This window comes from Benincasa hispida, chromosome 6, assembly GCF_009727055.1.
Source record: "Benincasa hispida cultivar B227 chromosome 6, ASM972705v1, whole genome shotgun sequence".
NCBI classification, from domain to species: domain Eukaryota; kingdom Viridiplantae; phylum Streptophyta; class Magnoliopsida; order Cucurbitales; family Cucurbitaceae; genus Benincasa; species Benincasa hispida.
This window is the reverse complement of record NC_052354.1, coordinates 6,481,307-6,553,395: the sequence shown is the minus strand read 5'-3', so window position 1 is coordinate 6,553,395 and position 72,089 is coordinate 6,481,307. Positions and strand designations below refer to the sequence as shown.

Below are 72,089 nucleotides of genomic sequence, written 5' to 3'. Positions count from 1 at the left end.
ACAAAGGGTTCACATTAGTTTTGCTAAATCCTTATTGGATGTTGTTTTGTTTTACAATGGTATTTGCTTAAAACCTAACGTAGGTCAATGTGTTTTTCTTTTCAGCAACTCGTTAGTATTTCCATTTAAAGCTTTTAAAATGACCAACTACTTACAGTGGAAAGAATCGTGTAAAACGCATTTCGTAGCAAACAGCCTCGATCCCACTACTCTCCAAAAGAGAAGACAAGACAGTAAATCTGATTTATTGGTCTTGGAGACGTGTCTGGTAGAGAATGATGATTCTGCCTTGATCCTAGATTCAGGTGCTACCAATCATGTCAGTTCCTTTTACCAAGGATTCAGTTCCTGGAAAACGTTGCCACAGGGAGAGATAACTCTTTGAGTCAGCACTAGTGAGGTTGTTTCGGCTGTTGTTGTAGGTAGGTTGAAGTTATTTGTTGACAAGAAAAGTTATCTATTACAGGATAATGTTTTTATAGTTCCTCATATTAAGAGGAACTTAATCTCGGTTTCTTGTCTCATTGAACAAGGCTATATCGTCGCTTTTCTGAGAATAAAGTGTTTATTTTCAAGAATGGAATGGAGATTAGTTATGGTTCAATGGAAAATAACTTATATGTACTAAGGCCATTAGTCATAAAAGCCTTGTTTAACACTGAAATGTTCAGTACGGCAACAACAACTAAAAGACCAAAGTTTTTCCAAAGAAAAACGCCCATCTTTGGCATCTAAGGTTAGGTCACATCAACCTCAATAGGATTGAGAAGTTGGTGAAAAGTGGACTTCTAAAGAGTTTAGAAGAAAACTCTTTATCGATATGTGAATCATGCCTCGAAGGCAAGATGACCAAACGACCCTTTACTGGAAAAGGTTACAAAGTCAAGGAAGCCTTGGAGCTTGTACATTTAGACCTCTGTGGTTCGATAAATGTTAGAGCTCGAGGTGGGTATGAATATTTCATCTCTTTCATAGATGATTATTCAAGGTTCCGGTATCTCTACCTAATGCAACGTAAGTCTGAAGCCCTTAACAAGTTCAAGGAGTATAAGGCTGAAGTTGAAAACTTGTTATGTAAGAAGATAAAACACTACGATCTGATCGTGGTAGAGAGTATATGGACCTCCAATTCTAGAACTATATGATAGAACATGGGATTGCGTCTCAATTCTCAACCCCTGGTACACCTCAGTAGAATAGTGTATCTGAAAGGAGAAACAGAACCTTGTTAGACATGGTTCAGTCATGATGAGTTATGTTCATCTTCCATACTCGTTTGGGGTTTTATAGTGGAGACTGCATGTTATATCCTGAACAATGTTCCCTTGAAAAGTGTTTCTAAAACACTTTTTGAGTTATGGAGAGGCCGTAAAGGTAATTTACACCACTTCAGGGTTTGAGATTGTCCCATACATGTGCTTATGACTAGCCCAAAGAAGTTGGAACCGCATTCGAAGGTTTGCCTCTTTGTAGGCTACCCCAAGGAAACGAGAGGTGGATACTTCTATGATCCAAGTGAGAACAAAGTGTTTGTTTCTACAATTGCTATCTTCTTGGAAGAAGACCACATGAGGGATCATAAGCCACGAAGTTAGCTCGTTTTGCGTAAGATCTCTAGTGAGACTGAGACTGCTGAGGCTTCAACAAGAGTTATTGAACAGGCTGATAGATCAACAAGAGTTGTTGAGGTCAGAACATCTAGTCAACCAGCTCAAGAGTTGAGACTACCTCGACGTAGTAGGAGGGTTATGAATTCACCAGATCCCTACAAAGGTTTGACTAAAGCCCAAAACGTCATTACGAATGATGGGGTCGAGGATCTGTTGTCTTTTAAGAAAGCAATGGAGGATGTTAACAAGGATGAATGGGTTAAAGCAATGAACCAGGAAATGGAGTCTATGTACTTCAATAACGTCTAGGAGCTTGTTGATCCACCTGATGGGGTAAGACCTATTGGTGTAAGTGCATCTTTAAGCAAAAGAGAGGTGTAGATGGAAAGTTGCAAACTTTTAAGGCTAGACTCGTGGTAAAAGGTTATACCCAGGTTGAGGGAGTTGACTATGAGGAAACTTTCTCACCTGTTGTCACGCTCAAGTTTATCCGGGTTCTCCTGTTCATAGCCACATTTTATGATTATGAAATATGAAAAATAGATGTCAAAACTGTCTTTCTTAATGGTAATCTTGAGGAGACCATCTATATGACTACCACAGAGGGGTAAAATAAAGAGTTTGCAAAGATTTTGCAAGCTTAATAGGTCCAGGCTGAAACAAGCATCTAGATCTTGGAACATCATATTTGACACTACTGTCAAGTCACTTGGCTTTGATCAGAACGTTGATGAGCCTTGTGTTTACAAGAAGATCATCAATAGCTCAATAGCTTTCCTGGTACTGTATATGGATGATATCCTACTCATTGGGAATGATGTATGGTATCTAACTGACATTAAGAAATGGCTAGCTTCTCAATTCCAAATGAAAGATTTAGGTGAGGCACATTATGTTTTAGGGATCCATATCATTCGGGATCGTAAACAAACGATTAATCCTGTCTCAGGCATCATACATTGATCAAATATTGATCAGGTACAGGATGCAGGATTCCAAGAGGGGTTTATTACCCTTCAGGCATGTAATCATTTTGTCTAAGGATCATTGTCCTAAGACACCTCAAGAGATTGAGGAGATGAGACGGATTTCCTATGCTTATATTTTAGGAAGGTTGATATATGCAATGTTGTGTACTAGACCCGACATTTGCTATGCAGTAGGGATTGTCAGTCGGTATTAGTCCAATCCAGGATTTGATCACTGGACAACGGTCAAGTCGATCATCAAGTATCTTCAGAGAACAAGGGACTACATGCTTGTGTATGGAGATAAGGATCTAATCCTTATAGGATACACAGACTCTGACTTTCAGATCGATAGAGATTCTCAGAAATCGACATCGGGGTTAGTGTTCACTCTGAATGGATGGGTTGTAGTCTGGTGAAGCATCAAGCAAGGATGCATCGCAGACTCATTATGGAAGCCGAATACGTAGCCGCTTGTGAAGCAGCTAAGGAGGCTGTTTGGCTGAGGAAATTCCTTTCAAATTTGGAAGTTGTTACAAATATGGATTTTCCTATCACATTTTATTGTGATAATAACGGGGCTGTGGCGAATTTGAAGGAGCCTTAGAGTCATCGTCGCGGTAAGCTCATAGAATGGAAATATCACCTGATAAGGGAGAGTGTGCATCGTGGTGAGCACACTCACGAGTCGGGGTTGTGGCAGATTTGAAGAAGCCTTAGAATCATCGTCGGGGTAAGCACACTCAAGGCTAAAGTGTTCGAGGGTCACCTGAAGAGTCTGGGATTACGGAACATGCAACATCTTGTCTAGGGAAAGTGGGAGATGATACTGGGGTATGCCCTAGTTTATTGTACATTGTACATTTTTCTATTGTATTGTACATTAGTCTTCCGAGTCATTAGGACAAGTGGGAGTTGTTGGGATTGGTGTCCTAATTCTCCCGGAGTCTCGTTGATTTGTAAAGATACACATTGTTTGATGAATAAAATAAGTGTTATTTAATCCTGGCATTTACTCATATCCAATAAATAAAGCTCCTTGGTTATCTTATGTGAACTTAAGCATGTATATGTGATATACAAGTGGATCATGCCTTAAGTGATAACCTAAATAGGTCTGTAGTATAAGGATTAAGGTGGGATACCTGATCCTGGTGACACTACGAATACGGCCCGCTTTGTAGAGGTTTGCAAGTGTTGTAAACTACTACAAATGGTAGATCCTGACCATTCATGTGGAGACGTGCGAGCGAAGGTGTCCTATACAAAGAGTTTGTATAAGACCTGGACCACGAGATGACTAGACTCTATATATAACGCCGTTCATACTAGAGACTTACATCTCACCTAAATGACCATAGATGACACGACCTCTATCCTGAGTGTTTTGGGAACTTCTGCCTTTAAGGTCGGTCCTTTGATTAGTACGGGTAAGAATGGCCAGATTGTCAAGTCAACATGCCTACCTTTTTAGGGACTTGTCTGATCTGGGAGCTGGGAACTCAATCCAAGAGATGGAATTCACTTCTTTCCCGAAGAAGGGATAAGTAGAGATATTGCTCCCTTAAGGGTTGATTCCGGGGCTTGAACATAGTGGCCACAACTTCTCTTTGGAAGAGAGGACTCAGTCATAGTAGGACTATGACTTATGTTCATTAGAGGGATCAGTGGTATTTAAGTAGTTACATGTAACTACAGGAGCATAATAGTTATTGGCCCAGCTGTACTTACAAGCAATCTGTGAAGGGTTGTTGCACTTCTGATTGGTTAAGATGGATACATAATATATCTGTGGTAAAGAGAGTTCAACTATCGGTCTTTAGTGGAGTGCCTGGCAGTTAACGGATGGTGGATTCCGTGACTAAAGAGTTTAGTCAGTTATTCACGTACCGTTGGAGCTTCGAGCTACAGGTCCATAAGGTCTCCTTGGTAGCTCAATGAATTCAGTTGAGGATCAATTCTTGGTGTTGATTTGAAATGTTCAAATTGATAAGAGGTAATTTGATTATATATGATCTAATCGGTATGATGTATGAGATACATCTAATGGAGGATTGATGTAAAGGAGATTTACATTAGGTACCAAGGAATAGAAAAAGAACTATGGTTTATATGTTTCATGAGATGAAATATTAAAACTATAGGTTATAAATATAGTATGATAAGTTGGTTATTATTTATATTTATAATAATATTAATTATTGGATAATTAAATCTTTTTCTCTAATAACCAATTGAGTGGGAGATTATTGGTGGCTCATGGTAACCTTGAGATAAAAGGAAAATTGTTTTCCTAATTTTAGTAAGTTTTGAAAAGTTTTACAAAAGTAGTTTTGATATTTCTCTCTCGGCAAAAGAATCTCACGGAGCATGTCAAGTAAATACAAATTTACTAAGCGACAGCCTGTGTTAGTAAACGATCGTGTAATATTTTTTAAGCAACAGACGCGCAACTAAATGATCGTTTAGCTTTTGCTAGAAAATTGTTTACCGTTTGTAAAATGATTGCGCATCGACCTATACGATAGGTTTCTGTCTTCTCCCATTTGCCCAATCGTGTACACGATTGTAGTTTTCTCCTTCGTCTGCCTCATATTAAGTCCACACAGAGCCCACCTCTAAATTATCACACTGAGAATACCAAGTTACCCTTCTTGGTGGTTTCATACTCAACTCGATGTCGTCGAGGTTCTGTGGAGGCCGTTCGTGTTGCTGGGGTGTTCGTGATCGAGGCGATCACAGAGGATGAGCGTGTGGTGTTCATGCTGTAGAGCGGTCGTGTTGTTCGAGCATTCGAGGTTGCTGTGTTTGAGTGTTCGTAAGCAAAGAGCATGAAGACGATTCGACAAACGTTCGTAGTTTTTCTCCTTGTTTCTTGTTGTATCATGTTGTAATTTCTATATTGATTGCATAACTGTATCTTTTGTTTACGACTGTAATTGGTAATGTTCATACATGATTGTAATTTGGAATTATCTACTTTCCACTGCTCATGGAAATCCTCGGATTCAATTTCCTTCAGATAAGTCATACTCAATGGTGATAAATACACTCCATATTTGAGACATTATGCTCTTGTATTGTTTGACTCTTGATTGAAGCATTCATTCATATCATCTGTGTTTGTGAAGCATGCTAGTATCATATTAGAGTTGTTTTGTTATGTGTTGTCAGTTTCTACTCCATCTGGAGATGTTGTTCATATGACACAGAGGTTAAAGCATGTCAGCTTGTAATAGTAGAGCATATGTTAGATGTGACTTTGTTAGTCTTGGATAGGATAGATTTCCCTGTTATTTTAAGGAAGGGATTGGTTGGCTGCCAACCATGCCATCATAGATTGTTTCCATAAGGAAGTTGTCTTTAGCCTGCTTACAAGAGCTAACTTTAAGTTTAGAGGAGCTAAGACTGAGGCTTCGTCTAGAGTAGTCTCGACTTAGGAAGATGGTTGGCCAGTGTGGTTAGAACCTTTTTGCTAGTGTATTTGATACTAGAGACCCATAGATCACCTTGTCATCCGAGCCAATTACGAGGGAGCACCCAAATGCTTTTTTAGAGGATCTCCCAAGCTTACCACCATGCAGAGAGATAGATTTCACTATTGAGTTGGAATCAGGCACCACCTTGATCTCTAAAGCTCCCTATAGAATGGTTTCAGTAGAATTGAAAGAGCTTAAGACCCAATTGCAAGAGCTGCTTGACAAAGGTTTCACATGTTCGAGTGTGTCACCTAGGGATGCGCTAGTCTTGTTCGTGAAGAAAAAGGATGGTCATCTATGCATAGACTACAAAGAGTTGAATAAGGTAACTATCAAGAACAAGTATCTGTTCCCCAGAATTGATGACTTGTTTGATCAGTTACAGGGAGCTACAGTGTTCTCAAAGATTGACCTCCAGTCAGGTTATCGCCAATTACCAATTGAAAAGATACACCTATTGAGAAAGTGATCGCGTCCTAATTATAATTTTACATAACATACAGAAAATATAAAAGACAGAAACAAGATATACATGATCTATTAAGCATATTGTAGACATTAAATAGGAAAAAGAGAATCAAAAGTCACATACCCTTGAAGACTAATCTCTTCTCAATTCCTCTCTAGAACTCAAACACAACGAACACTTTGATCGTAAGAACGCAACAATCAATCGAACAACACCACGCGGAAACCTCATATTCTTGAGGTAGAGAATTGATGAGAGTTGTGGGCTTCAAGATTAATTTGGAAAAATAATTTGAAGAAAATAATTTGAGAGAACAAGGCAATATCACACACCTCCAAAATATACACACTTTAGGTGTATTTATAAGTGGGCAAGAGAAAGATGAAAGAACAAATTCATTCATCCTCCATATGCCAATTAATGAGAGAATATATTCTCTCATTTAATCAACAATATTTAATATGGATCAAATTCATATTAAATATTGAATCATATTCAAATAATTATTCTTCTCTCAAATAAAACTTTATATTATAATATATCATATACATTATATTATATCTCATAATTATATTGTATATATTCAATTCCCTTTATTAATTTGAACAATTCAAAATAATCTAAATTAATTCAATTCTCACTTATCCCAAATGAGCTAATGAGGGGACCTTGTGGACCTATAGTTTGAAGCTTCAATGGTATTTGATTAATTAATCAAACTCTTTGATTAAATTAATCAACTTCCATTAACTGTCGGTCACTTCAATAAAGACTGACAGCTACACTCTAAGCACTACAGGTATATTTCTGTGTCCATTAGATATAACCAATCAACAATGCATCGACCCTTTACAAATTGTTCGTAAGTATAGCTAGGTCAAAATTACCATTTTGTCCCTTGAGTTACATCTAACTCCTTAAGTACCAGCGATCCCTCTAATGAACAATAAGTTATAGTTTAACTATAACTAAACCTCTTTCAGACTAGGAAGGGTGTGGCGCCACATTTTTCAAGCCCCGAAATTAGCTCCTAAGAGAGCAATTTCTTTACTTACTCTAATAAAAAAAGAAAGAGTGAATTCTTTCATGTGTAGTTATGTTTCCAGCTCCCCTAATCAGACAAATCCCCAAAATGGTAGGCATGTTGAGTCGGCGATACTAGCTACTCTCACCCGTACAAATCAAATGAACGTCTTTATAGGCAGGATTTCACAACTCACTAAGGATTCAGATCAAGACATCTATGGTCATCCTGGCGAAATGTAAGTCTCATTTCGTGGTTCGATTTTATACAAACTTTTTGTATAGAATAACCCTGCTCACATATCTTCACATGAATGATTAGAATCATATCATTTGTAACAATTTACAATAATTATAATAACTACAAAGCAAGTTGTATTCGTAGTGTCAACAAGATAAGGTACCCAGCCTTATCCATGTACTACAGATTGTTTAAGTTATCACTTAAACATGATGCACCTGTATGTCTATACATACATGTCTAAGTTTTAGAAAATAACTTTGGATCTTAGTTTAATGGATTATTGCATAAGTTTCATAAAACTAATCGACCATTGATTCAACTAACACATATCTACGAGGCTTCAAGGTATACATCCCAACAATCTCCCACTTGCCTTAAAGTCGGGGAAATATAAGCCAGTGAGACATGTATCCTAGGGCATACTCTATATCCTACATGTTCTCCTACTTGCCCTAGTACACTAGAGACATGTCTCTTAGTCCTAGACAATCTAGGAGATTCTCTCACACTTTAGCCTAGAGAACTCTTTTATATAATATAAACAGTTATGTCAATAAAAACCATCTGGTCATCAACAAGATCTTTTTCTCAGTCCTACAACTTGGAGCCTACCTATGTCCTCAAACTCAGGCCTTGTACTGCATTATCTCATAAAGTGAAGAGACCAAGTTATTTCTAAAACGATTTTCAAATATCAAAAGGCATACTTAAGATATGCAAAATATTGCTTCACAAGTGAGACATTGTTTTATCAACCAATATACACCTACTAGGATAAAGCACAAATTTCTCTAAATCCAATATAAAATAGTATATTTCGTAAAAGATCAAATCTTGAACTATGTATACCAAGGTTTCATTATACATAAGTTTTAATTGTCATAACTCAATGGTCACGCCATCGACTTTACCGACTTAACTAACCAATTGTATATTAAATGTTAATGAAGTATCATGTAAAATGTTGATCCTCTCAACATTTGAGGTGTCTTAGGAAACTGTTTTCTTAGACAAATCAATTTCATTGTAAAATGGTATATTATCATTCCATCTGAAGTATTTGCATCGAACAGTAAACAACTTCTTTGTAAACGTAAGATGCAGGAGACCAATTTAACATCAGGTCCTAAACATCTGTATGTAGTCTTTAAATATACAAAAACACTTCAAATCAACTATTTGAAATTGATTGAACAGTCAAAACTTCATATTGATTTCTAATTCATCCATAATGAGCAAAAATCAATATAAAAAATAGATAAACATTCACATTCATTTTCTTGTCTATACAAGAACATGATCATCATTCAAAGTCACTGGTTATGATACTATATCAAACCCTTATTTTCAAAGAACCCAATTGTGAAATACACAATATTTGTAAACATTTATTCAGTTCAATCTGAGAAATTTTTTCTTGAAATAACGTAGATGCATTGAAATCCTTTTCATAAAAGAAGTTATTCATTCTTACACATCTCATATGCAACAATGAATAAAAAAAATGCATAAATACTCTGTTATAGGAACTAGTTAGAAAATTGACTCATAATTCGTTTTCACCAACAGTTCTACTGTTGGTTTTTACCTGACGCTAAGAGTCTTACTTTCAAGATCTCTATCTCCAAATAGGAATGACAACGAAGTCAGGATGGGACGGGGATGCACTCCCCATCCCTATCTCCATGGGGATTTTTAATCCCCATCCCCACCCCATTCCCCGTTTTGGGAGTCAGGTCAAGGTCGGGGAATCCCTATTCGGGGATTCGGGTCCCGCGAGAAAAAATTCTCACTTTTATTTTTATTATTGATATTTTATATTATTTTATATTATTTAAAATTAATTAAATTTAATATTTATATTAAAATTGTAAATTTTATATAGGAAATTAGTATTATTGTTACATATAGTTATTTAAATTAAATATTACATGTTTTTATTAATAAAATTAATAAAAATTTTAAATGTATTATATTATATTTTTAAAATTTTTTAAAAAAAACTGAAACATAGTTGAGCTACTATTTCAGTAATATATAATTTTATTATTATTATTATTATGGGTCAACCGATCAAATCAAAGGTCCCCGACCCCAGGGAATTTTACCATCCCTATCTCCAAGTACTATACCTTCAAGCCTCCTTTTTGTAAATCCATTCATTTCCTTTGAGGTTGTCCTCATCAATGGTATTCTACACAAAATAATAATAATAAAGAAATAAATAAATAACTGAGATTAAGTACACTACTTTATCACAAATTTGTGACTTTAACAAAATTTCTCTTTGTTAACTTCTTTTAATTCTTGTTGTCCAACATGACAACTTTGACTTCCAATATGTTACAATTAAAGTAGAGTCATTGCATAGCGCTCCCACTACTAAAGGGTTTACAAGTTTTCATCTTATCATTTTATATGACAATAAGACTTCAAATAAGTCTTTGTAAAGGTTGAGTTATCTCATAACTCTCCCACTACAATGAAGACTTGTCTGTTTGACAACTAAAAATTGACATTCAAATGAAAATAAATGATTAACAACACTGGTTAGTTATTATGTGATTTTACTTAAAACTAATTCCTCTAACACAACCCAATCCTTTTATAGGTATGCAACCTTTAACTTTTAAAATGAATTAGTATTTGTCACATAAATACATCCTATTACTTTGGAATGTATAAAAGCCATTTATAAACTCCCCATGGACTACTTACAACTAGGCGTATTTTTTAACATTTATTTCATTAAGGGTTTGTTTTGACACAAGTGTCTCAAATTACCCAAAGAAAAACCAAAATTTCATAAACCAATTTTACAACACTTCCATAATCCAGCAATGTTTTATAAAAATTTTGGAGAAATAACATTCAAATGATGTAATCTCTATTGTATTTCCTTCGTGGAGTCATGCATCAATATAATTCTAAAAGATTAGGACTTTGTTTAACAAAATACTTAAAATGTACAAAGTTTAACAAGGTCATGTTTCTCCTATTGTAGCAAATTTTCATCCAAATTGTACCTAACATTCAAAATGGAGATGTCATCCCATCTCTATTATTTTGGCTTAGTACAACAAATAAAACTTGTACTAATCATTATGATCAGATCATAATGTTACAATACAATTGCCTAAATGACTTAATTTCTTTTGAACATTTCAAAGAAAACAAGACTTAAGTTGTATTAGAATAAGATACATTTATTCATAAATACTCATCAATCACAATAATTACTTATATAAAGTTATGCTTTTGATCACAACACCATCTAGGTCAAAGCAAATCTAGCATTGGCTAGGTAACCTTATGTAATAAGGTTTTAATGACATACTTGCATGAGAAGCAATGCTTTGACAAATAATTATAGTTTAACTCTAACTATTAGAGAATTATTTGTAACTGTCATTTAAAATCCAAACACATCCTATTCAAGAGAATAAAAGTTGTCTTTTATTCTAGATTCATTAATTCTTACACTCTCTTGGTTTAGTACGTAAATGTATTAACCTTTTAACACACATAAATGTATTTTTATTTAAAGTTGAACATATTTTCAAAACAATTTTTATTTAAAACATGTCTAATTACTAAAACTATTCATATACTTTGAAATATTTGGTAATCAATTTTGGAGAAATTTAATTTCTTATATGGTGATAAAAATACCATATTCAGCATAAATAAACAACATAGTAATTTAATGCACAAAAATGTATTTATTTAAAACTGAACATTTTTTTTTCTCAAAACAACTTTTGAAAACATGTCTTATTATTAACACAATTCATTTGCAATAAAAAATTTAGTAATAAAGCTTGGAGAAATGGAATTTCTTTTATGATGATAAAAGCATCATATTCAGCATAAATAAATAACATTTTAATGTCTCCTACTACTTTAATTGATATGCGTTCCTCACTGCCAACTAGTTGACTTATTCCACTAAATTGAGTATTTTCCAAGATTTACAATCTAATTTTAATGGAAAAAAAAAATTTGATAGTGAATCATTATTTAGCAATCAAAGTGTGAATCTGTACTCTCCACCAAGAATTCAGTAAATTAAATTTACTTATTCTTATTTTTCTTCTCTTTGAGGTATTTCTAAAATTCCTCATCATCTTGACATCCTAAACTAATTGGGAAACATCTTCCTAATTAGTTCTAGTCATAATAATTTTCTTGGATGTCAAAAAATGCTTTATTTTGTAGGTCATTTAGCTTCCCATGACTCTAACATACAATATGTTTTGTTATGACTTTATCTTATTTTTCAAATACATCATATGTAATCTATATAATAAAAGCAAACTATCACTGGAAAGATTATTCATGAGCACTTCATGAATTGACAACAACTTTTTTTAGAACGTCTCCCAAATTGAAAGAAAATTACACTGTCTCTATTTGTTGATGACACATTTCAAAGTAACAGATTTATCAAAACTTTGACTTATATCGATAATAAAAAAAAATTAAAACTCTTGAGAGAATATGACATAACTTTAAAATATATGAAACTTGTTAATTGACTATATACAAACTATTATCCATTCTAATTCAGCATAGAAATTAAAAGATGAGCCCATTAGGTTTAATATGAATCTCATTCATATTAATTCAAAACTTCTATTGTTAGGATATTCTAGTTAGCTAGAATAAAAGTCATCGTAGGGCAGTCAGTTACTTCTTCATTAGATTGAGACATTCTCAACCAAATATTGCACCAAAATAACTCTTACTCCTATAATATTATGTTGTCATATTTTGGTCAAGACATCTTTAATTTTCTTAACAATTTCTTATAAGTGTAACTATTCATTTTAGACTCTAGAGTTCTACCCCAATGAGCCAATTGTAGTAAAAAATTGATTGAGACAAAAACTAAAGCAATCCTATCTATTTCTGGAGTTTGAGTAAAATTTCATAAAAACACCATCCATAGGGAGACACAAGCAAAGGTGTCTCGAGACCCAGCATGAAAGTTGATGCAAATCAATGAAGGAGACGGTGGGATGCGTTGACACACTTCCCTCTCCCACTTACTATAAATACTCTCTCCATTCACCTTTGGTATTACCTATGCAAACACCATCCATAGGGAGACACAAGTAAATGTGTCTCTAGGCCGAATATAGGTCTCATAATGTGAACTATTTAGAGAGAAATGTAGAAAGGAAATTGAAGTATCATATACATCATTGTCCTCCCACTGAGTGTTTTACAAATGAGGGTTCATAACTTAGGTAAATAACGACTAATAATTTTACTAAATCTATGTTAACTTTGCCCAAAGTAACATCTATGTTGGACAGTTTAACAATGTTAATTTATGTTCATTAAATTCTGCAGTAAACATGAATCACTTATTGCATGCTTGTAACAAATCTATCTAATTCATCTTCCAGGTCATTTTTCAGGTAGGGATGTTAAGTTTCCATCAATTTAAATACCCCAGCCTAGACTGAACAGTGCAAAAATCTACTCAAGTTGAGTGAGAGTGAATATAATTTCACTACGTTGTTTATAGGAATGATCCAATCACTTGTAAACATTAAAAGGGGTCGTCGGATATAGAACAATGGTTTCCACAGATGACCTCCAATTAATCTTGTGCCCTATATTGAATCGAAAAGGCAAGACAGTAGGTTGTTGATGCCAAAAACTTGATGTAACGCATGTTCAAAAATCAAGTGTAATGTAGTGAAACAACTTAAGAGAATGAGAATCGTCCTTAAAGATCAAAATTTACAAACTTGTCTAACTATTTTAGGATTGTGTCAATTTTATTTAAGGGGTGAAAATTAGATGAGTGATTTGATTTTAAAATTAAAAGAAAACTTAGTAAGCAAAGATTTGAACTTTTGGAGAAAAAGCATCATAGGGTGTTGATTTCATTATTACCTTCATTAAGCCATGCAAAGGTTCTATGGAATCTTGTGTTATTTAGATGTTTAAGTCTAGAAACTAAACTTCGGATTATTATCTTTCAACAATAATCTTTCTTCTACAAATTTGAGTGAATACTAATATCTTGAAACTAAATTAAGAAGCAAGACATTAAGCAAAATCATGAACAACTTTCATTATTCACATAATTATTTTCATGAGAGATTAACAATGATTCAATGGTATAGATTCAGTTAACATACAATCTATCTAATTGAACATTCAACCTAATATGTATGGATGGCCAACTAACATACACTTAAGCATAACAACATTGAAAATATTCAATTCTACAATATCCACAGAAGTACTATGCATAAATAAAAATTCATGAATAGGTTCATCAACAACCTAGAACAAACGAGTCTAGCCATTCATAGTTGTCAAGTACACACTCTCATATAATTTGACTAACATAAGCAATAAAGAAAGTGAAAATAACAATAAAAAACTACTGTCAGTGATTCCTCGTCATTGCACACCATCAATCAAGCCTTGATTTGCACTTCCGGATCACAAACGACCTCCAACGAATTTTCCTCCCACTTTCAATTCTTTTCTACAGCAAAATGCACTTTAGAGCTCCCAAATTTCATGTCTAAGTCGATTGGAGAACCCTCATACTTATAGAAAAAGTTTTCCTAAAATAGCAGGTTTTTCAAAATAGGAAAGTTGGTGGCACAATGCCAGTGCAGCACTGCATAGGGGTGCATTCTGTGAAGGGCACTGCAACGTTGTTTTTGGGCAAAATGTTTCTTTTCTTTCCTCTTTATGAGTTTGGTTCAGTTTTTGACTTCTTTGAACAAATTTATTCTCTTTTATCTCTTTTTAACTTAAAGTCTCGTTCTCTTGCTCAATTCCTAACCATTACTAGCAAACATCAAATCTAACAAAATATGATAAAAAGAACTTTAAATTAACGGCAAAAAAAGCACTTTTCAAGTACATTTTAGTTATCCCTAATTAGATAATGAGTAGTAACGCATAGAGCTAATGCATTAGGATAGGTGCAACATACGGCAGCAAAGAGTCAAGCCTTGCCTTGTCTAAATATAACTTTCCTAAAGCATCTACTATACTTTTCCATTTTTGCATTCATTAATTCATGTTTTCAACAAAAAATACATTTCATGGAGGATTTTAAAGTTAGGACGAAAGTAAACTCATGTTTTTCAACAAAAACACATTTCAAAATTTCTTTTCTCCTGCAACTCTTCAACCACTTTTGAAAGTCTTAAACGGGCACCATTGACCATTCCAAAAGCAATCCTTTCTCAATTTTGTTCTTTTTTTTTTTCCTAATTCTATAGGAGATTGTTTGTGAGATAAAAGCCTAGAGATTCAAGTTGATAAACCCTAGATAAAGAGTCTATAGCACATAAAAAACCAAGAAAATTCCACAATGGTTAATTGAAAGCACATAGTAAGAATCATGGTTTTTCAATTTTACAATGGAGGATGTTAAAATTTGATGAAAATGAACCCATTTTTTCCAAACAAGAAAAAAGAAAGAAAAGAAAAGGAAAAAAAAAAATCAGAATATTGTTTTCTCTTGCTACTCTTCAACCACTTTTCAAAGGTGTAAGCATGGGTCATTTTCTATCGGTTTTATTCACCTTTCAATGGTGCTCCCTTCTCGTTGAATGTAGTTGGTGTTTGACGTGGGTCGAGTGGTGTATTAGAAATCTAGTGTGATCCATCATCTCTTTCTCAAAACAGATGATGTTATAAGATAGTCCTCAAACTAACAATCAAACCTGCTTCGACCACCAACATGTTGCCTTTCAACGGTCAACGCGGCACTTTTGGAAATGCTAGGTACTCCGACCCCTGACTATACTGATTGTCATTCAGTTTATGAATCTAAGAAACTAGATGAAAAAAGGTACTAAAAAGAAAGAAAGAAGAAAGGGAAGGAAGGAAGAGAAGAGGAAAAGAAAAAAGAACGAAGAGAGATGAATAGAGAAGATGAAACATGAGAGATAATTAGCAAATTGCAAAACAATCCTTGAAATATGTTGATAGTTGCAATTATACCTACAAACTTTCAATTGTAAAAGTTACCCTCATATTTTTACAAGGGTTAAAATTGGACCACCAAACGTATGATAATAGTAGAAATTTGACCCCATAGCATAAATTTAAACCTTAAACTTGAATCTTTGTTTAGTTGATACGGTATGTACTTTCATTCAATAATTGCTTGTAATCATGGAATGAAAATGAAAACTTAATTAATTTGTTAAAAATAAATAAATAAATAAAAGGGAACAGGGGAAAATTAAAAAAAAAATGGTCCTGCAATTTCGATTCCAAAGCTTTCTCCTGATAATATTGGATGGATGTTGGAAATACAATTGCACAGGACAAGTATCTTAAACTAGAGACCTAATGTTCTAATGTACTATTCAACAAGTTTTTTTTCCCCCAAAAAAACCCAAAAAGGAAATTTAATTATAAAATTTAAAAAAAAAAAAAAAAAAAAGGAGCAGTCCCCCAACATTTTGTTACACCTGCTTATTGCGTACGAATGCAATATATATGAATGCATGCATTACAAGGTTGATATTTTCTTTAGAACCAAAGAGAATACAATATATTATAGCCAAAACACTTACTTTTTTACTACCTTTCAAGTCCCCAGAAACCTACTAATTTACACTAATCGTGGAAGGGCGATTTCTGCAGGCTGGAGTAGTGTTCTTCCTTCAACCTGTTATTCCTTGACCATGCATTTGCACCTGCGCTGATGCTCCGTGAGTTCCTGTCAGGTTTCAGGACAATTCAGTTTGTCTAAATTTCGAGGTATTTGAGTTGCAACTTTACAGTTATAACTGAAGCAAAGTGATACAACTCTGTTACAGATTAGGTATTCTAATCGATGCCATTTGAACTTTGAAGTAATAGCTGAAGAAATGATTCTTGAGACTCCAAGTTTTCATATTAACCTTGTATACGAATCTAAGACAGCATCTAGTTCAGCTGAATACCTGAATTTGCTTTTGAAGGAATTTGACATACTCTACTGCTTCTTCTAACATATCTGCGGTGTTTGTTTGCTGCAAGAAGAATGAAAACGACAGGTCAATAAATATATTTAGGCTTCAGCTAACAAATATAGATGACAGTAACTAGTTTCACAAATTCCATAAATCTGAACTTGGTTTCGAGTTTAAAGTTAATAGACATGAATCTTTTGTCCATATCAAAACAATGTTTATATAATCTCACAAGGGTTAGAAAACAGTAAGAAAGATTTGGAATATATAAGGATAATATGTATAGTATGAAAACCACGTGGGTTCAAGCCTGAAATAAACGACCATTGCAGAAATATGAAAGATATGTCATCCTAATCATATAGTAATTTTGGAAAAATGCATCCTTGGTCCTGAAGTTTGAGCCTTACTCCCTCTAGTTCAAAAAATGATTTAAAATGATCTCTGCCCTCATTTCACCATCAGTGGACAAACGGAATTAAGATGTGTGGATCAAGACTTTGCTTTCCCAAATTGCCAACTCCCTTCTCTCCTTCTTTCATCCTCCATTCTCTTCCCTTCTGGTCATTAGGGCCGCTCTACTCCGACCACCGTTACCCACTATGCCTACCACCATCGTCATCCGTGGACGTGTGCCTTCATCATTGTCTCTTCCCCACCACATTTTTGGTTGTTCTCAGCCGATGTCCTTCACGCTTATATTCCAGCAGATTTAGAAAGAGTCTCTCCATCCAAAAGTCCAAATAGCACTAAACCCAAACCAAGTTATTGATTCCAACTCATTTCTCCGTTTACATGCTAAAAGAAAACCCATGTTCACAGCAATTATTATTATTATTATTATTATTTTGGGTAATAAAGTTTGGATAGAATCAGAGTGGGTAATGAAGAAATGATGGGCTTATTATATGCATTTACTTAAGACACCTTTCGAGTAGCACACATGGATTTCGCTCAGCAATAGACTTCGTGGTTTCTTTCTCAACTCCTCTTTCAGTTAACTCAACCCTTCGTTTTTGCTCTACAAGTTGGTGGCAGATACCAGTTTGTTCTTTTAGTTGAATTGAAGCTCCAGTCTGCTTCCAATTTCGTCTCTGCAGCTTGCTTACCTAATTTTCAGCTCAATTGGAGAAGGAAACATGTTGAAATGGACGCTTCCAAGCTCTGCACCATTAGATTAATCATTATATTTTACATTGGACCTCAAATTTCCATTGGAGGAGCAACGGGAGCATAATTACAAGTTGTTTGGAAATGTGAAGTTCATTGCTAAGGCCAGTCTTGTTACCTTTTTTGGCAACTTCTGTTTTGGGTACGTGGGAAGGGAAGCAAGGATATCAGTAATTGGGGACAAACAACGCAGACAACGATAAAGGTGCACAAATGAGGAAGGTAGTTGGAGATGGGCAACAATGAAAACGGAAGAGAGAAAGCAAAAGGGAGGAGAGAGAGGAGGATGGAAAAGAGATATGCCACATAAGTCTCTCACCAAGTCAGTAAAGCACAATCACCCACTTAGCAAGACACATAATTTTTTAGTTAGTCAACTAACAGTCATCCCAAGCACTGTTTGGAACTATTTTCTAAACTTAAGGACTAATATGTTCCTTTGAAACATCATGGAAGAGACAGAAGGTTTATTTTTCCATAAAAATATTCAGAAGCTCTCATCTCAAAATCAACCATCTAAGATAAGTCACCAAAATGCATTGAAGTTGTTCCAGGATTCTAACAAACAAATGCACACACTCAGTGTAAGTAATCCCAGCCTCGCCCTCACACGTCCAATCTTAAGTTGCTCTTCTCATTTACCTAATCTTCAATGGACTAATTGGCATAATGCATGTAGCTGAGGTCTAGATCGTTTGGTTGGTATTAAGAAGCTGGAGAATCTCAAAGGTACATCTTCATTCGCTGCCCCTTCTCTGCCTGGACTGAAGTCTTTAGTGCCTTTGGTTGGAATGTCATTCCACCTTTTAGAGCCTATGGATTGACTTGAATTGCTATTAACAGAACATATTTTTAAATCTACAAAGAATATTCTTTGGCTACACATCATCAGAGTAGTTATATGGAAGATATGAAACGAAAAGAACCTGGGATTTTCCAAGACAAGGAAAGTTGTCAACAAGAAACCTTTGGAACAGCTGTCTTTATGGTTCTTTACTGGCGTAAAAATATACTTCCTTTCAACAATGACAGCTTAAATTCTCTCCTTTTCAATTGGAGAAGTGTTTTGTAAACTCTTTGGATAGTATCTCTCTTTTGTGTCATTTCATTTATTTAGTAAAATTGTTTACTATCCAAAAATTAGATGAATATTTATTTTCTACATATTAATAAACCAACACTCCCATAACAACTGATACATGAAAAGATCAAAAATGAAATAAATTAGCATGCATGCCACATCCATTTAAAACTAACTCCAGTAAAATTTGGAAAATCTTATCAGTTCAATTATTTGTAAGATGGCTTTGTTGGTTAGAAGATGTAAAATGCATTTTTGTAATTGTAGTCTACCATCCTTCGTGACAAACTGTAGGTCTGTAGGTGGTTTTTGTAATTACTCACTTATAGGTTTTTGTTCTTTTTGTTCTGGTAACCTATTTCATCAATCAATAAAATGGTTTCTATGCCCTATCGGAAAAAAAGAAAGTATTATTTGAAATTAGATGATTAAAAATAATGTCAATGAAAGAGATCGAACTTCAGATTCAACCACACAATCTTCTCCCCATTACTCAAGTAATTGCGTACATGTTCGACTTCATTAATCATAAAGTAAAGTTCCAGCCAAAAGTAGAAGCCAAAAATGGAATTCAAGGAAGGAAGTGCAAGAAGAAGCACATGGCAGAACAAATCACAGTTATTCTCGATATATATGACAAAAGATAGATCTAAACTCATCCAAAATGATCAATCATGACATAGTTTACCTTATCCATGTTGGGGACAACCTCCTGAAGCTTCCTTATTCTGTCACTAATTCTAGTCCTACGGACCTACCATCAAGAAAACAAAAAAGAAAAAAAGATAAGTAATGGGCATACCTCTTGTTGTGTGTGTTTTGTTGACCAGACATAGTGATTAGAGATATAGCTTGGCAACAAATAACAGAAAGGGAAGGAGGAGAGGGGGTAAGGTTATTAGATAAAATAACAGCAGAAAAGTCACCAAATTGGATAGGGATAGAATGTCGGAATACATTTGAAATCGAAGTTTGAGAGCACAGATGATGAATGGTGAATAGAGGGAACGAATCCATCTCAAAAAGTCACCATAAATTATGGAGAAGTGAGATTGGTTATTGAAAATAAGTCAACAAAAAGAGTGAAGGAAGATATAAGCAAAAAAGAACTAACCCTCTCAGCAATGCTCCGAGGATGCGTGGCACAGCCACGCTTGGCTCTCACCCGGCAGGGCACAGAGTCCTCCAATAATTTCTCCATTTCCATGTCTATCAAACTCGAAACTCCACTTCCTTCCCTTTTCTGCCAAAAATTTCATTTAAATCAAAAGAAAACTAGTGTGAGTGGGAATCGCAAAACAGAGCTTTCCAAATAAAATGATTACCAGTTGAGGTGAAAATTTGGGGGAGAAGTTTTGGGCGTCGACTTCTCTAGCTCGTTTGGAGGTGGGAGAGACGTCGAGAGTGGGAGAGGAATTGAGAGCATAGGCAGTGTAAAATCCTTCCCCAATTCCAGAGGCGGCGAGAAACTCGGCGGGAGAGCTATTCTGCCTGTGGAAGGCGGGGGAGGGATTGGGGTCGAACAAGGGTTGATCTGCGGGGGAGTCGAGGTCAGAGGAGTTGGCGGCGAGAAGCTGAGTCAAGCAGTGACTGGGCTTGAGGGGGTCCTCCTCGTCGTCCTCTAAAAGAGCTTCCAACCAGGCGGCAGGGGCAGAGCGGAACCGTGCAAGGCCGGCGCCGCCGCCGCCGCCGGAGCTACGACTACCAGTAGCACCAGCACCAGTTGTCGATTGCATCTGCTTGGGAGTGAGTGGCGCAGGAGATTTCTGCTGTGTTTTTTATAATATTTTTGTTGGTTTATTTGTTGGAAGTGAAAGGAAAGGGAAAAGAAAAGGAAAAGGAAAAGGAAAACTCCGCCCGAATTCTATCTTTGGAAATGCGAAGGGTCAGTCAGTCACTCACAACAACAGCGTAGGGGACGAGGGACCAGATTGTTCCTCTGGGCTCTTTTGGACTTTGGAGAATGAAAGCCAAAGGAAACCCAATCAATCCCATTATCCTCTGCTCCTCAGGTGTACGGTAAACCTCTTTTTCCATCCACTCCACTCTCCAATCATCTCATCCCCTTACTTACCCACCCTCATCAACGCTGATCCCAGCATTCCGTTTGAGTGACGTCTTCACGGGAACTCCGCCTCAACAACAGCTCCATCAATTATTTTTTTTATATGTAAAATTATATGCAAAAAGGATACCTTATTCATTATTTTTCTGGATTTGCTCAAACTGCCTTGATTCAATAAACGCCTCCCCAACGCGATCCATAGCACGTCATTCTTCACTTTTCCTATAATAAAAGCCTTAAAATATATGGAAATCATAAACAAGAGCATCATCCATTCCATCTTCCATCGGAAGCTAAATAAGCATACTTAACTTTAGAGTTTTTATGATTGAGTCACCAAAAAAGAAGGTACACCTTGTTGTATAGGTAGTGACTTTCAATTCTTTGTAGCATTTCTTAACCATACTTTCATGTCCTCAAGATTCCTCTCATTCAAATGTGATCTCGGATCATTCATATTGCCTTCTAAACTCGGGGCGTTACATCTTCATAGCTATCATAGTCACACCATTGGCATCATAAACTATAGGCCCAATACTCACTATACCATCAAGGACAGTTACATCAAAATTCACCTTGAAAGATTCCTAGGAGGGGGTGACAATATGCTAATGACATAAACAACAATATTGATTCTAGTAGACTTGTGGATGATGGTCATACAATGTTCAATACATATCCAGCGCCTACTTTATGGGATCCAAAGATGATGAAAAGTGGTGGCCAAAACACGAGAAAAATTACGTCTATGTCAGACTATTAAAGCAATAAGAGAGAAGATCTTGATGTCAAGGTTGTAAAATCTCGCAAGACCTACAAAAGAGATAAACAACATCAGAATAGTATATATCGAAGAGCTGAAAGCTAGAGGCTAATGTGACCAAACATATTTACTTCCCTTATAATACCACAAAACATTTATAACCTAATCCAATATGAAACTCAAACTCTCAATAAATATATTTTTAGTTCATTTCAATTATATTATTCGAATAAAGAAATTATTTTAAATGGTAAAATTGTTAGAAATATTTTCAAATATAGCAAAAAAGAAATTTTTTCAATGGGTTGAGAGAACTTTTTGTCATTTGCTATATATGTATATAACTTGGCCCATTTTGTAACGATCCGAGTTTTCTAAATCTCTAACTAGAGTCATATAATAACCTGATTTTAGGAGGGGACATGAATGAACCGAGATCATATCCAATTGAAAGAGATCCTGAGGACATGAAAGCATGGTTAAGAAAGGTTTAAATGAATAGAAAGTTACTACCTTATACCAATATGGTGCACCTTCCTTGTCGGTAGCTCAATCATAGAAACTCCAAAGTTAATGTGTTTAGCTTGGAGCAATCTATGTTGGGCATCCTCTTGGGAATTTGTGTTGTTTTGTGGGATAATAGTCTTCACTCTTAGAAGTAAAGCCAGGTCAAAAGGGATGCAGGGGAATGTCGGGGTCATCAAGTGTCGAATCCTAGTTTGAATGTCTCTCGGCCCTAACTCATTAAGGGTAAAACAAGAATCAATTGATTTTAGATTAATTTGAATCGTTCAAATTAAATAAGAGAAATAATTATATAAGATATGATTAATATAATGTATCTAATATAATATGAATGAGATTCATATTAAAACTAATAGTTAAAATTAATATGAATAAGTTTCATATTAAAATCTATAGATTATGTGGGAGGATGTGTTTTGAATATGAATCAAATGAAATTAAATATATGATATTTAATCAATACCACTCTATCTCTCATGTAAACAAAAGAAGAAGGGAGATTGATGTATGATTGGAGTTCATTCCAAGTAAAAATTAACATAAAGAAAAATAATTTTTCTCTACAATTTCCATTTTCCTCCTAAGAGATTTCTCTCTCACGAAATTCACGAAGAAAAAATTCTTCAAGAGTTAGTATTTCTTATCCTTTCTTCTCCCAAAAAGCATGTTGTAAGGTCTATCATGAATTTATTTTTGCTTCTCTTTTATTATTATTATTATTATTATTATTATTATTATTCAAAATTGTTTGTCATTGACACAACGTTTACACGCTTCCACGAGAATTCAATTCCTTCAATTAGTATCAGAGTCAGGTTGTGTCTTTCATTTTCAATTATGAAACAAATATCAAAGAAAATGTGGGTGTAATTTCTGCATTATGAATGTTGGGATTGTGAAATAGATGTTTTCAAAATTGGCACCATAGTTTATTGTTTTGATGATATCAAAATGTAAAGGTCTGATGTTTTTAGGCATTTAATTTTTCTATCAAATCTGTAAGTCTATGTCCTTGAGTGTTCCAAGAGTTGTTGAGTAAGAAGATAAAAAACAGAGCAAATCAGATGAAGTTCGAAGCAAAGAACAACATTCTGTACTAGAGCGTAATGCACAGTGTAGCTACGCTGTGCTTTACGCTGTGATACAGAAGGCCTAACGTAGCTATGCTAGGCAACAATATTGAGACGTTGATGCCTAGCATAGCAACGTTATATGCAGTGTAGCATTACACTGGGAGCAAAAGCTAGTGTAGCTACAACTCCCTAAAGCGTTGCTACATTCCGAACTAGATGTGTGCGTTTGAGGTTGGCTTCCAGATCGTGCGTTTGAGCCTGGTGGTGAGTAGTTGTTGCAGCTTTCTCCTTTTTTATATTAATTAAATTAATATAATTTGATTAATTTTTTTCTTATAGGTGCCAATATTCGGTCTATTTTTGTTGTTTATTTAATTAATGCATGCGTTGTATAGTTAAATAATGTATGTTACACATGATAGGATCAGATCCTGCAGTAGAAGTGTGGTTAACGCCTTGTATCCCCCAAATCGATTTTTACATGAATAAAAGCAGTAAACTAAAATAGAATACTAGAACAAACATGTAAATAGCATGTTGTAGGGAAAGGATAAACTATTCTTACCTTTGTAGATTCCCAAGCTCCTAGAACGATCCTCTCAGCGTTCCAACGAACAACTCTTCCAACGATCTTCAACACAAACATTTCCTCGAACAATCCTGAACACAACCACGAGAGTAATCTTGTTATTCTTGAAGATTCCGATAGAAGGATAGATGGTATCCAACTATTGGAAGAGGGTGATGAGGAAAACTTTTTGGGAGAGCAAAGATGATTTCTTTTGTGGCTTAGGGAAAAAATTGCACAATGAATGCTTGCAATTCTGTTGTATTCTGTTTGTTCCAAAAAGGGCCATAAGGAAAACTTTACATAGAGAAGGGTCAACCCTTTTTCCTAGTCTTTTTCCATTTTCCTCTGTGCATAATTAATTAAATAACATTTATTTAATTAATTAGCATATTAATTAAATAACTATTTATACATTAAATCACATTAAACGCATATATATTTAATTATCATAAACATCATATGCATATGTGCAACATCTCTCTATTTATTCATTTTTTGTGAATCTAATTCACTTGAATTAATTATTTGAATCTTATTCAAATGTTTCTTTCCAATTTAATTTGAACTATAGATCATATTCATAATCAATTACACATTAATCATATTACTATAAAATTTTCTCAATTTGATTTGAACAATTCAAATTATCTCTCTTTAATATCCTTTAGTGAGCTACAATGGGACCTAGTGGATCTGTAGATCAGAAGCTCCAACGATATGAGATTAATTGGCTAAACTCATTAACCAAGTTAATCAATATTCGTTACCTGTGGGTACACTCTACTAAAGACCCACAACTACACTATTCTCACTACAAATATATTTTTTTCACGGATATAGACCAATAACAGCAAGTTAGTCCTTTACGAGTGTTCGTAACTCCAACTGGATCAAATTACCGTTTTAACCTTGGGTGTGTCAATGAGAGGGTAGAGTCCTTTGTTCAAGTTCTAGAGACACCACTTAAGAGAACACTCATCTATTTATATTGACCCATTCTTGAATGAGGTCCCAACTTCTTAGGATTCGTCACTAACACATGTGCAGGACAACCCCAAATTCTAAAGTAACATAAATTTGGTTAACGCCCTTTCCATAACTCAAAAGGTGTTTCAGAAACACTCTTCAAGGGATCATTGTTCAAGATGTGAACTGCAGTCTCTACTGCATGCCCTCAAGACAAGTAAGAAAATTGAACATAACTCATCATAGAACGAACCATATATAATAAGGTTTTATTTTTCCTTTATGATATATCGTTTTGCTTAGGTGTATCAGATGCTTAAAGTTGGGATTGAATTTCATGTTCTATCAAATATTCCTTGAATTCTAAATCCATGTACTATCCACCCCAATCAGATCGAAGTGGTTTAATGGTTTTACCTAATAGGTTTTCGACTTTAGTTTGAACTTTTCAAATGCTTCATACTTATGTTCTATTAGGTATAAGTAACCATACCTCGAATAATCATCTATAAAAGAGATGAAATATTGTCGGGTTTTATGTCCTAAAACTCGTGGTTTATAAACAATAAACTTATTTTGTAAATCGATAAAGTTATTATTGAATATATGAATTGCTTATTTCGTTTTAGAAATAAATTCAATAAAATAAAAGATCCATGACTATTACATGAGTACTTGAACTTTATGTGGAGACATAAGAGTAGATCAGGTTCGAGTAAATAGTCAAAATAATCTATAGTATACGAATAGGTTGGGTGCCTTATTCTGGTAACACTAGTGGATGTGGCTTATTCTGTAGTTGTTACTAGTTGTTGTAAAGTGCTACAAACGAAGTGATCCTGATTCGTTGTGTTGGGATTGATGTCCTAATTCTCTTAGAGTCTCGTAATTAAGAGTTATTTTATTTGCATTTACTCATATCCAATGAACAAAGATCCGTGGTTATTGTATGTAAACTTAAGCATGTATATGAGATATACAAGTAGATCATGTCTTAATTAATAACCTAAAAAGTCTGTAGTATAAGGATAAAGGAGGGATACTTTATCCTTGTGACACTATGGATACGACCCACTTTGTAGAGGTTTACAAGTGTTGTGAACTACTATAGATGGTCTATTCCTGACTGTTCATGTGGAGACATGCAAATGGGGGTGTTCTATACAAAGAGCTTGTATAAGACCGGTGGAGGAACTCTTATACAAGAGTACCTCTGAGTGGAAGCAGATCGTTCCAAACTCATTATGACAGAATTATGCATTTACATTCTAACATAATAGATATGCAATATTCAACAAATTACCGACATGCTTTGAAAACTAAATAACAAAAGAACGAAATACATACCAGTTGAAGAATTCTTCTTCACCAAAATCTTGCTCTTAAACAAGAAATGCTCCTCTCGCCCTCACTGAGAATATCCACTTCAGTCATTCACCAAAACCCGATCGTCTACCCACGAACGGCCTCCAGACGAACACAGAAACAGGAAGAACACCACCGCTTAAAACCCTCAGTATTCTAGGTGTGAAAATCCATGAGGTGTGGGCTCTATTGGATTTGGTAGAGGGAAGGAGGAAGAGAAGATCGTATACCACGATCAAGCAAGTGGGAGAAGGTTGATGTCTATCGTATAGACGATGCTTGATCGTTTAGGAAGCGGTACACGATCGTTTAGTAAATAGGCCATGATCATACAGACGATCGTTTAATAAACGCTCGGGCACGCGATCGCTTAGGAAAGAGCTAGACGATCGTTTAGCAAATTCTATGCGATCATTTAGAAAGAAGCGCGCGTGTATAAAATCGTGTAGAAACGTTGAGCTATCGTGTAGTCTCTCGGTTTGCTATGCGAAAGGCTATATACACCTCGTGAGCGAATTATCGATCTATTGCAAAATGAAAACGATTTTTATTTTATTCTTCAGTTATGAAAATTGAATGAAATCTCCCATTATCACACGGTTATGGAGAAAATGCCGGCATATTTATCCTATAATTCTCAAATTAAAAAATAAAAAATATAATCATATTATATTCATTAACTTATGGTTTAATATCACATTATATGCAATACATATGAACCATAGTTTTTTCTCCTCCACTAGATATAAATCATATTTATATCATTTTCCTTCAAATAATGTATCTCATACATAAAGTCAATCATATCATATATAATTAACCAGTTCAATCATATCATATATAATCAAACTCTCTATTGTCAATTTGAACACTTAAAACTAACCCAAAAACTGATTCTCAACTTGAATCCATTGAGCTACCAAGAAGACCTTATGGACCTATGGCTCGAAGCTTCAATGGTACGTGAATCGCTGACTAAACTCTTTAGCCACAAGATCCACCATCCGTTAACTACTAGGCATTCCACTAAAAATCAACAGCTACATTCTTCTTACCACAAATATATTTCTATGTCTATCGGATATAACCATTCAACAGTACGATAACCCTTCACAGATGCTCGTAAGTACAGCTAGACCAATTTACCGTTTTGCCCCTACAGTTACAACTAACTTCTTAAGTACCACTGATCCCTCTAATGAATAATACAACATAGTCCTACTATGTGTTACACCTCTCGGGCCATGAGAAGGCGTGTGGCACCACATCGTTCAAGCCATGGGATCAGCCCTTAAGGGAGCAATCTATCTACTTACCCATGCTTCAGGGAAAGAGTGAATTCCATCTTGTGTAGCTGAGTTCCCAGCTCCCAAATCAGAAAAATTCCCAAAGTGGTAGGTTTGAGTCAATGATCTGGCCACTCGCACCCATGCAAATGAAAGGACCGCCCTCAAAGGCAGGAGTCCCCAACTCACTTAGGATTGAGGTCATGTTACCTATGGTCATCATAGTGAAGTGAAGTCTCTATCATGAATGAATGTATATAACGAGACTAAAACACTTCGTGGTCCGGTCTTATACAAACTTTTTTGTATAGGATACCTCCGCTCGCATGTCTCCATATGAATGATCAAGATCAGACCATCTGTAGCAAGACACAAAACTTGTAACTATTCTACAAAGTGGGCCGCATCTGTAGCATTACCAAGAGTTCCATCCTATATCCATATACTACAGACCATTTTGGTTATCACTTAAGACGTGATCCACTTGTATGTCTCTATATACATGCTTAAGTTCTTAAGTTATAATCGACAACCAAGGATTTAGTTTATTGGTTTGTGCTAAAGAAAATAAAACGTCCAATGTTCATAAACAATAAGTGAAGAAAATATCATATATTATACATCACAAGCGTTTGTTCAAAACTGTGTTTACAAACTACAGGACACAAGAGTTTAGGGCATGATCCCAACAATCAAACCATGAGATGATTCGTCTCTTTATATAATGTCGTTGATAATTGAGACTTACATCTCACTAAAATGACCATAGGTGACATGACCTTAATCCTGAGTGTTTTGGGAACTCCTGCTTTTGAGGGCGGTTCTTTGATTAGTATGGGTGAGAGTGGTCAGATTGCCAACTCAACGAGCCTATCTTTTTAGGGATTTTTCTAATTAGAGAGCTGGGAACTCAGTTACACAAGATGGAATTCACTCCGTCCCCGAAGCAGGGGTAAGTAGATAGATTACTCCCTTAAGGGCTAATTTTCGGTCTTGAACATAGTGGTCACATCCTCTCTTTGGAAGAGAGGACCTAGTCATTGTAGGACTATGACTTATTGTTCATTAGAGAAATCAGTGGTACTTGAGAAGTTAGATGTAACTACAGGGGCAAAACATTAAATTGGCCCAGCTGTAGTTATGAGCGATCTGTGAAAAGCTATCGCACTATTGATTGGTTGATATGGACACAAAAATATATCTGTAGTGAGAAGAGTGCAACTGTCGGTCTTTAGTGGAGTTCTCGACAGTTAACAGATGGTGGATCTCGTGACTAAAGAGTTTAATCAGTTGTTCACGTACCATTGGAGCTTCAAGCTACAGGTTCATAAGGTCCCCTTGGTAGCTCAATTGATTCAAGTTGAGAATCAGTTCTTAAGGTTAGTTTGAAGTGTTCAAATTGGCAAGAAGAAATTCAATTATATATGATATAATTGATGTGATGTATGAGATACATCAAGTGGAGGAATTAATGTAAATATGATTTACATTAAGAACTATAAAAATAGAAAAAGAACTATGGTTTGTATGTTTCATGAGATGAAATATTAAAACTATAGGTTATAAATATAATATGATAAGTTGGTTATCATATTTATTTATAATATATTAATTATGTGATCATTAATTCTTTTTCTATAATAACCAATTGAATGGGAGGTTATTGGTGGTTTTATGGTAACCATGTGATAAAAGGAAAAAAGTTTTCCAAATTTTAGAAGTTACTTCATTCGAAAAGAACTCACGGATAAGCTATCAAATGAAAGAGTTAAAATAAGCAATAGTTGTGTAGAGACTAAACGATTGCTTAGTTTTGACTATACGATAGTCATTCAGCTTATCGTAGCTATACGATCGAGTGGCTTTGTCTATACGACAAGCTGTCGTTTACTAAACAATCAGGCACATCGTCTATACGATAGACAACATCTTATCTCCCACTTGCTCGATCGTCTACTCAATCGTGGTTCTCCAGTCTCTTCCTCAAGCCAAGATCAAACAGAGTCCAAAACTTCTGGATTCTCACATCGAGAATACTAAGATAACCATTGTTATGATGTCCTCACTCAGTTCGTAGATCGAGTTAGACTTGATTGGGTTCGAGGAACTGGTAGTCATTCATTGCGTTCGAGTGTGCTGTTCTTAAACACTTGTAAATTGATCGAGGGATTCATGAAGAATGGTTCTTCAAAGGTATGCATCCTCTATCCCTTGTATCATCATTTAGCATCCTGTAATTTCTTGTTGTGTATGACCTGTTAGTTTTCGTTTAGACTGTAATTGATTGTGTTCACTCGAATGGAATTTGGAACGATCTCTTCCGCTGCTCATGAAAATCCTCATGCTTGATTTTCTTCACGTTGATATATTGACATGAGGAGTGGCGGCGTCCTATGCAATGAGTTTGCATAAGATCAGACCAAGAATTAAGTCACTTTTACTTTATAACGTTGTTTACTGTTTAAGACTGACTATTTCAAAGCGATGACCTAGGTAACTCGACCTTAATCTTGAGCTAACTATGAACTCCTGTTTATTCGGGATTATCCTTAGATTTTCATGGGTGAGGGTTAGCTCAACAACAGCGGCTCAATAAACCTCCCATTTCAGGAGTAAGATCAGGTAGATAGCTGGGGATATAGGGTGCAAGATAGAATTCGCTCCTACCCACTGTTAGGGATAATAGAGAGGTTATTCCCTTAAGTAATGACTCATTGAGTCTTGAACAAGGAGACCCCACCCTCACATTGGCTCGAAAGGGATTCGATTTAGTGACTAGATCACAAATTAATTGTTCATTAGAGGATCAGTGGGATTTAAGGAGCAAGATGTAATTTCGGGGGTAAAACAACTTTTGACCCAACCGTTATTATGAATAACTTGTGAAAGGTTAACTTACTATTCATGGTTATATCGAGTGGACATAATATATCTATAATGAGGGGAGTGCAACTATTGAGTTTTAGTAGAATGACCCGGTAATTAAAAAATGGTGGTTAATTAGGTTAAAGAGTTTAGCCGGTTAATTGCGGATCGTTGGAGCCCGTGATCTGTAGGTCCATGAGGTCCCCCTACTAGCTCATATCGGACAAAACCTTTGAACAGTGTGATGAACAAATTTAAAGTGTTCAAATTCGATATTTGGAACAAAGCGGTAAATATATATGATATATTTAACCTAATATTTAAATGTGAATTAAGCATAAAGAGAGAGAAAATAGGAGATATTTAAATAAGATTTAAATATCAAGATTATGAATAGGAATTCATATAAATAGGGATTAATGTTGGATTTAGTATTTAATTAATTATTTAATATTAATTTAATTTTAAAATATTATTATTAGAATGAATTTTGAAATTAAATGGAATTGGTCAAAATTGTATTAAAAGTCAAATTGTTAACTAGGTAAAAAATACAAAGAAAGGCAAATTGTTGATTTTTTATTTTTGAAAGTCAAAAAGTCAAATTTATTGATTTTGGACTTTGAGAGTCAAACTTTGACCAAGTTAGTGGAAAGATCCAACATTTGTGAGTGGGAAATTTCAACTATTAAATTGTTAAGTGTTGTCTTCATTTGAAGACACTTGTCTCACTAAATCCCACTTTGAGTTAATGGATTTTTTAGTGTCAAATTCTCATCAAACTCAAAGTTGCATATTTTTTATGTAATGGTCTTTGAAAGAGAGTGTTTATTGAATTTCAAAAACTCTTACCCATGGTGGAATTGGATGAGATATGTGATAATCTCTTAGGGAGTGTTTGACAATCAAGGAGAGTTGGGTTGAGTTGGTATTTTTAACCAACTCAATGTTTGACAATCAACTTTAAATGTTGGTGGGGTTGAGTTGGTTATTTTACCAACTCACCCAAACTCTCCTCAATTATCTCTCCCTCTAATGTTTTTAATAGTTCTACCCGGTCGCCGTTGGCCATTACTACTACCACATTCCAGTGATATACTCCGATGACCACCTTCGGGTGGCCAACTCTAAGCTCCAACAACCACCTTCAACGACACTCTGGCAACCAATTCCAACAACTACCTTGATACAAAAAAAACTCCGACTTCCACATTCGCATGACCAACTTTGATGAAGAACTTCGGGCTCCACCAACCACCTCCGAGGACAACTTTAGCGACTAACTCCAACAATTACCTTCGCACAAGCAACTTCGACAACATACTCTGTGTACTACCTTCATGTGCCTAATTTTGACGACCACCGATAAAAATAAAACGGTGGGTTTAATTACCCACCATTTTATCACTCCCACTCTCACCCGTTATCCCATGTGTTTTCATTACTCTCCCAATTCCTCAATTACTTTGTCGTTTCTCTCTCTCATGCTCTCTTCACATTTACTCTATTTCTCTGTCTGGCTAGTATGGTTTTTATTTTCCCTTTTATTTCTCAAATTCTCATTTCTCTTTTTTTATTTCCTTTCTTTGGTTGTTCTTTTAAATCTAATTATTCTTCTTCTATTTCATTTTTTCTTAGATCTAAAAAATATTACATACAACGTCCTATTATTGTTTCACTAAACAAAAATTTATGTTTTTAAACAACTCATCCCTTGATGTTTTCAAATATTATATAATTCTAATGAAATAGTGGCTCAATTTTTTTTTAAAGATGGTTTGTACACTGATGCAACATAATAGTAGAAAAAATAGACATCAATATTTCTAAAATCATTTCACCAGTTTTAGAAAAAAGTAAATTCATATTCCACAAATTGATCAAAAAAGACTATCTAATTGTTGGTTTTATGATTTAAATTGTAAGATTTTAGTTTTTTTTAAGATTAATATTTAATTGTCATCCCTTCTATCTAGAACAATGTCAATAGTTTCATTTAAGGGCACTAATCCTTTCAGTTTTTTTTTTTTTTTTAATTTTTATGATAATTAATGACTAATTTGGGTTTTTGAATGGAATAACCACTTCTATTTGAGTGTTTAAAAAATTGAATTCAAAATTTTGTGTTCTGTATATGAAAACTTTGTAGAGAATTTCTTATGTTTTGAGAATGAAAAAGAATTGGAAGTTTTTTTTGTTTGTATCTTATAAAAGTTAGAAAAATATATGTATAGTTGAAAATTAAAATCAACAATAGCAAAAAAAAAAAAACACAAAAACACAAAAAACAAAATCAATTTCATTTACAAAAACAACATCAAATACTCCAACTTAACTCTGCATCCAAACACAGACAATAATTATCAACTCAATTCATCTCTGCATACCAAACACAGACAATGTAACTCTCCAGATAATTTAACTCTCCAAATAATAATTACCAACTCAACTCAATTCTACGATATGCTTTTATCGCGCGTTAAACATCCCCTTAACAATTTTCTCTTTAAGACTGAACCTTTTTTCTCTCCAAATTAGTCACTCATCGGATCCCACCATCATGTTTTTTTTAAAGAAATCGGAAGCAAGATTTCCATGAGCAGCGGAAGAAAGATTATTCCAAATCACAATCACGAATGAACAATGCATTTACAGTCGACTTCAAACAAATGGTTATAAAATTAAAATGCAGAAATTACAGCATGAAAAATACAAATGTACAAAGAGCAAACTATACGAACATGCGTAGATGCGTCTCCACGTTCTGATGTGCACGGCCACTCGAACAACAACAACCTCGAACACTCGATCTACACGAACACTTCACGCTTGTCCTCAACGATCTCCTTGGTCACGAACTCCTCTGCAACACGAACGGCCTCCACAGCACCATGAACGGCCTCCAGAAAACCTTGATGGTGTCGAGTTGAGTCTGACACCACCAACAAGGTGACCTTGGTATTCTCAGTGTGAAAATCCAGAGTGTGGGCTATGTTCAGACTTGATATAAGGTAGACGAAGGAGGAAACACCGATAGCGTACACGATTGGGCAAGTGGGAGATGGCGGAGACCTATCGTATAAGTCGATGCCCAATCATTTAGATAAAGCTAAGCGATCGTTTAGCAAAAGCTATGCGATCGTTTAGTTCATCGTTTAGCTCGGTCTATCGCCTACAGACTCTACATGATCGTTTACTTTGGGCAAGCGATCGTCTAGCAAAACTATGCGATCATTTAGTCAATACTGTACGATCGTTTAGCTCGCCACTGCACGATCGTTTAGCTCGTCCAGCCGTCGTTTAGTAAATCTGTATTTACTTGAAGATTACGTGAGTTTCTTTTGCGCCGAGAGAAAAAACTCAAAAACTTTTTCAATCTTTTGTAAAAAACTTCTTTTCAATCGTTTGTAAATCATCTTCAAAATAGGAAAACCATTTTCCTTTTAAACTCACAGTTACCATTAATCCAATAACCACCAACTCATTTGGTTATTAAAGACAAAGAATTAATTATCTAATAACTAATATTATTATAAATATAAATGATAACCAACTTATCATACTATATTTATAACCTATAGTTTTAATATTTCATCTCATGAAACATATAAACCATAGTTCTTTTTCTATTCCATGGTACTTAATGTAAATCTCATTTACATCAACTATCTACTAGATATATCTCATACATCATACCGCTTATATCATATATAATCAAAATATCTCTTGTCAATTTGAACATTTCAAATCAACACTGAGAATTGATCCTCAACTGAATCCATCGAGCTACCAAGGGGACCTCATAGACCTGTAGCTCGAAGCTCCAACGGTACGTGAATAACTGACTAAACTCTTTAGTCATGGGATCCACCATCCGTTAACTGCCAGACACTCTACTAAAGACTGACAGCTGAACTCTCCTTACCACAAATATATTATGTGTTCATCTTAACCAATCAGCAGTGCGACAACCCTTCATAGATCGTTCGTAAGTATAGCTGGGCCAATAACCGTTATGCCCCTGTAGTTACATCTGTCTCTTTAAGTACCACTGATCCCTCTAATGAGCATAAGTCATAGTTATACTATGATTGAGTCTTATCTTCCAAAGAGAAGCTGTGGCCAATATGTTCAAGCCTCGGAATCAGCCCTTAAGGGAGCAATCTCTCTACTTATTCCTACTTCGGGAAATGAGTGAATTCCATATTATGGATTGAGTTCTTAGCTCCCAGATCAGACAAGTCCACAAAAAGTTAGGCATGTTGAGTTGGCAATCTGGCCATTCTCACTTATACTAATTAAAGGACCGCCCTTAAAGGCAGGAGTTCCCAAAACACTCAGGATTGTGGTCGTGTCACCTATGATCGTTTAGGTGAGATGTAAGTCTCTAGTATCAACGACGTTATATACAGAGTCTAATCATCTCGTGGTCCAGGTCTTATACAAATTCTTTGTATAGGACACCCCCGTTTGCACGTCTCCACATGAATGGTTAAGATCTACCATCTGTAGTAGTTTACAACACTTGCAAACCTCTACAAAGCGGGTCGTATCCGTAGTGTTACAAGAATCAGGTATCCCAACTTAATCCTTATACTACAAACCTATTTAGGTTATCACTTAAGGCATGATCCACTTGTATATCACATATACATGCTTAAGTTCACATAAGATAACCAATGAGCTTTGTTTATTGGATATGAGTAAATGCCAGAATTAAATAACACTTATTTTATTCATTAAACAATGTGTATCTTTACAAAACAACAAGATTCCGGGAGAATTAGGACACCAATCCTAACAATCTCCCACTTGTCCTAATGACTCAGGAGACTAATGTACAATACAATATAAAATTGTACAATATACAATAAACTAGGGCATATCCCAGTATGAGTTCTAAGGCTAGAGTATAGTTAGGAAGACTCTTGTTGTGGTCTATGAATTGTTCGTGAGGAAATTTGGAGCTAATTTGGAGAATATTCAAAGTCTACAAAGGTTGTATTCTTTTCTCCATTTTATTTGTTTCATTTGCATGCTTATCTTTGTAATTAACCTAATTAGAGAACTTTAGATCCGTTTTTCTTCCGTTGCGCATGTGTTCGTTCTATCAATTATGTGTACCATTCTCTAGCCTTTACATTCATTAGACTGTAAATATCCAAATGTATGAGCTCTAAGGGCTCTTTGGCTCTATAACCTTTTCCACTAAAAGGTCTTTTAGTCAATTTTACCTTCGAGACAAGATTCACATAGAGGTAATAAATCATCTCCTAACTTGCTTAGAAGTTCATTCTTTACCAATCTCCTGATCCTATCGAGATTTATATGGGCTAATCTCAAATGCCAAAGGTATGCATCATTGTTACTTGGAGAAATTATTTGCCTTTTAGTTTAAGTATTAGCAATTTTAAACATCTTATGATTTAAAAGGGCTTTTGATTCAGTTGGTCTTAACACATATAAGTTGTCTTCTAGTTTAGCTGAGCAAATAATCACATCATTTTTCATAATGAACGTTTCATTTTAATTAAAAGAAACTGAGTATGATTGTTCAATTAAACAAGAAATAGAAACAAAATTCCTCTTCATCTTGGGAACAATGTATAAGTTTTTTAAAATAAAAAATCTATATCCAAAAGATAACTTAGTAGCTCCCACTACACGAGCTAAAATGGTGTCTCCCGTTCAAACCTTGAGCGTTATTTCACCCTCTTCTAGCTGTTGAAAGGAACTAATTCCCTACAAAGAAGAACAAACATGATTAGTGGCTCATGAATCAAGTATCTAAACATCATGGTCATTTGCCACTAAACAAGTTTCCAGGACTAGTAAATCATATTTACATTATAGTAAGAGCATTTGCCCTTGCCTTTGCCAGCAGCAGGAGCCTTCTCTTTTTCTCTTTTCTTTTTCTTAATCTTCTTAGAACTAGAGCTTGAAGGAACAAACTTATTCCAAAGGATGAACCCTTATGGAACTTTTTAGAATGAGTAACATTTGTCTCTTCTTCTACTGGTCCCTTATCTTTCATAAGAGACTGAAAAATTTGTAACTCATTCAGAAGGGTAATCAGATTGTACTGTATTTTGTTCATTATCGCATTGATGCGAAACTGAAGAAAACTCTTCGGAAAAGATTCCAAAATAAAGGACACCTAACTCTGCTCGTCTATAACCGCACTGTTCATTTCGGCAACATCAAAATGGACCATCAGATCGACAACATATTCTCCCACTAATTGACTATCTTTCATGCGGACATTATAAATGTAATTGAGGGCCTCATGTCAGATCTGAGCGAACAGTTGTCCAACTCTACTAAAAAGTATTTATTTTCAACACTTTTTGAACTCTTATCTTGTAGAGCTTTTCTTTTTTTATCATCATTTTGTGTGGCTCTTTTGAAATTAGAATGATTAAAATGACCACCACGAAAATAACAATTATTTCTTCCCCTACCATGGTCATGACCTTGACTCAACCACGACTTCGACCATGATTATTATTAAAATCCACAATATTCACTTTAGGGAATTATGTCGTTCTGGTTAGTCCAGATTCATGATTTTTCATCAATAATTCGTTATTTTGTTCGTCCACGAGAAGACATGAAATTAATTCAGAATACTGTTTAAAACCTCTCTCTCAATATTGCAGCTGCAAGAGCATATTCGAGACATGAATTGTAGAAAATTTCTTCTCCAACATATCAACATCAATAATTTTCTCTCCGTATAATAACAGTTTTGTACTGATTTTAAATAATGCGGAGTTGTAATCACTTACTGATTTGAAATCCTATAGCCTCAAGTGCATCTACTCATAATGTGCTTTAGGAAGAATAACTATTTTTTTTATGATCATACATTTCTTTCAAAATTTTCCACAAGATACAGGGATCTTTTATTGTAAGATACTCCATTTTCAATCCCTCGTGGAGATGATGACGGCGAAAAATCATGGTTTTTGCTTTATCTGGATGTCATATTTCCTTCTTTAATAGTCTCCCCAAGATTCATAGCATCCAGGTGGATTTCGGCATCAAGTATCCATGTCAAATAATTATTGCTGTTAATATCAAGGGCAACAAATTTTAATTTTGTGAGATTTGTCATGACAACACTATCATAAAATATTTTATTTATGTTAGAAATTTAATAGATATTGAATATGCAAAATAACATTAAATTTATTAATTATAACGAAGAGGAAAAACCCGACATACCTTTAGATCCTACCTTTAGCGGAGAAAACGACAAGAGCTCGTGTTGGTAACATGTTGTGAAATTGAGGAGCACAACGGGAATACGGATATGGAGAAAATATAATATAATAAAAATTAATATAATATAAAATATAAAAAAAACTAAAATTATAAAATTGGATAATAGAAAATTTAATGAAATTTGTAGTGGATTTCTTACCAACGAGTATGTGATTTTAAGATCTACCAAATGCCACTATTTATAGGTAAACTGGAAAGTAGGATATGGACTTATATGGACACCAAACATGAATAATTACAAGGCACATGGACAACATGATGGGTGACACATGACTTTTGGGACACTAAACAATGAACATCTATTTATTATTATAATATTTATAATAAAACCCAAATAATATGCATAATTTGACCTCAATACATCCAAAGTTAAATTTCAAATTTATTAAACAAAAATAAAAGTACTATAATCACTAATGAGCACAACTCAACTAGCACAATATTTGTATTATTAACCTGAAATTAGAGGTTCAATTTTTTCACCCCTACATTGTTAGAAAATAATAATAAAAGTACTATAATCGACTCGTAAATACTCAAATTCAACGATAATAATTATAAAAAAAATTAACAATAAAATATCTAAATAAATTTTTTTGAAAAATTACACAAAAACCCTCTGTAGACCATATATTTCCTAAATGTACTTAAAATTTGGATTACTTCATTAAAAGATCTTAGAATTTTGGACCAATTTAACATTTTCACCATTATTTTCAAAATTTCAAGATATTTAATTCTTTTCTTATTAACATCTTTCAAATTTTGACTATGTTTTTGTCATTTATTAGTTCAGTTGATATTCATTTAACATAAGATATTTCAAATTAATGTTTTATTCATTCTAGAAGATTTAATTTATTTTCTGTCATATTCCTAGTTGAAAATCGACCACCTCTCCATTGAAATCTCAAGTGTATGTGTAGATTATACTTGTAATATATAGGACAATATAAAATACATCACATATATCATGGTTTATTTTGTGGTGTATTTATAAATATATTGGAAAATGTGAATATACATCATATATATTGTTTAGTATATAAGACGAGATATTGTGTAAGTTTTCTTATTCATTCACTTATCAAATATATACCATGATTTATTTTTAGAAAATTCAAATATATATAAAAAATATTGTGATGTATATATCAATTATACCTTATTTTTTCCTTCGAACCTTCTTGTCGATTCTTGTTTTTGATTATGAGAGACAACTTTTGAATTTTTTAAGAAAATTTTCTTACTTGTAGACCGCTTTGGGATGTTCATAACCATGAGAAACTTCTCTTACATGAAAATTTTCATACTTGTAGGCCGCTTTGGGATGTTCATAACCACGAGAAATTTCTCTTACATGTGTCTTTTGATATTAATATTAAAAAAAAAGAAAAAAGAATGGATTGAAAAAGAAAATTGAGTAAGCTTTTATGTAAAATAATAGTACATTAGATTATCCATATAAAAAATAGGAAAGTTTATTATTTATGTTATATGTATAGAAAATCGTTAAATAATATTTTATATTTGATAAATACAACGTTGTATATGCTTGATTTTTCATATTAGTGAATTTAACTTTCCTGAACATGCTATCTCTCAAACATAAGTGATGTATCATCGAATTAGATTATCAATCTCAGTACATCGTCCATTTAATTTGTTTTTAGTACTTTATCTATCATTAATGTGATTGTGAAAACTATCCAAGGAACAATCGTGTTCAATGTGACGAATAAGAGAAAAAAGAAAATGTAATGAGCAAAGGTGGTGCATTACAGTTGCGATGAAAGGGCGCGTGGAAAAGTTGAGGATTGAATCGCTTTTTTGTTAAGATCGTGTACTTTTTTGTCTTTCTAAGAAAATAGCAATGTTTATAATGTTTGAGGTAAAATTAAGGGGAAAAGGAAGAGGCATAGCATAACTACACCCATCCACACATTCATGGCCACAACAAGCTTTTGCCTTTAATTTGGGTCTCCACTTTCATTCCCTTTTTCTGCTTCCCATCCCATCCAAAAATATTCTTTTTCATTATTTTCCTTTTCTCTCTCTCTTTCTTTTTCTACCTTCTTTTAAATATCAAATTTACACTCAAAATTGTCCCATCTAATTACATAGATTTGGCGTTTGTTAAAGCCCCAACAATCAGGTTGAGAGCCACTAATCATAAGAAAAATAACATTTTTTCTCTAAGAAGCACAGACACAGATACGAATATATGATACAGATACGATACGATACGATGATATGTTAATTTTGAAAAATCTAAGATATGAATATGTTGAAGATACGTTATATATATATATATAATGTCAAATTAATTGCTATAATACTTATTTTAAGTTAGATTAAAAAAGAGAGTGAAAACTTGAAAAAAAAATCCAGTAATGTCGAGTGATTATTGAGCGACTAGAGTAAACGATAGAAAATGAGTAGAAGATGAAGATTGAAAATGAAGTTGAGGATGAAGTGGGTGTGAATCATGATTTAAATAGTAAGAGAGAATGAAATAATGGAGATTTAATTATGTTTCAGGTTTTTTTAATTTTTTATGTTTTATCATTTTAAATTTATTTTGTTTTGGATTGCTCAAAGTGGACTTTTATGTTTGGAAGTGATTTAAAAATGGTTGAAATCACTTTTGTCATTTTCAAAATCAACGTGAAATATGTTTAATTATTCAAAACTAATTTTGATAATATGAAAATTGCATTCAAAAGTGTAAAATTGAAAACTAAATTAATTTTGAGTAATTAAAAATGTGTTTTCGAGTGATTTTAAAAAAGAAAAAAGTGATTTTTGATGATTCTAAAATCACTCCTAAACATGCACTAAAATAAAATGGGTTGTGGATTGGGCTTTTTAAATAGTTGGGCTTAAATTTGAAAAAAAAAATTGACCCACGTATCCTCTTCTGGAAGCATCTGAAAATTAAAAAAAAAAAAAATCAAATACTTCAAATCACGTATCAAACGCGTATCTACCACGTATCTGGACGTATCCGTATCGTATCCATATCTGATACCGATTATCTGCACAATTAGAAGTATCTGTGCTTCCTAACTTCTTCTAATCCTTTACAAAATGGTACTTCATGGTTCTAGTAGAGTGAAATTAGTATTTTGTTTGTAAGGTCAACTCCTACTTCTTCATCCCCTAATTTTTTAATGGATAGCCTTTCAAAAAATCCTTCGTGAGATAACAAGAAATTGATTACCAGGTTGTCTTTTTTAGTACAATTGGAGCTAGAGAGATTTGAATCATAGACTTGGTGGTTTCTAATACACTCAAGTCAATTGAGCCATACTCAGTTTGACATTATTTAATCTCTTAATCAACATTATGAAAGAAAACACATCCAATAAGGAGAAGTGCATGCTTAACAACCTTCCATTATACTTGATGCTTGTGATAACGATTTGTGTAGAAAGTTTGATCTAAAAAAGGAACAAGGTATAAGAATAAAAAATATACTAGTATTTACTTAAATTCAAGACTATGTCAGTTCTTCTACGATTGTAGATTCTACTTTAATGGATATATTACAAATAGCTCTCTCACACCAACACTACAAAAATTATTAAATCACATATCAAGAAACGGTACCATAGTAATATTCTCTAACCACGAACAGAACGTTCAAAACCACAAGGAAATCATGACGCTATAAAAAATAGTGTTGAGACTTAAGACTAGTTATGTGCGTTTGCTTCTTCAACTGAGGTGAATAAACAATAGTATTTGAATGCTACATCGTTGTCTTAACACCTCATACATATTTTGTATCAAGAGTCTTTTTTCACTTTCAAACGATACACTAATCAACATCTCAACGCTATCATTTTAGCTTCATGGGCTAGTTTGACTCCATAAACCATGTTTTACAAAGAATTTGTTATCTAATTAAAATATCAAATAAGGTACACATAGCTAACTATTTCTATTGATTGATACGTCTCTATTCAATTTCATATACGTTTTTCATCACTATAGTTGTTTGAAAATCTTATTTCTTAAAAAAATAGTTTTATTAAATATATTATCATTTGTCAACCTCTCTTGAACTAGAACTACAAAACTAAAAATATTAGACCAAATTGCAAAAACCAACCTTGAAATATGGTAGTAGTACAGTTACATTCTCAACGTTATGTAAATGTTGCAATCGAACCCTCAAACTTATATAGTAACAGAATTTGGACCTCCAATCATTTACAGATAAAAATTAAACTCTCAAATTTATACCATCCTAAAAATTGAACCTCCGCAACCTATAGAAATTTGATAAACATTTAACTTTAAACAATAAATTTCCAATTAATTACATAATTGTCAGTGTATTATTGTGATTCCTTTCTTTCGTCACTATCCAGTTCTTCTCGATAAAAATTTATTTTTATAAAAATAGATTAAAATATGTCTAAAAAAGTTATTCTAAATAGTTATTAAACACTCCTCGCTCATATTTTCTGATCTTGTTGAATTGGAGAAAGCTTGAAGTGTGATTAAATACAATGTGATTGGTTATATGATTTGTCGTCTCTCAGATCGATTATATGATTTGGCACAACTCTGGCGATTTGTAAATGCATTAGTACTTGGAAACCGAAGTTGAAATTGAATGCTGATAATGGGAAGAATCACAATCAATTTTAACAAGTTTATAACTAATTAAAAGTTTAATTTTTCAAATTAAATGTTCAAGGAATCTTATGTACACAAGTTTAGGGTCTAATTTTAATAAGTTCCCATTTTTATGGCCAAATTTCTACCACTATATAAGTTTAAGGGTCAATTTAAAAGGACTAGTACTTTTTAAGTAAATTTTGCAATTTACCTTAAATATTTGATCTTGCGTATCTTGCATATTATCCAGCTCACGTATGTCAGTTCAAAGATAGTTTAAAATAATTTTATTTTAATATAAATTTAAGAAAATAAAATTTTGGTAAACTTACTTTTCATCAATATTGTTGTTCAAATAATTAGTTTGAAAAATGATAATACTTTTTTTCCCTAGAAAATCCTATCTACCCAAATACTTGCTTAGATCTTTGAGAAATGAACCGTCTTCTACATTTCAATTTCTTGTTTTTCTATTTATTTTTAATAAATATTTTAAAAAATCAAACATAATTTTTAATTTCAAAAACGAAAAATAAAAAACGGAATGGTTGAAAAATGGTTAGCCAACGTTTATGTAATATTTAAACATTTGCCCATATAACAGTTCCTGCTTGAAGTATAATGTTTTAGCAAACTCAATTACACTTGTTTCAGGATGTGTATAAATAAGAAAGGATGTTTGTATAGTAACTTGTAATTTCTTTAATTTGTTTAAGCCAAAGTTAACCCCCAAAAGGAAAAAAAAAAAAGAAAAAAAAAAGAAAAAGAAAAAAACATGAAAAAGCTAAGACAAAAAGTGTAGGAGAAAGTTTCACAAAAATGATTAAAATTTATTTTTTGTCTCATTTTTCAGTAAAAAAATATAGAAACGAAGTAACCATTTTATTTATGGATTTTTATTTTTAAAAATTAAGTTGATTTCCTCTCCATTTCTTACCATGATTTATATTTTTCTTAAATACCATGATTGAATTTTTAACCAAATTCCGAAAACAAAAACAAATTTCAAAAGCTACTATTTTTAGTTTCTAAAATTTGAATTGTTTTCTAAACCATTGGTAAAAAATAGATAATAAAAGAAGAAATTTGGAGTGAAAATAATGTCTATAAAAGCTTAATTTTTAAAAACAAAAAGTCAAGACTCCATCCGATATTTGAGAGTTAAAAAAAAGTAGCCTTCAAAAAATTGTTTTTGTTTTTAGAATTTTTTGAATTCTATTTATCAACGAATAAATAAGCTCTTTTTACTTAGCCCTGCCAACCTCGAGTTCAACAACTATTGGGTAAAGCCTAAACCTTACACCCTAGGCGTAGGGGAGATCGGAGCAACAGGGAATGCCTAGACGTTTATAATCCAAACCGAGAGTCCGTATAAAGTATAGAAAATAACATGGGTGTTTTGTATTGTATCGAACCCCCCACCCTTGATCATACCTCGATTCCTCTCCCTATCAGCCGAGCTGCCCGGTGGTGTGGTACGAAGTGGGTTTAGTACGCCCGGCCAAGAATGAGGGAGATTCAAAATCAAATAAGAAAGGAAAATATACTCTTTAGCGTACTCTCTTTTGATGGGGAGCAGAGTAAGTTATGAATGGACACTACTTTTACTTCAAAAAACCAAATTAAAATTTGAGAGTTAAAAAAAAGTAGCTTTCAAAAAATTATTTTTGTTTTTAGAATTTTTACTAAGAATTCAATCATTATACTTGCAAATCATGGTAAGAAATATGAATGATATAGTCTTAATTTTAAAAAACAAAATAATTATAAAATTGGACTCAAATAATTACCAAACGGAATTGAAGGATTCAAATTTCTCACCTTTCCATTGAGAGGATTATACTGTTGATCTTTCTATGTTGTATTTATATAGATACGAGTTAGCAAAATACATGAATGCAAGTAATCCCACCTCACCAATGCCAGCAAGAAGCCAATAAAAGTAGTCAAGATGCGCGCTATTTATGTTGTTAGCAAACCAGCCAGACCTTCCATGTCCACCAGTTGCATCTTCAATGGCGGATACAAGAACACCGCTGAGCAAGTTCCCCACCCCGAAGATGCTCAGATACAGTGCAAGTCCCACACTCCTGAGCTCGGTCGAAACTTGGTCGTAGAAGAACTCCTGCAAACCTACCATTGTGAAAACGCTCGAAACTCCTAGGAGGAGGAGCTGAGGAGTTAGCCACCAGATGGCGATAGGAATTGTAGCATTAGGGTCATGAGTTAAGCCGTGTTCTTGAGCGACTGATAATCTTTTGAGTTCAACAAGAGCGGCGACCACCATTGAAAGAGTGGATATGAACATCCCAACTCCAATTCTTTGGAGCATTGAGATTCCAGAGGGTTTGAGGGTTAATATTCTAGCTGTCGGAACTAGGAGTCGGTCATAGATTGGAACGAAGAGCACAACCGCAATGCAGGCAAAGCATTGGATTGTAGCAGCGGGTATTTGGAAGTTTGGTGTGATTGATCTGTCCATGGTGGAACCTTGCTTGACAAAGAAGGTAGAGCATTGTGATAAAACGATGGCATATGCCAAGCTTGCTATCCAAATGGGAATCAGCCTTAGGATACCTTTTGCTTCCTCAACCTCCGCTATGTTACACGTTTTTCCATCTTTATCGGAGTCCATTGGAGCAACCAAGGCCTTGTTAAGGAACCTGTCAACTTAAAAACTCGTCGAGTTTCCATACACACGCTTACCTTCTAAATACACCACATTAAAACTATTGTAAAAAATGACATAAAATTTTTACTATGGACCTGATGTTTTGAGGATCTCACATTAGAAAAATCTAGAAATCTCACCATCTTTATAAGATATATTGATTTACATTGTAGAATTGACAAATATAGAATCGTTCCATATTCTACATAATTGACTAAGGACACCATGCATCAACCCTATGTTAGCATGTTATGTGTTAACTTTGTTTTTGGAAATGGTTTAAGATGTATTTGATAACCACACATCTTTTAGAATTTAAATAAAATTATAAAAATAGATTATAAAACAAGCACGTACTTCACACAAAAATATTTATGAAACAAAGCCCAAGTTTATCAAATAAAAGGTGAAAACAGTGCTTAATCAACATTAATATATATATGAAACAAATTTTAAAAAAAAACATAAAAAAGGGAAATCTCAATTAGCTTACCTCAATTGTCCAGCTCTTTGATAAAGCATTGCATCTTGACCTTCCTCCAAAATAACAACGTCCGAAGATGTCGTTCTCCAATTTCGGGCCGCATTGACGAAAACCCGACCAATTCTCATGAATGGTTTCTCCTTATTGTTGGCCACCGTTAAGAAACGGTAAGTTCGAGTCCCAAGCAAGAACACGACGAGAGCAGCTACCGAGGAGATGCAGGGGATGCCAAAGCCGAGACCCCAACCGAGGTTGTCTTGAATGTAGCTTAAAATAATGAGAGCAATGAAGGATCCAAGAGTAGTGGCAAAGTACCACCAGTTGAAGAAAGAGCATTTGGCTATGTATTCTTGAGGATGTTCCCCATCAAATTGATCACAACCAAATGCCTGAACACAAGGCTTGTGTCCACCTTGTGCAAATGCCACCAAGTACAAAGCGCTGAAGAACAACACGACCTCAAGAACAGGTCGAGATGAACCTCCCGTGGCGGCCGAAGCTGATCCCTGGAAACTGTTTGGTGAAGCAAGCATAGCTGAGAGTGTCAGCAGTGCGAGTCCCTGCATTTTAGTTCATTCATTATTTATATTTAAAAAAACTAAAAAATAAAAAATAAAAACTTAACGATTTTTTAAAAATTAATTTAATTTCTTAACTTTAACAACTTAGTCTAACTTAGTGCTTGTACTTTACTATTTGTAAAGACGAACTCTGTATTGGGAAAATTAAAAACTATAAAACTAAATCGTGATAAAAATTAACAATTAGTTTTGATAAGATTTTCTTTATAATAGGGACTAAAATTTTGTTTTGGATAGAAACTAATGGTGTTTTGTTTAAAAAATATCCTTAAATTAAAGAAAAATTCAAAATATCTTATAGGCTCATTGCAAAAAGGAGTTGCATTAGTACCCTTGAAAAAGTGTTAGATATGTTATGACCATTTATGAAGTTTTATTTTTCATTTTGTTAGGAGAAAATTGATATAAAAAGTAGACCAATGAAAGTAAAACGACAGTATCTATATGAAAAAATAATTTCTATATATTTCGTTTTAAAATTGATTCTTTTTGAAACTTTTCAAATTCAAAAAACTTCAAACAAACTTCAAACAAATTGGCTAAATAAATTGATTACTCGCAGTAAAAGCATTTTAAAACCCGCTTAGATTATATATTTTGTTTTAAAATGGATTCTTTTCAAATTTAAGAAAATTTGAAACAAATTGATACTCACAGGAGAAGCATTTACTTTTACTTTTGAGAGTACCCGAGTATTTTCTAAATAAAAAATTATAAATTTAAATCTAAAACAAAAGGTATTTTTATTTTCTTTAAAAAAAAAAGTTTAAGGTATTTTTGAAGTTTTTAAAAGTTCTTAAGTGTATATTTTGACTCAAAGTACTATTATCAACAAAAAGTCCAAAAACTGATTTTTTTTTTTTTTTTTTAAATTTATTTAACTTAGGAACCCAAAAGTTTTTTTAAACCTAACTGAAACAATTTATAAATTAACATTTAATCTCTAACTTGCCCGATTATGTGTGATTATGTGTAAGTAAGGTTGTACCTAATTATTGTCTTCTCTGACCTATTATTTTCTTTTATTATGCTTCTCAAACATTTATTATATTGTTTTCATCTATTCCATAGTCTAGTTCCCATTTAGTTCATTTGTATGGGAATGTTGCCGTTCAATTTAGTTTGTTTGAAAACTTCCACAAACCTTACATATAATTAATTTTATAATTGATGGAAATAAGCATAGAAGAGAGATTTGTTATAAGTTATTAATTAGAGTGTTGTTATGAAGGAAGGAAGAATGGTAGTTTGAAATCATATGATGAAGTTTAAAAGAAAAATAAAAAGAAGGAAAACCAGGATGTAAAGAGCGGAGGCGAGGAGAATTGTAAGGTAGCGTCCGAGGAAGGAATCGGCGAAAGAGGCGGCAAGCAGTGGGAGCAAAGACGCGGTTCCCATCCAGAGATTTACATTCTGGGCGGCGGTGGCCATGGACTGCCCCATCTCCACTGTCAAGTAGGTTACTAGATTTGTGCTTATCCCGAAGAATGCCAACCGCTCCGCAATTTCAACCCCAATTATCATCCCCGCCGCCCTCCACCCCCCGGACTCTGATCGCTGGCTCGGACGCCCTCGGTGGTCGACAGAGCCCTGCACGGCCTCGTTTAATATCAGCGGCCTTCCGGAATCATCCATATCATCCATAATGGGAAATGAAATGCAGAGATCAGATAGCACTTGAATTTGAATAAATGTATATATTATGCGGCAGAGGCAGAGGCAGAGGCAGAGGCAGAGGGACACTTGGGTGAAACCCTCGTCTCCACCAAACTCTTCTTTCATTTCCCATGCTTTCTACTTGTCTCACTGCATGTCCTGTTGAGTCAGCTTAAAATTTAACCCCAAAAAGATTAATAATAATAATAATAATAATATATATGATTGTAAGTTGAGTCAGCTGTTGTTATAAACGTGGGATTTGGCAACAAAAAGGAAGGCAATGAAGCCAAGAACACTAAGGGCAGCCAATAGGAGGTAAAAGTAATCAAGATGTGCATTGTTAAGATTGTTGGAAAACCAGCTGCGATGCCCATTGGCTTTAGTTGCTGTATCAATGACTGATATCAAAAGGCTGCTTAAGATGTTTCCCATACCAAGTATACTGATAAAAATGGCAGGTCCAACACTTTTCAAATCCTTTGGAACTTGATCATAGCACAGCTCTTGAAGCCCAACTACTGTAAAAACATCAGCCAAACCGTTCAACACATATTGAGGAACCAACCACCAGAACCTCATTGGAATTGTCATGTCAGGTCTATCAATCAGACCATGCTCGAGTGCGGTTCCCAAACGTTTTTTCTCGACCAGAGAAGCCACCGCCATAGAGATAGTAGATATGACCATCCCAGTTCCTATTCTTTGCAATGTTGTTATGCCAGATGGATTTCCTGTAACTGTTTTGGCAATGGGAACAAACAAAAGATCATAGACCACGATAAAGATAACGATTGTGAAAGAAATAAGTGCTTCGAGTGAAGCGGCAGGAATGATGAAACTCGACATAATTGATCTGTCCAATGTAGCTGCTTGTTTGGTGAAGAAGGTGGCATCTTGTGAGAACGCAATGGTAAACACAACAACTGTAACCCATATTATAAGAATTCTGAGAATTGCCTTTGCTTCTTCAAGCTCACTGATGCTAGAAGCCATTGCATTTTGGTTTGAATCAATGGGAACAATAATGCAAGCTTTGTTGAGAAACCTGCCACACCAAACATGAAAACTATGCATCCACAGTTTTGTCTAAGAAAAACAATGATTGACAAAAATGAAGGTTTAACTGTCATGATTCAAGCCATCATAGAACTTTCAATCTCATTTTCACTGGTAAAAACGATGTAGTAACATTCTTACTTGAATTGTTGAGAATTAGACAAATCTTTGGCAGTTTGCTCGTTTTGAAAGGTGATTGTTGAGGCAGAAGCTCTCCAATTCCTAATAGAAGCCACAAACACTCGACCAATTCTCAAAAATGGGCTCTTATCCGACTGCTTCAGGCTATTAAATCGGTAAGTGTTGGTCCCAAGTAGAAAAAGAACGAAACCAGTGAGCATTGAAACACAAGGAATTCCGAATCCCACAGTCCAACTAAGATTCTCCTGCGCATATGATATAGTCGGAATGGCCACCACGATTCCAAAGCAAGCACCAAAATACCACCAGTTGAAGAAGGAGCTCTTGAATTTGGCCTCTTGGGGATTTTGGGGATCAAACTGATCGGCTCCAAAAGCCTGCACGCAGGGCCTGTGGCCACCCTGTGCTATCCCAATTAGACTCAGAGAGACGAAGAATAAAATGAGATGAAGCTTGGGAGCGGAACAGGTCGTGAATTTGTTAGGGATTGCGCAGATGGAGGAGTTTGCAGTAGGAAGCAGCGTAGACAGGACCAACAACCCCAGTCCCTGTTCGAAACTCCCGAGTTAAGGGAAGGAGGGGATCAGAACAGAATTGAACATATCGAATCAGAAGCCAAAGAAGACTATTTAATTAGCAAAATCAAAGAGAAAATGGATGATCAGGGAGAGAGAGTAGAGACCAAAAGGTACGAAATAGATGCAAAAACAATAGTACGGTATCGACCGAAGAAGGAATCAGCAAGAAATGCTCCAAAGAGAGTGAGGAGCATGGAGGTGCCAGACCAGAAATTGACAATCTCGGCCGCAGCAACGACGGAAATGCGAAGCGGGCCTGTCAAGTAGGTTATGAGGTTGGCGCCGATTCCATAAAAAGCAAATCTCTCAGCAACCTCCATCCCTAACATGATTAACGGGGAGAATCAAGAATGAATTGATGAAGGAGGTGGTAGAGAGGAAATATTAGACAGATTTGGCTCACCTATGATGAAAGATGCGGAGCTCCAAGTGGCGGAGGAGGATCTCAGGAGTGGTTGACATTTATAATCAACGGCGCCGTCAACCATGTCCGTAAGCAGCGGAGTTGTGTGGTCCGTCGAGTCGATGAGGTCCATAGTTGGAACAGCAGCAAACACCGTAACGCTGCCAATTCACAAGGACATGAAAGCTCTAAGAAAGCCGTCCGACTTCCAAGTTGATTTAAATGAGAGAGAAATGATGAGATTTCTGTAGGGATGATCCTTTTCCAAAGTTTCTTTATGATTGATGACCCAGATTCTACTTCTACTTCATGTTATATTATTGCTTTTTTCATCATATCTATGTAGCACTAATGTATCCCAATTATCCAAACACAATAAACTAGTTTAGAATTCATACAAGTCATCGATAATAAAAGCACTTTGAAAATGATAAACTCGAGAAATAGTGGATACTAACCATAACACTTATCCACAGTTTTGTCTATCTTGCTTCGACAAAATTATTGAGTTAGCTTCCTTGTGTATGTGTGAATGTGGCCTCTTTCACTTATTATCTGAATCTAACATGTTGTTGCTCACAGATATGGTGATTTTGAGAATTTTCTTGTTAGAAATTTCCCTTCTTCCCATGAAGAGGGCGTGATGAATGGATAATGGTTCTAAGAGATTCAGGCTACAAACCATTCAAAGATGATCTAAGCATCAACTGAAATAGAACCATCTGCAAGTAAATGGACAATAAATTTTCTTGATAGTAAATATTAAATAAGGTAGCTTACTGCAATCAGGAATGGGAGACCAAGGACAACCAAACCACATGAGTAAAAACATAGAAAGTCAGACCAAACCCTTAGAACAGTATCCATAGAAGCTAAAATCTATAGCCTCTAGTGTAAATACTATATTACAAGGTAGAATAGATGAAAATTGTTGGAGTCGTACTTCTTCACCTACTATGTACATGAGATTTGGAAACAAATAGGAAAGCAACAAACGCTACAACACTGAGCCCAGACAATAGCAAATAAAAGTAGTCAAGATGCGCCTTGTTCAGATTGTTGGAAAACCAACTATTCTGCTCACTACCTCCAGTTACTTCATCAATAACAGAAACTAAAAGACTGCTTAAAATGCTTCCCATGCCCAAGACGCTAGTATAAAAGGCAAGCCCCATGCTTTTCAAATCTGTTGGAACTTGATCGTAGAAAAACTCTTGGAGACCAACCAATGTAAAAACTTCAGCCAAACCAAACAAGGTATATTGAGGAACTAGCCACCAAAAGCTTATTGGAATTGTTATGTCAGGCTTATCAACCAGACCGTGTTTGTCTGCAATTCTTAATCTTTTCCTCTCAACCATGGTTGCAACCAACATTGAAATGGCAGACACAACCAGCCCAGTTCCTATACGCTGCAGTGTCGTGATGCCGGATTGTATTCCTGTAAAAGCTCTGGCTATAGGAACAAATAGAAGATCATAGATGGTAACAAAGATAACGATCGAAAGTGGAACAAATGCATCGAGTGCAGCAGCAGGAATGATAAAGCCTGATAAAATTGATCTATCCATTGTAGCCCCTTGCTTGGTGAAGAATGTAGAATCCTGTGAAAACACAATAGCAAATACAAGCACCGTAATCCATATTGGAAAAATTCTAAGAACTGCCTTTGCTTCTTCAACCTCGCTGACACTGCACATCATTCCACATTTGTTGGAATCCTTCGGCACAATGCAAGCTTTGTTAAGAAATCTGCCATATTTGAGAATGCAACAATTGTTAACATAATTGCACACCACCCACTTCATTTAATGGTGAACCCATGTTAGCATTTCAATAACTGTAATGACAATAGGAGAAAATAGAACCATGATCTAAAGTTCAAAGAATTAAATCAATATGATAGAGTAAATTGTAGTTACTCTAAACCCCATTTTGATATGGGGCAAGGATTTATCATAATATTGTTACCTGAACTGCCCAGCATTCTGTTGTGATAAATCTCGACCATTTCCTTCTTCATCAAAGATGACTGTTGAAGAAGCTCTCCAATTCCTAATTGCAGACACAAAAACCCGACCGATTCTCAGAAATGGGGTCTTATCATAGGTTTTGATGGTATAACGATATGTGTTGGTCCCAAGTAGAAACAAAAAGGATGCAATGATCATCATAATACAAGGAATTCCAAATCCCAAACTCCAACTAAGGTTCTCCTCTGTATATGTTACCAACAGAATGGCTACAAAGGTACCAGCGCACACACCAAAAAACCACCAATTGAAGAAGGAGCTTTTGGATTTGGCCTCTTGGGGATCTAGGGCATCGAATTGATCGGCTCCAAAAGCCTGTACACAAGGCTTGTGCCCACCTTGGCCTATCCCTATAAGATACAGGGAGACGAAGAACAAGAGAAGCTGAAACTGGGAATTTTGGGGAGAGGTGGTTGTAGGAAGCATGGCAGAGAAAGAGAGTAATGATAGTCCCTGTTAGGAATTTTCAAGAGGATTAGGAATAGGATCATCTTCAAATTGTGATGGAAAAAGGAATATGAAAAAAGGGAGAGAGAGAGAGAGAGAGACCAAGACGTAAATTGCAGAAGAAAAAAGAATGGTGCGATATCGTCCGAAGAAGGAATCGGCGAGAAAGGCTCCGAGGAGAGTGAGTAGCATGGAGATGCCTGACCAGATGTTAACAGTCTCGGCGGCGGTGGCCACAGACTGGCCGAGTGGGCCGGTCAGGTAAGTTATGAGATTGGAGCCGATTCCGTAGTAAGCAAATCTCTCCGCCACCTCCACTCCTAAATCAAATGGAGAAAATATATATGTGGGAAGTTGAGTTTCGGTGGGTAAACGTAATTGTATAAACTAATATACGAACCTATCATGAAAGAGGCGGACCTCCAACCACCGGAGCTGAATCGGAGGACTGGCTGACCTTTGAAATCCACGGCGCCCTCTACAGTCTGCCTGAGAAGTGGAGTTCCCGGCTCCATTTTTACTTTAACACTCCAAGAAGAAATGGAATTGGATCTCAAAGATGAGAGTCAGCCAGCTAAGGATATTTACATTCAACCATATGTAAGTTCTCCGATTTGACATCTCGTCGGCCTCATCAACGGTCCCATGCCCAAAGGCCAACCCACGTAGCCCAAACTCCATTTTCATTTATCTATCCATTTGCAATTTAAGGTGCATTAATAATTGAACCGCATTGTTTAAAAAAAAAAAAAAAAAAATTAGGGATAATACTTATCTTTATGCATTCTATCAAATTTTTCAATCATAATTTGTCATGTGGTAATTTTTTTCCTTTTTTTTAAAATATTAATACTTTTTATGCGAGTGATGAGAAATGTATTAATAATTTTGGGTGCACACTTATGTGGCGTTTTATATGAACGTTGTTTCTTGATCTTGAATTTCATCTATTAATTACATTTGGAAATGTAATATGACAATTTTCTAAATCTTAAACCGTGTCTACTTGAAAGTTGTAGAATATTCCTCATTTAAGGATTGTATTGAATTAAATATTTGTTACAAACAAAGTTTTAGATGGTAAACCTCTATTTAGACCTTTCTAAACTCATTATAAAGGTCATAAATTAGTTTATACCTTTTAGACTACTCTTTTGTAGTTTGAAGTTAATGTGAAGAGTTCGAGCTAAGTCTTCAAGCCATTTGAAGGGATACTGGAACTGTTTTAGGAGCACACTAAGTAAGTGGAATTCTACTTGAGGAGTTTGTTTGTTGTGTACTAAACTATTAGTATGCTAATGTTCTTAATTATACTATATTTATTGTTTATGACTAAATATTTGATATTCATGAGTGGTGTTATGGACATACATGAGCATTTGTGATGTTGTTTCAATATGGTAATAACTTGCATGGTGATGAGTTATTAAGCGGTCTTGTTTATAAATATGTTACTTGTTGAGAATGTTTAGATATGCATATAATTTATACTGAGAATGTTCTAGATGTGCATAAAATATTGTTTAACGTTTTGTTGCAAGGACTCATGCATTCAGTGAGGCTGAGAGAATTGAGGAAAGGTCATCTATAACTTCCATTTGTATAGGATTAATAATTGTTTTTGACATGTTCGGTAACATAATAGTTTTTTTATGAACGTTTCTACTAGAAAATGAAAATTTTGGGCAAAATGAGAGAATTGAGGAAAGATCATCCACTTGTTCCGCACGAACAATTTTGATTGTTTTATGTAGGTTGCCCCTTGATTATTCTCTTTTGATAATGGGTTGATTTGCCCTTGTTTCTTATGCTTTAATTATTGGATTTGTGAAATATATTTATGATTATACTTCAGGTTTATTTGATTACCACCGTTCTTTATTTTAAATTTTTTATAACCAAATTTTGTATTATTTTCATGTAAGCTTGATAGCTTTATTGTTTATTATAAAATGATTTGTTTAGTTGCTATGAACTGTTCATGATAGTTTGGCCGTTAAATCCTAAAAGAGTTTGGTCAAGTTTTCAATACTTTTTATCTATGAAGCACACATATATGGCTACACGATATGGATACGGTCGAATACAGCGATTCGTCAATTTCTAAAAACTAAGATAGAGATACGTCTAAGGATGCGCCATTTATATATATTTATATATATATATATTATATTTCTAAAAAAAAAACGAGGATACTGATACGTTAAAGATATACTTTTTTCCTTTAAAAAAATCTAGGATATAGATAAATTTAGCATAAAGTTAGTAACAATAGCACAAAATAGAATACAAACACTGAAATACAATAAAAAAAAGCAATACCTAAGATGTTGAAGTACAATAGTTAATAAATGTAATAGAAAAGTGATTCAATATTGCAAAGAAGAAGAAGATTGAGTGGAGAAGTATGAAGATAAACGAAGAACTTATTATTGAAGATATCCAAATGGTTAATATTTTAGTGAACTTTGTGGGGACTCATTGAAGATTAAGTGATTCTAGTCTAGGGTTTGGTCCGTTATTTTTTTTTTTTTTTCTTTTAGTTTTGGACTCGAGTAGTGAGCTTTTTAAATAGGTTGCCTAATTTAGATTGAGAAAGATTAGATGAATTATTTGTTTTTTTTTTCTTTAAAAAAAAGTACGCATAAAATAGATCATCAAATCGCGTGTTAGATACGTATCTGGGAAGTATCTGGAAGTATCGATATTCGATATGTGTCTGATACTGATTCTTTGCCCATATGAAGTATCTGTGCTTCATAGCTTTTTATGTGATTTTATGTTCAGTTTTCAATGCTAAAAGTTCATTAGCTTTGTGGTTTTCAAGTGTGACTTAAATTTGTTTTCAAAAAAAAAGAAAAAAAAAAAAGAGTGAACTAAGTTTTAGAGGTATTGATTAAAGTTTAATTTGGAGTTTATAATGCAAATTTTGAACCTATTTAGGTGATTGCCACTGCTACAAAAAACTGCATTATTTGACGCTTACAACTTTTAATTGCTTGACATTTTTGTTAAAAAAAAGCCAAGTAATATATAGGTTTTTTTTTTTTTTTTTTTTAAAAAAAAGGTCAAGAATATCGAAAAAAAAATGAGGTTTTGGGTTTTTTCAGATATTTTTCACATGGACACGATACTTGATATTTAAGAAATCTCGAGCTTAAGCTCTTTTATCAGTTTTAAAATATCAAGTAATAAGAAAAGAGCTTTAAAACCCTAAATTAAAAGTTTTTTTTTTTTTTTAATTTGTCTCTTTACAAAGAGCTCTCTCTTTACCTTGGAGCTTAACATGGTTGAGATTCCCAGTGTATTTGATGGGGAACGGAAAATCATAGTCCAAATCCATATTCATTACAAGTTCAATGAATCAGAATCACATGTTCAAGTATTTGGGTAAGATGGAGTCGTGGAGTGTCTGATATCTACAATTTCATCTGCCTTTTTCACCAATGACACCTCCTGACTTGTGCGATTTTGATTGAATTTGTTTTAAAAATTGTCAGGCAACAAAATATTCCACCCCGAGAGATATATTTTAAGCATGCCTTTATATAGGCTTACAAACATAACCACAGGAATGCCAATGGTTTAAAGCTATAAATGTCATCAAATGCTCATAACTCACATAACTTCTATAACTCAAAAATCACTATTGGTTACAAAAAACTAAAAGTCACAAAACCCAAAAGTCACACTAAATGCTACAAATAAAGTTTAATAATGACAAACTTTTCAACACTCCCCTTAAACTTGATTTGTTATACCAAGTAAACTCCTCATTTTGATAAAAGTCTTCAACTTAAGGGCTTTGTGAAAATGTCCGCCGCTTGGTCTTGTGACTTGATATATTTGAGTTCCACTTCTTTCTTCGTAATGCAATCCCGAATGTAGTGAATCGGGTATCAATGTGCTTGCTCCTACCATGAAATACCAGATTTTTGGCTAAGGCAATGACCGATTTGTTGTCAACAAAAATCTCCATTGAACCTTCCATTTGAAACTTCAACTCCTTCACTGAGTTTGTTAGCCAAATTACATGACATACACATGAAGTTGTTGCGACGTACTCTGCCTCGCATGTTAATAATGTGAATATGGGTTGTTTTTTGACATCCATGTGAACGCCGTTTCACCAATAAAAAACACAAACCCGTAGTGCTCTTTCAATCATCCAAATCACTACTCCAATCACTATCACAATAACCAACAATATCAAAATTGCTAGAAGAGACATAGAAAAGACCATACCCAATCGTCCCTTTGATGTAGCGAAATATCATTTTTGTCATTTTGCAATGTGTTGTTGTCGGTTCCTCCATAAATCGACTAATAATTCCAACCGAATAAAAAATATCCGGTCTTGTACATGTCAAGTATCTCAAACTTTCAACCAAGCTTTTAAAATATGTAGAATTTACCTTCTCTCCTCCATCTTGCTTAGTGATTTTGACTCCACATTCCATCGGGGTTCCAAATGGATTAGCATCATTCATATTGAACTTCTTGAGCACTTTTTTAACATAGCCCTCTTGGGATATAAAAATCCCATCTTCACCTTGTTTGACCTCAATCCCAAGATAGTAACTCATGAGACCAATGTCCGTTATTTCAAAGTCCTTTGCCATCTCTCTTTTGAACTCATCAAACATGCTAGGATTGTTTTCGGTAAATACTAAATCATCAACATATAAACAAATGATTAGTATGCTTTCACCTTGCATTTTGATGTAGAGGGAACGCTCATAAGGACACTTCATATACTTCTTCTCTTGAAAGTACTTGTCAATCTTCGAATTCCATGCTCTTGGTGCTTGCTTTAAACCATAAAGTGCCTTATTCAATCAAAGCACTTTATCTTCTTTACCCTTGACTTCATAACCCAATGGTTGTTCCACATAGACTTCTTCCTCAAGAATTCCATTCAAGAATGCCGATTTGACATCCATTTAATGTATCTTCCAATGATTATGGGCTGCCAAAGAAATAATCAAACGAATAGTTTCAAGGAGAACAACAAGGGCAAATACCTCATCATAGTTGATGCCATGTCGTTGGCTATACCCTTTCACCACTAGTCTTGCCTTGTGCCTCTCAACATCGCCATTGACTTTTCTCTTTGTCTTGTATACCCCTTCACTCCGATTGGTTTGTGCCCCTTTGGAAACTTGGTCAATTCCTATGTGTCATTTTTCTCTATTGCTTGAATTTCTTCATCCATTGCATCCTTCCATTTCTTGCTTGCAATGGCTTCTTGGAAACTAATAGGCTCATAATCACCAAAAAGAAAATAGAGAATTATCTCATTTTGATTTTCATTTACCTCATTAAGTTCCCGTAGACTTCGAGTTCCTCTTGGGCCAATTTCATTCTCCGAATCGCTGGATGAACCATCAGATGATGATCGATCGGTCGAATGAGATGGCACTGGAATGGGCAAACCTTCACCCATTTCATCCCTGGTCGGCTCATTTTCATCGTCTTCATCAAAATATGGAAGGAAATCATACTCATCCTCTTGTATATTCCAATCCCAAGAGGCTTCCTCATAAAAAAAAACATCACAACTAATCATTACCTTCCCATTCAAAGAATTGTAAAGACAATAACTCTTTGAACTTGCATCATAGCCGATGAAGATAAGTTTTTCACTTCGATCATTGAACTTGGTCCTTTTTTCTTCTGACACATGAGCATATGCAATACTCCCAAACACCTTGAAGTGACCAGTCCTGGGCTTTCTTTCGTTCCATACTTCTTGAGGCGTCTTGTCAAGCACACTTTTGGTTGGTGCTTGATTTGTCAAATAAACCGCACAAGCTATGGCCTCCGCCCAAAATTCCCTCAACATCTTCTTTGTCTTTAGCATGCTTCTTGCCATGTTCAAGATTATCCATTCTTCCTCTCCACCACGCCATTTTGTTGCGGTGTCCTTGGGACTGTTAACGGACGTCAGATGCCTTTTTCATCACAAAATTATTTGAACTCATTTGATGTGAATTCACCACCTCGATCGGTTCTCATGGCCTTGATTGTAAGGTTGCTTCCATTCTCCACACGTGCCTTAAATCTCTTGAAGATTTCACATACTTCTGATTTTTCCTTCAAAAAGTACACCCATGTTTTTCTAGAAAAATCATCAATAAAGAGAAGGAAATATTTACTTTTACCATGAGACTCTGGTTTGATCATTCCACACACATCGGCATGTAAAGGCTTCTTTACTCTTGTCATAGACTCCTACGGAAAACTATTTCGATGATGTTTTCCAAGCAAACATCCTTCACACACTTGGTTTGGCTTGTGAATGTGTGGTAAACCTCGCACCATTTTCTTCTTCAACAAATCTTCTAGACTTCCAAAATTGAGGTACCCGAACCGTAGTGCCATAGCCAAGAGAGATCTTCATAACACGTCTTCAAGCATTTTGGAACATCATTACATATATTTAAAGGAAACATTAACAATAAGTCTCTCATGATTATCCCTCAAATATAAACAATTGTTTTTCATTTGAACTTCAAAACCTTTCTCTAATAATTGTCCTATTCAATATATTATTTTTTACATTGGGAATGTAATAAACATTTGTGATATATTGATTTTCTCCCTTTTTTAACCGAATGAGAATTTTACCTATTCTTTTGATGACGGCCAAAGAATTGTCTCCAAAGGCAATATTACCTTTCTCCATCTCGTTCAACTCCACAAAAATCTCGCATTTTCCACACATGTGATTCGAGGCTCCCGTGTCAAGATACCACATACTATCTTGACTCTCTTCTTCTCACTTTGAAACCATAAATAAGGTTCCATTATTCTCTGCATAATTGGATTACCTTTGATGGGCTTTTGATGTGCTAGCGGTTGAATGGTCCTGATGCTTTCGATCAATCGACTCTGTTTGAGATGAGTAACACTCATTCACATAATGTCCATATTTGTTACAATTATAACATTTTACCTGAGATTTATCTCTCCCAGACCTTCCACCACGTCTTCCATGAACTCGACCTCCTCTTCCTCTTGAGGATTCAGACGAGTTTTGAGAAACATCGGTGTTGGCTTCACCTCTTCCACCATGGCCTCGACCACCACGACCTCTTCCATGTCCATGACTATTCTCCTCCTTGATTTTGAGTTGGAGAAGTTGTTCAACGGTCTCTGTTTGCTCCATCCTTCTTTTCTTTTTCTCCTTATAGGCTTGTAACGAGCCTATAAATTGTTCAATTGTCATGTTCTCGATATCTTGTGTCTCCTCGATCGTCATGGCGATAATCTCGAACTTTGTATTTAGGCTTCGTAGAACCTTCTCCATGACATGAACATCGGTGATTTCTTCACCATTCCGTCTCAATTGGTTGACGACAGCCATTACTTTTGTGTGATATTCCACTATCACCTCCGTCTCCTTCATTTGTAAAGATTCAAACTCACCACGTAAGGTTTGCAACTGTACCTTTTTCACACGATCGGCTCCTCTATGAGTTGATTGGAGCTTGTCCCATGCCACCTTTGACGTCTCCGCATTGGTGATGGTCTCAAACGTATCTTCGTCCACCGATTGATACAAGATATAAAGGGCCTTCTTATCCTTCTTTCTTGTCTTCTTTAACACATCTCTTTGTGCTTGATTGGCTCCAACTTCTGCCTCTTGGAAACCGTTCTCCACGATCTCCCACATGTCTTGTGCTCCTAGTAACGCTTTTATCTTGATGCTCCAATTGTCATAGTTGAGCTTGATAGCATTGGTAGTTGAAGTGAACCTATCCCACCGTTGGCCATTTTTCTCTCAATATTTTCTACTAGCTCTGATACCACTATGTTAGAAAAAAACGTGGAGGAAAAATATGAAGAATGAGAGATATATTTTCTATTCAACTAAGCATGCCTTTATATAGGTTTACAAACATAACCATAGGAATTTCAATGGTTTAAAGTTATAAATGTCATCAAATGTTCATAACTCACATAACTCCTATAACTCAAAAATCACTATTGGTTAAAAAAAACTAAAAGTCACAAAACCCAAAAGTCACACTAAATGCCACAAATAAAGTTTAATAATGACAAACTTTTCAACACTTGCATCAAGTGCAAATGTTTGTTCTTCATTGGCAATCCCCAAAACTTGGTCATAGCTATTCAGAGTGAAGTTCCTTTTAGCCAAGTTATGGTTGGAATACTCCCAGCCATGTTGCTTGGTGTTGTTGTAAATGCTTTGATAATTCTTATCCTACATTTGGAATTATTACCTGTCCAAAAGGATGAAGAAGATCCCCAAAAATGTAATATTGTTGTTCTTGCTCTCGGCATACTCTTCCTTTCAAACTTAGCGTTAAATCTACATACTGTTCTCATATTTTAGAATACGTACACGATTTTTACTATGATTTTAATCTTATATTTTTTAAATTTATACTTATTTCCTCTATTTCTTTTACCATCATTTAAATGCTTAGCCAATTAGAGAGTATGTATGTATAAGAACTCAAGAGTAGTGGTATGTTATAATTTTCATTTGTTTTTGCTACTACTAAAATTATTGTAGCACAGGTGTCTGTTTTTTTAGAGAGATGGAGGGTCACTCATTATCTATTTCCACCATTAAACATTTCTTATTTTGAGTGCATATTTTTTTTTTCTTTTTGAAAGGTATTGTAATTAAAGTGTGGGATGGGGGAATCGGACCTCAGACCTCGAGGTCGACAGTACAAGCACTATGCCAGTTAAGCTACACTCTTGTTGGTATTTGAGTGCAGATTTCGGGGGATACCATCAAGGTCGCTATCAATTCAACGGTTGGTTGAGGTTATAAATATTGCAAAGGAGTTACACTTTAAGATATCGCATTAAGGTCACTATTAATTTTTCGTATTTGTAGAGTTGCTAGAGACAAGCTCAACAACCAGTCTTACCATCCCATCAATGGGCCTAGGCACTAGAAACAAACCTTTAACTGAATGAAGGTTTTATCCAGCTTATTACTGTCAAGTATAATCTTCTTTCATATTTCTACTTCCAATAACCTTTATCCATTAACTTTCCCATTCGTTTTCATTATTCTGCTGTCAACTCAGTCTCAAAAAGTCATCCTTGAATCTTTAATAACCAATCTAAAATTTAGATTGTATAATAGCTTTTTTTCCCCCTTTTTAATAGTAAACAGACATCAAAGAGGTTAAGATATACTAAAAAAATAAATGTGAGATTCTGGTATTCCATGAAGCTTAGGGGAATAATGATTTTATATCATGTTCATATTGACTCTCGAAAGTGTTTATTATTGGGTTTTATGCCTTAAAACTCGTAGATAGTAAATGTTATTAATTGACTGTCATCATTAAAGAGTTATGGATGTTAATTCAATAAATATTATTGTTTGTATTGTTATCTATTTTGTCTTAATAACCCTAAATCCAATAAACTAACATCCAATATTGTCTTATGAGTCTTGAACTGTATGTAAAGACATACAGAGATCAATATTCAAGGTACATCCTAATGAATCTATAGTATAGGGATAAAGTTGGGTACCTTATCCTAGTAACACTATGGATACAACCCACTTTATATTTAATACAAACTTAATGATCCAACGTGTTCGTGTAGGTGACACACGAGTGTGGGTATCCTATGCAATGAGCTTGCATAAGACTGACAGCAAAATAGTAACAACTAGATGTAACCCCGTTGACTAGTCAGGTTTCTATTTCAATAGGATGACCTAGGCGACTTAGTCTTAGTCTTGAGTATATTATGAACTTCTGTTCATGAAGGATTGTCCTTTGATTTGTATGGATGAGAGTGGCCAGTTCGCCGACCCAATATGCCTACCATTTTGGGGGCAAGACCGAGTGAGGGCTAGAAATATAATAATACAATATGGAATTCACTCTTTCCCTTCTTGAGGGTAAGTAGATGAGTGTTCCCTTATGTGGTGTCTCCGATACTTGAACAAAAAGTCTTACCCTCTCATTGGTTCGAGAGGGTTTCGGTTTATTGGATGGACCATAAACATGTTGTTTATTAGAGGAGCACTAGTACTTAAAAAGTCAGAGGTAACCTAAGGGTAAAATGGTAAATTCACCCAGTTGAAGTTATGAGTACTTGTGAAGAACTAACTTGCTGGTATTGATCTATAACTATGGACACAAAAATATATCTGTAATTAGAAGAGTGTAATTGTGGGTCTTTAGTGGAGTGTACCCACAGTTAACGAATATCGATTAATTTGGTTAATGAGCTTAACCAATTAATCTCATATTGTTGGAGCTTTTAATCTACAAGTCCACCAGGTTCCCTCTTTAACTCACTAGAGGATATTTAAAAGGGATAATTTGAATTGTTCAAATTAATTTGAGGAAACTACACATTAATGTGATTAATATATAATTAATTATGGATATGATCTATAGTCAAATTGGAAAGTAATATTTGAATAAGATTCAAATTAATTAATTCAAGTGAATTAGATTCACAAAAAATTAATTAATAGAGGGGTGTTGCACATATACATGCGATGTATATGATAATTAAATATATAAATTAAATTGGGTTTAAGTAAATGGTTATTTAATTATTGTGCAAATTAAAATTAAATAAGTTTTATTTAATTGGACTAATTAATTAAATAAAAGTTATTTAATTAATTATAGAAAAGAAAAATATATTAGAAAAGAGGTTTGACCCTTTTCTATATAAAGACCTTCCTATGACCCTTTGCAAACATGCATTCTCATACAATTTATTGCAGAGAAACTCTAACAATACACAACACCCTAGTATTATTGTGCAAAATTTTTTATGAGCCTCTCTACTCTCCAAAACCCTATTATCCTCTCTCTATCCCAATAGTTGGATACCACTTATCATCTATTGGAATCCTAAGAGAATAACGATGTTACTCTCGTGGTAGTGTTCGAGATCACTCGAGGAGTTGTTCGTGATCATGACCATTTGAAGATTCGTTCGTTGGAACCTTGGAGAGGCTTGTTCGTGACAGTAAGGAATCTACGAAGGTAAAAATCTTTGTAATCTTTTCCTGATAATTTACATGTTTATACATTCTGTTTAGTATAATGATTTTGTTTATCGTAAAATCAAATTGTGGGATGCAAGACGTTTTAACAAAATGCTTGCGCTGCAGGATTCGATCCCTTCAATTGGTATCGAGTATGGAGAGCGATGCGGCGCGCACGAGACATTTGAAGCCGCTTTTAACCTAATTTGTGCTTTTGTATTTTTATTTTTATTTATTAATTAATTAAATTAATATAATAGTTATATTAATTTATTTAATTAATTTTTTTTAGGTGTGAAAATCGACCCAATTTTTACTGTTTAATTTAATTATGCGTTGAATGTATGTTTTAAATAATTTTTTTGAATTCATATTACATATTGTATGTCATATAGATTCAAAAATATCCACCTTAGGATAAACATGTACATGTATCATGATTAAATATAAAGGGTTATATTTTATTGATGCATAATTAGCATGCTCATCCATCACAATATAAGAGTTATATTAGTGATGTATGATTAACCTAGGCATGTCCATGCATCATATTATATATTAAAATTGCTCTAATAAATCGTGGAATGATGTATGTGAATGCTTGAAGTTTTTATTGATTTAATAATTAATTAATTTATAAAGAGTTATAATATTAATGAGATTGATTAAAATCTATAATGTAGATTGCATGCAAACATAGGTTCAATTAATTTTAAATTGTTTAAAATTGACCTATGGTATTTCTAATGAGATTAGGAATAGGTTAATTTTTTTTTAAATTTGTTTTAGTAGGATTAAAATGAATTTGAATAAAAGATTAAATTTATAAAATAATTGTCCATAAGGGACCTTTGTCTAAGGAAGATTCTATCTAGGAGTGGGCATTTAAGCTAAAGAAAATGGAACACCTTCACCTGGGAACCAACCTGGAAGGTGAATTGGGAGAATATTTTATAAGCATACAATAAATGATTGATTTTATTAAAAGAGTTTAATAAATGAAATTAAACATTATTAAAATATTCAATATAAATATTATATTGAGAAAATTTAAAGGAATTAGATAAATTCATTAGTCGGGTTTTAACTAAGTATCATTTGCGGTGTATATTTTAAACATGGTTCCCTCGAAAAGTATTTATGAAATACCTTACGAGCTCTAGAGAGGTTGTAAAGGAAATTTATATCACTTCAGGATTTGGGGTTGTCCAACACATGTGTTGGTGCAAAATCCTAAAAAGTTGGAACACCATTCAAAAGTGTGTCTATTTGTAGGCTACCCAAAAGAGACAAGAGGTGGTTTCTTTTATGATCCTCAGGAAGATAAGGTATTTGTATCGAAAAATGAAACCTTCCTGAAGGACGACTATGTAAAGAATCATCAACCTCGCAGTAAGCTAGTAATAAAAGAAATTTCCAGAGAACGACAAATGTATCAACAAGAGTTATTGATAGAACAAGTCTGTCAACAAGAGTTGATGAAACTGAGACTTCACATCCTTCTCAAGAGTTGAGAATGCTTCGTCGTAGTGGGAGGGTTGTACAATAGCCTGACCGGTACATGGGTTTAACTGAAACTCAAGTCATCATACCAGATAATGGTTTAGAGGATCCATTGTCTTTTAACCAAGCAATGAATGATGTGAATAAAGGTCAATGGATTCAAGCCATGGACCTTGAAATGGAATCTATGTATTTCAATTCTGTCTGGAATCTTGTAGATCAACCTGAAGGGGTAAAACCCATTGGTTGCAAATGGATCTACAAGAAAAAACGAGACCAAGCTGGTAAGGTACAGACCTATAAAACTAGACTTGTGGCATAAGGGTTTATCCAAAGAGATTGGGTAGATTATGAAGAAACATTCTCTCCAGTTGCCATGATAAAGTCTATTAGAATATTCTTGTCCATAGCCACATTTTATGATTATGAAATATGGAAAATGGACGTCAAGAAAACTTTTCTAAATGGCTATCTTGAAGAGAGTATCTATATGTCTCAACTAGAAGGGTTTATACAGCAAAGTCAAGAGCAAAAAATTTGCAAGCTTAATCGATCCATTTATGGATTAAAATAAGCTTCTAGATCCTTGAATATGAGATTTGATGCTGTGATCAAATCTTTTGACTTTGAACAAAATGTTGAAGAACCCTTTGTATACAAGAAAATCGTTAACAAAACTATCGCTTTTCTGGTGTTGTATGTTGATGATATTCTACTCATTGGGAATGAGGTAGAATATCTAACTGACGTTAAGAGATGGTTGGCTTCACAATTCCAAATGAAATATTTGGGAGAAGCAAAGTATGTTCTTGGAATCCAAATAGTTCGGAATTGCAAGAATAGAACATTAACATTATCTCAAGCATCTTATATAGACAAGATGTTGTCTAGGTATAAAATGCAAAATTCCAAGAAAGGATTTTTACCTTTTAGGCATAGAATTCACCTATCTAAGGAACAAAGTCCTAAGACACCTCAAGAGGTTGAGGAGATGAATCGAATTCCATATGCATCAGCAATAGGGAGTTTATAGGGAGTTTAATGTATGCAATGTTATGTACTCGTCCCAATATATGCTATGTCGTAGGAATTGTCAGTAGATTTTAGTCCAATCCTGGTCATGATCACTGGACTGCTGTTAAAAACATTCTCAAGTATCTTCGGAGAACGAGAGATTATATGCTTGTTTATCGTGCTAAGGATCTGATCCTTACTAGATACACTAATTCTGACTTTCACACCGATATTGATTTAAAGAAATCAACTTGGGGTCAGTATTCACTCTAAACGGAGTAGCAGTTGTGTGGAGAAGCATCAAGCAGAGTTGTATTGTTGACTCCACGATGGAAGCTGAGTATGTAGCTGCAAGTGAAGCAACAAAAGAAGCAGTATGGCTTAGAAAGTTTCTGACAGATCTGAAAGTAGTTACAAATATGCACCTGCCTGTCACTCTCTATTGTGACAACAGTGGAGAAGTTGCAAATTCAAAGGAACCACGAAGCCATAAAAAAGAAAAGCATATCAAACGAAAGTATCATCTCATTAGGGAGATTGTACACCGAGGAGACGTCATCGTCACCCAGATTGCTTCGCAAGACAATTTAGCCAATCCATTTACAAAGGCCCTCTCGGCTAAAGTGTTCGAGGGTCACCTAGTAGGATTAGGTCTACGAGTTTTGTATCACTAGGGCAATTGAGAGAATTTATGGGTATTGTAATGCCCTAGTTTGTACATTTTATTCTCTCCATGTAAACTCAACATTGTATATATTTTTATATATTGATCCACTAAAGTTTTAGTCCAAGTGGGAGTATTTTTGGGTTTTATGTCCTAAAACTCGCAGTTTGTAAAATGACAAAGATTTTCTATAATCAATAAACCTATTATTGATTTCATAAATTTTATGAAAGTTTAAATCCAATAAACTAAGACCCATGACTATTGCATGAGTACTTGAACTTTATGTGGAGTCATAAGAGTGGATTAGGTTCGAGTAAATAGTCAAAATGATCTATAGTACATGAATAAAGTTGGGTACCTTATTCTAGTAACACCATTAGATGTGGCCTACTCTGTAGTTGTTACAAAGAGTTGTAAAGTGCTACATACGATGTGATCCTAATTCGTACATGTTATGACATGAGGAGTGGTGGCATCCTATGCAATGAGTGTGACTATTCACTCTTACTTTATAACGTTGTTTACTATATAAGTCTGACTATTTCACCTAGATGACCTAGGTAACTCGATCTTAATCCTGAGCTAACTATGAACTCCTGTTTATTTGGGATTGCCCTTAGATTTTCATAGGTGAGGGTTGACACAACAGCGCCAGCTCAATAAGACTCCAATTTCAGGGGTAAGACCGAATAGATAGCTGGGGACATAGGGTGCAAGACAAAGTTCACGTCTACCCGATTTGGGATAGGAGAAAGGTTATTCTCTCAAGTACAGAATCTAGGTCTTGAACAAGAAGTCCTACTCTCTCATTGGGTTGAGAGAGATTGGTTTAGTGATTGGATCACAAACTAGTTGTTCATTAGAAGATCAGTAGGAACTTGAAGAATAAGACGTAATCTTGGGGTAAAACAGATATTTGACCTAGCCGTTATTACGAATAACCTTTGAAGGGCCGACTTGCTTATTATGGTTAAATCATGTGGACATACTATATCTAGGGAGTGCGACTATGGGCTTTTGTGGAATGTCCCATTAGTTAACGAATGGGGATTAATCTGGTCTAATGAGTTTAGCAAATTAATCTCGAATCATTAGAGCCCATGATCTGTAGGTCCGCGAGGTCACCCTACTAGCTCGTAACGGACTAGCTCTAGAATAACATGATAAGTTAATTTGAAACGTTCAAATTAGAATTAAGGGAATTGGTAATTATATGAGATATAATTACGTGTTTAATTTGAGAATTTAACGGAATAGGAGAATTTATATTTAAATATGATTTAAATATATAAAGATGGATAAGTATAACAATTAATTTTATATATGATATTAAATTAATTAAGTTTTATTTAAAAATTAATTTATGAAATTAATTTTATTTTTTCAATTTTTAAAATTAAAATAGATTTTGTAAAAATCAAGTTTTGATTTTTGGTAAAATTGAAAAATTAGAAAAACAAAGCACAAAATGGAAAAACTATGTTTTCCACTATCCATCTTTTTACTTGCTCAAAGAAAAGTTATCATCTTTTTCTTGTCTTACTCCAAGCATGAGCTGCAACTCATGCAACTCTCTCCCTTGCATGTTGATCTGCAATATAATGAAAAGTTTGGAGTAAAATTCGGGCATGCAATCAACAGAGAATTTAAAAGAAAATTCGGGTTGAAAAAAGGGTTCTTCAACAAGATTGCTGCTGTGAGCTTTTCTCCTTCATCCCTTGATTCAAGATTGTTTTTGTTGGGGTTGGTATCCTAATTCTTTCGGAGTCTCATTATTTTGTAAAGATACACATTGTTTAATGAATAAAATAAGTGTTATTTAATTCTGACATTTACTCATATCCAATAAACAAAGCTCCTTAGTTATCTTATGTGAACTTAAGCATGTATATGTGATATACAAGTAGATCATGCCTTAAGTGATAACCTAAATACGTCTGAAGTATAAGGATTAAGGTGGGATACTTGATCCTGGTGACACTATGGATACGAATCGCTTTATAGAGGTTTGCAAGTGTTGTAAACTACTACAGATGGTAGATCCTGACCATTCATGTGGAGACATGCGAGCGGGGGTGTCCTATACAAAAAGTTTGTATAAGACCTAGACCACGAGATGACTAGACTCTGTATATAATGCCGGTTATACTAAAGACTTACATCTCACCTAAACGACCATAGGTGACACGACCTCAATCCTAAGTGTTTTGGGAACTCCTACCTTTTAGAGTGATCATTTGATTAGTATGGGTGAGAGTGGCCAAATTGCCAACACAACATGCCTACATTTTCGAAAACTTGTCTGATCTGGGAGCTGGGAACTCAATCCATAAGATGGAATTCACTATTTTCCCGAAGCAAGGATAAGTAAAGAGATTGTTCCCTTAAGGGCTGATTCTAGGGCTTGAACATAGTGGCCACAACTTCTGTTTGGAAGAGAAGACTTAGTCATAGTAGGATTATGATTTATGTTCATTAGAGGGATCAGTGGTACTTAAGGAGACAGATGTAACTACCATAACGGTTATTGGCCCAACTGTACTTACGAGCGATCTATGAAGGGTTGTCACACTGCTAATTGGTTAAGATGAACACATAATATATATGTGGTAAGGAGAGTTCAACTATCGGTCTTTAGTGGAGTGTCTGACAGTTAACAAATGGTGGATCCTGTGACTAAAGAGTTTAGTCAGTTATTCACGTACCATTGCAGCTTCAAGCTACAAGTCTATAAGGTCCCCTTGGTAGCTCAATGGATTCAGTTGAGGATCCGTTCTTGGTGTTGATTTAAAATATTCAAATTGACAAGAGGTATTTTGACTATATATGATATAATCGGTATGATGTATAAGATACATCTAGTGGAGGATTGATGTAAATGAGTTTTACATTAAGCACCATGGAATAGTGAAAGAACTATGGTTTATATGTTTCATGAGATGAAATATCAAAACTATAGGTTATAAATATAGTATGATAAGTTGGTTATCATTTATATTTATAATAATATTAATTATTGGATCATTAATTCTTTTTCTTTAATAACCAATTGAGTGGGTGGTTATTGGATTTTCATGATAACCGTGAGATAAAAGAAAAATGGTTTTTCTAATTTTAGAAAAATTTTACAAACTATAGAAAAGTTTTTCATAAAAGTTTTTTTGAGATTTCTCTCGGCAAAAAAAAGGATCTCGCGGAGTTGTCAAGTAAATATAGATATACTAAACGAAAGCTTGGGCTAGCTAAACGATCGTGCAGTGGCGAGCTAAACGATAGTACAATATTTACCAAACGATCGTATAGCTTTTGCTAGACATTCATTTGCCCTAAGTAAATGATTGTGTAGTGCTTGTAGGCGACAGACCGAGCTAAACGCTGAGCTAAATGATCGTATAGCTTTTGCTAGACGATCACATAGTTCTAGCTAAACGATTGGGCATCGACCTATACGATAGGTCTCCGCCATCTCCCACTTGCCCAATCATGTACACGATTGGTGTTTCTTCCTTTGTCTGCATCATACCAAGTCCGAACATATTCCACCCTCTGAATTCTCACACCGATAATACCAAGGTAGCCTTGTTGGTGGTGTCTTACTCAACTCAACAATGTCGAGGTGTTGTGGAGGCTGTTCGTGTTGTTGCTGAGGAGTTCGTGACCAGAGCGATCGCTGAGGACGAGCATAAAGTGTTCGTGCTATTTGCGATCGTGTAGATCAGGCGTTCGAGGTTGTGGTTGTTCGAGCGGTCGTGCGAAAAGGAGCGTGGAGACGCATCTTCAAATGTTTGTAAAATATTCTCTTTGTTCATTTGAGTTTCATGCTGTAATTTCTGTAAGAATTATATAACCGCATGTTTCTGTAGACAACTATAATATGTGATGTTCATTCATGATTGTGATTTGGAATAAACTTATTTCCGCTGCTCATGCAAATCTTGAATCTGTTTTCCTTCAGTTTTGAGTCCCACAACTTAATCTAGAGTACATAGAGAATAGTAAGGAAGATCTTGAGGTGTCTGCAACAAGATGTGGAGAAGATTGTAGCTGGAGAACAAGCTTTGAAGAAGTTCTACAAGAGGTATGTCTTAAAACTCACTTGTTTTTTGCAAGAGCATGCCTTATATTTTACCAAAATTAATGAATTAGAGTGCTTTAATGATCCTTGTGCTTTTGTTGTTGCTGATACAATCCTACAATTGGTATTAAAGCATCATGTAAGCATTCAATTTGGTTTAATTTTGGTTTGGTGGGTGTTTTATATGAGAAATATGAAATTGATGCACTGATATGGTTTTCTGAGTTTTGGCTTTTTAATTCTCTTCAATTTCTCATTTAAATTTATAATTGACTCTTGTTTGATGAACTTTTAAGTGTTAGCAAGAGTCTGTAATTTATTTGGAGTCATTAGAGTTGAAATTAAGATGTAATTAAAGAAACAATGAAGGAGGCCGAGCTGACGTTCCAGTTTTTAGCTTCTGCTTAAAATCTTTGTTGAGGTTCAGTTGTTAAGCAATCGTCTAGTTCCAGGCGTTGCACAATGTGAAGAAAAGTTAGATGATCGTATAGCAATGGGCACTGGTCATTGTGATGTTGAACGCTAAACGATCGTGTACCTGCGCGAGCTAAACGATGCGTTCAATTTTCTATATGATAGCACTAAGCGATCGTTTAGCTTTTAGCGTGGGAACTAAACGGTACATTGAATTTGCTATACGATGGCACTACACGATCGTGTAGCTGCTGCGCGCGCTAAGTGATGCGATGAAGTGCTACATGATAGCACTGAGCAATCGTTTAGATACAGAGCTAAGTGATCGTATAGACGAAGAGCTAAGTGACGCGATGATTTTCTATATGATAGAACTAAGCGATCGTTTAATTCTACCCGAGAGCTAAACGATTGCTCTATGCGATAGAAAGATGACACTAAGCGATCGTGTATTTCTATACGATAGAGCTAAGCGATCGTTTAGCTATGACTGACACTAAGCGATCATGTATTTCTTCTGAATACAAGGCAATGGTGTTAGATAATTGCCTTCAACACTACACGATCGGCCTTAGCAAGACTTTGAGGTTAGACTGAGAATAGTCGGTTCGACCGATTTTCTCAAGTTCCAATCCGGTTCAGCCTCAAAGTGTTTTTGGTTGGTCCGGTTCAGACTTTGTTGGTCTAGTTCAGACTCATCCAATCCAGTTCAAGATGCTTGGGTTTTGTTTGGAGCGGTTCGAGCGGTTCAAAGACGGTTTTTGAAGCTGTTTTTAATAGTTAGGCTTATGTTTGCTTGTTTATGCAAAAACTAAAACCATATCAATCTTTGTTTAATTATTTATGCATTTGATATATGTTATAATTAAATAAATTTTGTATGTGCATACAGTATACCATTTAGATTTAAAATCCTATCATAGGAAGCATGTTACATGCATTGAAACTAT

General features: G+C 34.6%; 5 protein-coding genes across 5 annotated transcripts; all 5 read right to left on the bottom strand.

Moving 5' to 3' along the window:
• Positions 1-16,052: 16,052 nt before the first annotated feature.
• On the bottom strand, positions 16,053-21,005 carry LOC120080609 (transcription factor bHLH80-like). The gene is made up of 5 exons (XM_039035338.1): positions 20,324-21,005; positions 20,113-20,241; positions 19,687-19,752; positions 16,739-16,807; positions 16,053-16,512 (listed from the first exon to the last, which is right to left on the bottom strand). Exons 1-5 carry the CDS (start codon positions 20,732-20,734, stop codon positions 16,465-16,467), a joined length of 723 nt encoding a protein of 240 aa, XP_038891266.1. The 5' UTR covers positions 20,735-21,005; the 3' UTR covers positions 16,053-16,464.
• Positions 21,006-44,203: 23,198 nt separating this feature from the next.
• On the bottom strand, positions 44,204-47,938 carry LOC120080417 (protein NRT1/ PTR FAMILY 5.10-like). The gene is made up of 3 exons (XM_039035075.1): positions 47,429-47,938; positions 45,561-46,111; positions 44,204-45,059 (listed from the first exon to the last, which is right to left on the bottom strand). The coding sequence occupies exons 1-3, from the start codon at positions 47,912-47,914 to the stop codon at positions 44,234-44,236; spliced, it is 1,863 nt and encodes a 620-aa protein (XP_038891003.1). The 5' UTR covers positions 47,915-47,938; the 3' UTR covers positions 44,204-44,233.
• Positions 47,939-47,986: 48 nt separating this feature from the next.
• LOC120080418 (protein NRT1/ PTR FAMILY 5.10-like) lies at positions 47,987-50,562 on the bottom strand. The gene is made up of 5 exons (XM_039035076.1): positions 50,428-50,562; positions 49,970-50,130; positions 49,671-49,888; positions 48,989-49,536; positions 47,987-48,836 (listed from the first exon to the last, which is right to left on the bottom strand). The coding sequence occupies exons 2-5, from the start codon at positions 50,100-50,102 to the stop codon at positions 48,026-48,028; spliced, it is 1,710 nt and encodes a 569-aa protein (XP_038891004.1). The 5' UTR covers positions 50,103-50,130; positions 50,428-50,562; the 3' UTR covers positions 47,987-48,025.
• A 211-nt stretch (positions 50,563-50,773) lies between these two features.
• On the bottom strand, positions 50,774-53,091 carry LOC120080419 (protein NRT1/ PTR FAMILY 5.10-like). Its single transcript, XM_039035077.1, has 4 exons — positions 52,850-53,091; positions 52,552-52,769; positions 51,941-52,455; positions 50,774-51,721 (listed from the first exon to the last, which is right to left on the bottom strand). Exons 1-4 carry the CDS (start codon positions 52,962-52,964, stop codon positions 50,917-50,919), a joined length of 1,653 nt encoding a protein of 550 aa, XP_038891005.1. The 5' UTR covers positions 52,965-53,091; the 3' UTR covers positions 50,774-50,916.
• Positions 53,092-56,609: 3,518 nt separating this feature from the next.
• On the bottom strand, positions 56,610-57,392 carry LOC120079070 (uncharacterized mitochondrial protein AtMg00810-like). The gene is made up of 2 exons (XM_039033263.1): positions 57,311-57,392; positions 56,610-57,118 (listed from the first exon to the last, which is right to left on the bottom strand). The coding sequence occupies exons 1-2, from the start codon at positions 57,390-57,392 to the stop codon at positions 56,610-56,612; spliced, it is 591 nt and encodes a 196-aa protein (XP_038889191.1).
• Positions 57,393-72,089: the final 14,697 nt, after the last annotated feature.

Bases quoted from the DNA above. Each gene is read 5' to 3' on its own strand.
- LOC120080609 (XM_039035338.1), bottom strand. From the start codon at position 20,734: ATGCAATCGACAACTGGTGCTGGTGCTACTGGTAGTCGTAGCTCCGGC. The intron at 20,242-20,323 runs GTAATCATTTTA...AATTTTTGGCAG, and splicing joins CCAAATTTTCACCTCAACTG to AAAAGGGAAGGAAGTGGAGT. The intron at 19,753-20,112 runs GTTAGTTCTTTT...TCTTGATGGTAG, and splicing joins CTCGGAGCATTGCTGAGAGG to GTCCGTAGGACTAGAATTAG.
- LOC120080417 (XM_039035075.1), bottom strand. From the start codon at position 47,914: ATGAAAGAAGAGTTTGGTGGAGACGAGGGTTTCACCCAAGTGTCCCTC. The intron at 46,112-47,428 runs GTTTTCCTTCTT...ACTAAAATGCAG, and splicing joins CCTCCGCTCTTTACATCCTG to GGACTCGCACTGCTGACACT. The intron at 45,060-45,560 runs GTAAGCTAATTG...TTAAGTTGACAG, and splicing joins CAAAGAGCTGGACAATTGAG to GTTCCTTAACAAGGCCTTGG.
- LOC120080418 (XM_039035076.1), bottom strand. From the start codon at position 50,102: ATGGACCTCATCGACTCGACGGACCACACAACTCCGCTGCTTACGGAC. The intron at 49,889-49,969 runs GTGAGCCAAATC...TAATCATGTTAG, and splicing joins CTCCGCATCTTTCATCATAG to GGATGGAGGTTGCTGAGAGA. The intron at 48,837-48,988 runs GTAAGAATGTTA...TTGGTGTGGCAG, and splicing joins TCTAATTCTCAACAATTCAA to GTTTCTCAACAAAGCTTGCA.
- LOC120080419 (XM_039035077.1), bottom strand. From the start codon at position 52,964: ATGGAGCCGGGAACTCCACTTCTCAGGCAGACTGTAGAGGGCGCCGTG. The intron at 52,770-52,849 runs GTTCGTATATTA...CATTTGATTTAG, and splicing joins GTCCGCCTCTTTCATGATAG to GAGTGGAGGTGGCGGAGAGA. The intron at 52,456-52,551 runs GTCTCTCTCTCT...AATTCCTAACAG, and splicing joins CTTCTGCAATTTACGTCTTG to GGACTATCATTACTCTCTTT.
- LOC120079070 (XM_039033263.1), bottom strand. From the start codon at position 57,392: ATGGATGTCAAATCGGCATTCTTGAATGGAATTCTTGAGGAAGAAGTC. The intron at 57,119-57,310 runs GTAAAGAAGATA...TTGATGATTTAG, and splicing joins ATTGGGTTATGAAGTCAAGG to TATTTACCGAAAACAATCCT.